Genomic DNA, 70,522 nt, shown 5'->3' with positions numbered 1-70,522 from the left:
GCACCCAGATCTGGAATTTTCAGTTCAAATTTTACTTGGGTTCATAACGTCACTGTAAAGGCCGCGCTAATCCTTTGTTATCACTCGAAACGCCGCGTTTTGATTATCTATTTGTTCACGCGCTCCCTTAAGCGTGTAGTAGACGTTTTGCCCTAATGTACATTCATCAGATCTGTTGATCGAGGCGGTGGATTGTCCCGCCACCCACGGCATACCGACTCTACATACTACTCACGCGCCACCATAGGTGGTGGTTAGGTTGGGTAAAATATGTGATAAATTTACTTAATTAACCCTAGGTCAAAAAAATTTAGAAATGAATCTTACTGAGACAATTTCAATGATTGGGTTAAAAATCAAATTTTTTAGACTGAAAAATTTAACTTTTAGTCCAGAAACAGTTTTTTTGCTCTAACGGTTCTAGTCTAAAATTTTAGTATGAGATTATTAAAGAATAAATTTAGATTTTTTTATTAAATTAAATTAAAAAAATAAATATGTAGATTATCATAAATTAATTTTATTAACATTTTAATCTAAAAAAAATTATGTTTTGATAAATATTGGATGACGTTTATTTCGATTTCTGGGTTAAATTTTGGGGGGAATTTAGCATTTAACATTTAGTTAAAAATTTCTTCTTAAGATGAATTGGGTTTGAAGGAAAATTTTAGAAGGTAATTTAATTTTTAGCTTACCATTAGAGTTAATCTGAGAGATGAGAGATGAAGGAAAGTGTTTAGTGTCATTATGGTAAACACCTGATGGTAGGAAATTATTAATGTGCTAAATTAAAAAAAGACTATTTCTTGGGGTTTGTTGTAATATTTTAATCTGTGGATTTTGGCAATGCAGAGTGGTGCAATGACGATCAGGTCCCTCAAGGTGATGGGATCCATGGCATTGGGATGGGCAGTATTGGCATTATACTAAAAGAAGAAGAGAGGAAGGAGGGACGGTGTTTGTTGTTTTGCAGTCCTTATTATTTTAATCTTTTGTCCTGCGTACTCTTCTGTTGATTATTTATTTACTACAGACCTGGCTGTTGTGCCTGGCTGGCCGGATCGGGTTCCCATTGTATTCTTTTGACACATGATCTGAATTCACTGCTTTTATTCGCCTTTCGATTGCTCTTTACTTTCGCTTGCTTTTGTTTTATATTGTTTTCTTCGCCGTATCAATTATATTCTGCATTCATATAATAATACGTGATGTAGTACCGGTCGGCTATACGAAAAATTTTCTTTGGCATTTGGCACATGTGATAAATGAGCAGGGTATTTTGTGAACAAGAAATGATTTTGGCGCATGTGTTTTTTTTTATTTGCATGCACTCTTCTACGTCTCTTAAGTCTAATTGTTTCAATTCTGTCATGATATTGGATTGATAACTAACGTCACGGAGCAGTGTCACAGTTTTTACTGAAACTTTGGTTTCAAATCTGATTACGTTGTCTTTTGGAATGGTGGTATTTATTTTCACTTAGAAGTGAAGTTTTAGGTTTGAATTTTGTGGATGACGAATTTGATACCAAATTAGGCTGCCTATTATGTGGTTTAGCCGAACTTCCCTTCCTTTTAATGCAAAAAATATGGAGAAGCATTGTTGTTGTTTTAGCAAAAGATGGTAAGACTGTTTTCTACAACAGCAAAAGTTTGTTCCTTCTGGTAGTGACAGCAAATAAAAGAATTTGCAGAGGGAGAAAAAAAAGATGTAAATGCTAACTGAGCTGTAATCAAGTGTGTGTATAAATATGGTTACATCGCATAAAAAATGGGAATGAATCAAAGCTACCTAGTTCTTTTGTACAGGAGGGTCTTTTTTCACGCTAGTTGGAGAAGCTTTTTTTCTTTCAACAATTTGATCAGAACCTGATGAAAATCCTGCACATCTGCTTCAGAGATTTCCTCTGTCTCGCTGTGCCAAACATATTAAAGAGATTGGAAAAATAGATTTAGGTCAGATTGAAAATAATTTGAGATTGAGAAAAAAAAATGCTTTTGTAAAAAGGGCTTTCCTGATTGAATCTCTTTTTCTCTTCTGCAATTCTCCAATTTTTTCAGTCGGTGTAGTGGACGATGAAATTGTCATGGAAGACACTGCAATTTCTTTGCTAATAGACTGTGGTGTTGTTGGTTGGATCATTGTGTCCTTAGAAACATTGTAGATGAGGAAATTATTTGAATTCAACAAATTTTGTTGGCTTCCAAATAGGAGGTGAAAATTTTTCCTTTGGCCTATAAGTCTGAGAAGCTTACTTGGCAATTGCTTTTGATCTATTGATCTTCGATTGAAAACCAAATCTTTGCATGCCATACCAAAGACCTTTTCGCCTGATTTGCCGATAATGAGAGCACTGATTTCATTCGTTTCGTCTTCAAGGACCAAGAACACTTTGTACATTCATTCAGACAAAAAAAAAAACATTAATTACAGAGGATAAATGGTGTAATAAGTCAAAAACTGCATTCTCATAGATTTTTTTATGTTATAACTGAATGTTAATACTAATCATATGAAAAATAAAAGGATGGCTGTGTGCAAAGTTGCATTTCAAATTTTATTAAGTTTTTAAGTTGTAATGTGGTTACATGATCAATGAACTATTAATTGAAAATATGTAATTAAAAACAAAATAAAGGATAAGTTTCAGTTTAAGAATGATATGAGATAATGATCAATTGAGAAAACCGAAATATAGTGTTTAACTCATTACCAAGGAGTCAACATTTGATTTGGATGTTTTTGACACATCAGTTGATCAGTCGTTGGGCCCTTGTACATTTGTTTGGCACATGTAGGGCAAGCAGTATACCACCATTTATATGTTATGTTAAACCGCTTAATTGATGCCTTGCATAAAAATGTATCATCTTGTGAAATATTCAGACAGATGTTTAGATGGTTAATAACATTAAATAGAAAGCTTATGTAAAAGAAGTAAAAAGTGAATAAGATTGTTTTGATTTAATATGATAAAATAAAAGCATTATGTGTACCTTATATAAATCCGGGGTCCAAATAGCCCAACTCTTCAATCATGACCTCAGCCTGGAAAACTTCAGTTTCTCTTGCCTAATTAGAGGGAGGGAGTGTTGTAATAGGGTGAGACAAGCCAAAAAACCTGCAACAATTTTGATCTAACATTAGTGAAATGACCATAAAAAAGAATAACTTTTTTTCTTTTAATAATTCTAGGTGTGTTATGATTTTGATTGTACGATAATGAATGAACTGACACTGATTTATATGAATTTAATTCTGGAATCTCTAGATCAACGAAGAAAAGTATTGTACCAGTATTGTTGAGGATGATGTTGTATGCGCTCAAAAAATGAAAAAAAATAAGAAAAAAGAAAGATAAAAAAGGAAACGAAAATAGAAAGAAGGAAAAAAGATGTATCAGTTGACATTGTAAGCAGTTATGCAAATGACTAACTCAAACCTACACTCATTTTTTAAGAAGAAAATTAAAACAGACGCAACAAAGTATATGTATGAACACTTTGTTGTTCAAACACTACATAACATAACAAATTTTATTTTCACACATGAAAATATTTGTGTTATAGAGGCACAGAACACCCAGACTTATTTTCAAAAATATTTGAAGACTGAATAAAACCATCTAACGCTATCTAGCAAAGAGAGAAAAACAAAATTTCAAAACTAAACTGGCACGTAAAAATCTAAAAAAAAAAAAAAAAGAATAGCAAAAAATTGATTTTTTGATTCAAATATATACCTACAAATAGCTTGACTTTCAAGCTCGTAAAAACTGCAATTCTTGGTTGGAGCAGTGAATCGAACGACAAAAAAGTAAAGTTGTGTGCAACGTCTGACCACGATGTAATCTTAGCTTCTTTTCTGCCAAATAAAATAATTAACAAAAATATTGAAAAAGCGATTAAAATGTGATAGAATTTTTTTAATCCAAAATAGATTAAATTATTTTTAAGAAAAGTATGTGATTGACCTATGTGATAAAAAAGCAAAACAACAATTTTGTATGGATGCAAATTTCTTCCTTCTTATTCTTGGACGAAAATGCACTTGCAAAAACAATTAACACCTTAGGTGGCACACCCTAGACTCGGGGTAGGTGGAAAATTCGATCCCAAGTTCGAAACGTGAGCTAAAAACTAAATAAATAAAATAAAACAGAAACTGGTTGGAAAATAAAATTCTTCGTATTTAAAATAACTCAATAATTCTTTACAAGGCTAAATAAATAAATACAAAATTCTATCCTCACACTTAATCTGATCTCATGACACACCCCGACCGAGATCAGGGCGTGCTAGCCGTCACACGAAGGTGACGTAGCCATGTGCACGTGCGGAAGCTAATAAAGCAGTAATATAAAAGTACGAATAATTAAAAACTAGCATACAAAGTACTAAGACAAGTGCTAGCATAGTGAGATACAAATTCAGAGCAAGACTATAGCAGTCCAAAAGAAAAGCTGCGACATAAGTACACCCGAAGGTGACCATATGTTGGTGAGTATCTGTCAGAAATGCCGGACAAGCCTTCTGGGAAACCACCGAAACTGCTAATCAACTAGAACCTGGAGGGGCGCAAAACAAAAACGTGAGTGGGTAAAAACAAATCTTTCGAAAACCATTTATAGAAATACTTTCTAACCCCTCGCCGTAAAACCTGTATACTTCCCAGAAAATAACCATATATACGTATGTATAGATATGCCCAACATGCTCAAGGGTATGCCAATCATGCTCAATAATATGCCATGTCGGAACCTCATAATGCAATGCAAGTGCTCAGGTATAAACATGTCAATATCATATAATCTGGCAGCCGGAGTCACCTAACGTGACCTGTACGGCTGCATCTAGAGCTCAAATCTCAATCTCAATATCTGAACCTGCCCACGAGTCGGAACCACCTGAAGTGATCTGTACGACAGGCCTGGGTGTAACATATATATACGCTCTAGTGCTACGATCACGTGAAGGCTGTGCGAATAATCGCGGGTCACCTACGAGTCGGAACCACCTAAAGTGGTCTGTACGACAGGACTGTGCACCTAACTTGGATCCAAGCTGAGCGTATGGTGCGGGAGGTGAACATCACGTGAAGGACTGTGCCCTACTCTGGGCGGGAGCACTAACACCGGGGGTGCAGGTTATGAGCTCTCTAAGCATCTCAAACTACTGCTGAATGTAAATATGAATACCACTTACCTGGCACTTACCTGTGCGTCCACAGCACCCAATATGCATATGTATATATATATATGCAACTACTAATATAATCATCAATGCACGAATAATGATGAAGTAATGCATGGCATAAACTAATAAACATTTATTCAATTTCTGGGAAAATATAGTATATAGGTATATACGGAAAACAAAAGCTCACTCACTGGTACGTAGAAGGGTCGTAGCCCCCTGCCTCGAGTGAGCACGCTCGTCCTCGGGGTACGTGTCACCTATATGCGAAACAACTATAAAAACGTCAATCTAAAAGTACAAAACCAACTTCTCGTAATAACTTCTCATACATTGCTCAAAATGGACAAATGAATATACCAACGTGCTCTACACAACCTCAGGATCACAACCATATTTTTAGAAAAATTTTCCTCCGCCGCACGCGCCCCCATGCGCCGGCCAAGGCACGGCCACACGCAGGCATGTGCGGTGCACACGGACGGCGTCAACTGACGCCGTTAGGAATATTCCATCAGTTTTGACAGATTCCGTCAACTGACGCCGTTAGGAATATTCCGTCAGTTCAGACTTGACGGAATATTCCGTCACCTTCTCCGGCGGACCTCCAGCGACTTCGCCGGCGCCGGAAAACTGGAAAAACTTCAAACTTTGTTTTCTCACTCGTTTCTCAACCATTTTTCATGATTCTTGAACCAAAATGAAGCTTAGGACTTGTAGAATCACGATAGACTACTTTTAAAGTCTAAAAATTACGCGATCATACTTGTCCACACAATCCAAAACTGGCCAACTTCGACCACGGTGATCCCGATGTCCAAATTCGTCAAACGAGCTACTCCGAGGCTCCTTGGGACACCACTAAGCCACCTACGAGCTTCAAAAACCCAAAAACGAGCTAGATTAATCTTGCATGAATAGTACCCAAAACGGGTTACCTCGAATCGACGTGAAAACAATGTATTTCTTACCTGAAAATGGTACGATCGTGCTCCTCTCAGCCTCACGAGTTCAATGGTGTAGTTGGTTCCCTCGATCTATGATGGTTTGGGTGAGTTTGGTGTTTGTCCATACGTTTATGGTGATGGGAAGGGAGAGGGAGACACGGGAGAGAAAGACAGGGAAGAGACAGAGGGAAAGGGGAGAGTGACAGTGTGTGTAAGTGTGTGTGTGTGGTCCAACACATGCCACACCATACACAAAACAACCAATAACGTGACAAAAACGAACTAGGGGTAAAGTCGTAATTTCACACGTACGCTAATATGAATTTTGGGACGGGATGTCACAACCTACCCACCTTAATAGAATTTCGTCCTGAAATTCAAAACAACCAAGTAACAACCCCTAGTGGTCAAAGAACAATCGAGGATACAAATCCCTCATCCGATCTTCTGTCTCCCACGTAGCTTCCTCGACTGAATGATTCCTCCACAAAACTTTCACTAAGTTTACCGTTTTATTCCTCAGAACCTTCTCTTTCCAGTCGATGATCGTCACCGGTTCCTCGTCATACGTCAAATCTGGATTAATCTCTAACGGTTGAGGAGGTATCACGTGAGATGGATCAGCAACATAGTGTCGGAGCATAGACACGTGAAAAACGTTATGCACTCGAGCCAACTTCGGAGGCAACTCCAACCTGTAAGCTACCTCACCAACTCGTTCTGTGACCGTGTATGGTCCGATGTACCTGGGGCTCAACTTCCCCTTCTTTCCAAATCGCACGACACCTCTCCACGGTGAAAGCTTCAGAAACACCCAATCTCCGACCTCGTACACTCTGTCCGTAGCATGCCGATCCGCTAAACTCTTCTGCCTGTCCTGGGCTGCTTTCAGGTTAGACTTAATCACCTGAACATTCTGAGTAGTCTCCTCGACAATCTCCGGACCCACTAAAACTCTCTCACCAACCTCTGACCAACATAATGGTGTGCGACAAGCTCTGCCATACAAGGCCTCAAATGGCGCCATGCCAATGCTCAAATGAAAACTGTTGTTGTAAGCAAATTCCATCAAATCTAACCGCTGATGCCAAACATCACCAAACTGCAACACCGAAGCTCGCAGCATATCCTCCAAAGTCTGAATAGTTCTCTCTGATTGTCCGTCTGTCTGTGGATGATACGCCGTACTGTAAAGTAGCCTCGTGCCCAAAGCTTCCTGAAAAGCCACCCAAAACTTCGATGTGAATCGTGGATCACGATCCGAGACAATACTCACTGGGACACCATGATACTTCACAACCTTCGAGATAAACAACTCCGCTAAACGGCTCAAAGAATACTTCTCCCTCACTGGAATAAAATGTGCTGATTTAGTGAGCCGATCAACGATCACCCAAATGCCGTCAAAGCCATTTTGTGTACGCGGCAACTTGTACACAAAATCCATAGTGATATTTTCCCATTTCCACTCTGGAACGGGAAGCGGCTACAACAACCCAAACGGCTTCTTCCTTTCTGCTTTAACCTGCTGACAAACAGCACACCTGCTCACATACTCGACTATCTCCCTCTTCATACCCGGCCAATAATAAAATGGTCGAATGGTATGATACATTTTAGTAGCTCCTGGATGCATAGCGTAAGCCGAGATATGTGCTTCATCAAGAATTTCATTCTTCAACTCCACATTATTAGGCACGAACATTCTATTCTCTAGCATCAACATGCCATCAGAATCACGAACTCTGAGGTCTCGCCTCCTTCCTTGATCTCGAGCTTGGATTAGTTCTTGAGTCTCCTGGTCAGTTACCTGAGCCTCAAGCACCCGATCAACTAGAATTGGTCTAACTTGGAAATTAGCAAGTAGCGCCACTTCTCGATTTTCTGCTTCTAACCTCACTCCCGTAGCACGCAAGTCCACCAAAAGAGGAATATGACTAGCGTACAATGCATTAATACGGCCCTGTGACTTCCTGCTAAGTGCATCAGCCACTACGTTTGCACGACCAGGATGATAATCAATCGTGCAATCGTAATCGCTGAGCAACTCCAACCACCTCCGTTGACGAAGATTAAGTTCCTTCTGAGTAAAGAGATATTGGAGACTCTTGTGATCTGTAAAGATCCTACACTTATCTCCGTAAAGATAGTGTCTCCACAACTTCAACGCAAAGATGATAGCAGCCAACTCCAAATCATGTGTAGGGTAATTCAACTCATGAGGTTTCAACTGCCGCGAAGCATAAGCAATCACCCTACCATGCTGCATCAATACACATCCCAGACCATTCAAGGAAGCATCGCTAAAAACCTCGAAATCACCACTATCGTCCTGGAGTGCCAAAACAGGTGCATGAGTGAGCTTCAACTGCTGGAAACTCTGTTCACACTTATCATCCCACTCAAATTTAACATCCTTCCTCGTTAATCTCGTCAGTGGCAAGGCAATCACCGAAAAATCCTTAACGAATCTCCGATAATACCCCGCCAAACCAAGGAAACTTCTCACCTCGGTGACGGTTCGCGGTTGCTCCCAACTCTCCACCGTTGCAACCTTCTGAGGGTCCACCAAAATACCCTGAGCTGAAATGATGTGCCCCAAGAACGCAACTTGGTCTAACCAGAACTGGCACTTGCTAAACTTAGCATATAATTGGTGTTCCCTCAACCTCTTCAACACCAAAGTAAGATGTCGAACGTGCTCCGTTTTGGACTTAGAATACACCAGAATATCGTCGATGAAGACAATAACAAACCTATCCAAGTAAGGCTGGAACACCCGATTCATCAAATCCATGAAGGCAGCTGGTGCATTCGTCAACCCAAATGGCATAACCAGAAACTCGTAATGACCGTAACGAGTCCTGAACGCCATCTTAGGGACATCATCCCTACTAATCTTCAGCTGATAGTAACCAGACCTCAAGTCTATCTTAGAGAACACACAAGCACCTCTCAGCTGGTCAAACAAATCATCGATACGAGGCAATGGATAACGGTTTTTAATCGTCACCCGATTCAATTTCCTGTAGTCGATACACAGCCTCAAAGTTCCATCTTTCTTCCTCACAAACAAAACTGGAGCGCCCCAAGGCGAAGTACTAGGCTGAATAAATCCCTTATCCACTAACTCCTGCAACTGAACCTTCAATTCCCTTAACTCCGCGGGAGCCATACGATAAGGAGTTAAAGAAATAGGATTAGTACCTGGAAGCAACTCAATAGTGAACTCTATGTCTTGATCTGGGGGTAAACCAGGTAAATCCTCGGGGAAAACATCAGGAAAGTGTCTGACCACTCTCACGTCCTCAACTCTGTTAGGAACAGCCTCATCTAGCACCACATGAGCTAGATACCCCTGACAACCCTTAGACAACAACCTTTTCGCTCGCAGCGCCGAAATAACGCCATGTCTCACCCCACTCTGCTCACCCACGAAAGTAACCACAGGTAGTCCAAGTCGGTGAAACGTAACTACTTTCCCGTAACAGTCAATGTTGGCACGATAGAAATTTAACCAATCCGTGCCCAGAATCACATCAAAATCCACAATATCCAACGAGATAAGATCGGCTGACAAAGCAACACCCTCTACGATCACTGGACATCCTGGGTACACACAATCTACAACACATCTCTCTTCTCTAGGCATAGCGAACTCTAAATCGTACCCTAGAGGTGTGGGGCGAGGTTGCGTCACTTGAGCAAAGGTATAAGATATTACGGAATGTGTAGCTCCACAATCAATTAAGACTCTAGCAAAACAACCAAGAATGTTTAACGTACCCATAATCAAGTCTGGGTTGTTCTGAGCATCCTGCAGAGAAATATTGTGAAGACGTCCCTGGCCCTGCTGACGTCCGCCGCGGCCTCCGCTCGCCCGAACACCGCGTCCCTGAGCACCATGCCCCTGACTGGGCTGACCCGACTGCCTCGAAGACCCTGCACTGCTGGTAGCAATCTCACCCTGCTGATACTGTCCTCCCTGATACCACTGAAAGCCACCTACTGGAGCTGGAGGATACGGCATATAGCCGCCCGAATACTGAGGATAGCCACCCTGGGAATAGGGATCCTGAGGATACTGATACTGCCCCAGAGCATAAGGGACAGCATCACCCTGATAGTGGTAAGCACCACCTCGACCCGTCTGGCCGTAGCTAGTCGGACCCTGGATCTGCTGGAGTGGTGCAGGTGGTGGCATAAAAGTCTGCTGCGGTTTCTGCGGCTGACCCTGGGGACAATTTGCAGCTCTATGTCCCACCTGTCCACACGTGAAGCACCCACTGCTACCACGCCTACACTCGCCGAAATGCCGGTTGTTACACCTGCGGCAAACAGGGGCTCTGCCTCGACCACCATCGCCCTGCCTCTGGCCTCTAGCGCCACGAGAAAATCTACCTCCACGACCCTGTCCAGTGGCACTGAAGCCACCACTAGAAGAACTCGAACTAGCACCACCCCTCTTGAAGTTCTGAGTCTGGCGAGGCCCGAGCGATGCTTGACCTTTTCCTTTGTCATCCCTCTTCTGATTGCTGTCTTTCTCTTCTTCACTGTCGCTCGACATGTTCTCAGAGTCCTCTATCCTCAACAATATCTCGTAAAAATCCTGGTAGGTCTCGCTGTGAACAGTAGTAGTCATCGAACGCCACTTCTTTTTAGTGCCTAGGCGGAAACAACGAAGCATCTCCGCCGGATTACCAGCGACGTCAGGATGGTAACGGGACAAATCAGTAAACTTGCAGTAGAACTCATTGGCCGTCATCTTCCGCTGTCTCAGTTCAGTGAACTCCTGTTTCTTACGGTCAATATACTCAGGGGGCACAAATCTCCTCTTAAAAAACTCCTTAAAAACATCCCAATTAGTCTTCTCGTCTGGAGTCAAACGACGAAGCTCCTGTTCCCACCAGGCTGCAGACTCCGTATCCAGAAACCATGAGGTCGTCTCGACCCACCTTTCCATAGGCAAGTTCCCCTGATTATGCAGCACACGGAAAGTCTTCTCTATGTGTTCCAACCACCGCTCTGCGCCCTCGTGCCCCTCACTACCCTTAAACTTATCCAATTTCAAATTGTACATAGTCTCCAGAGGAGTCCTCTGGGGAGGGCGCAATACTGACTGAAGGGCTATAGCAAAAACTTCCCCCAACTGAGCAACATCGGGGAAGCTAGACTCAGAAGAGCGACGTGGTTCCCGACGAGGCGGCATAATTCTGACAGAAGACACCAAAACCATTAGAATACTCACAAGGACACAGGACTGCCAAACCTAGGCTCTGATACCAAACTGACACACCCCGACCGAGATCAGGGCGTGCTGGCCGTCACACGAAGGTGACGTAGCCATGTGCACGTGCGGAAGCTAATAAAGCAGTAATATAAAAGTACGAATAATTAAAAACTAGCATACAAAGTACTAAGACAAGTGCTAGCATAGTGAGATACAAATTCAGAGCAAGACTATAGCAGTCCAAAAGAAAAGCTGCGACATAAGTACACCCGAAGGTGACCATACGCTGGTGAGTATCTGTCAGAAATGCCGGACAAGCCCTCTGGGAAACCACCGAAACTGCTAATCAACTAGAACCTGGAGGGGCGCAAAACAAAAGCGTGAATGGGCAAAAACAAATCTTTCGAAAACCATTTATAGAAATACTTTCTAACCCCTCGCCGTAAAACCTGTATACTTCCCAGAAAATAACCATATATACGTATGTATAGATATGCCCAACATGCTCAAGGGTATGCCAATCATGCTTAATAATATGCCATGTCGGAACCTCATAATGCAATGTAAGTGCTCAGGTATAAACATGTCAATATCATATAATCTGGCAGCCGGAGTCACCTAACGTGACCTGTACGGCTGCATCTAGAGCTCAAATCTCAATCTCAATATCTGAACCTGCCCACGAGTCGGAACCACCTGAAGTGGTGTGTACGACAGGTCTGGGTGTAACATATATATACGCTCTAGTGCTACGATCACGTGAAGGCTGTGCGAATAATCGCGGGTCACCTACGAGTCGGAACCACCTAAAGTGGTCTGTACGACAGGACTGTGCACCTAACTTGGATCCAAGCTGAGCGTATGGTGCGGGAGGTGAACATCACGTGAAGGACTGTGCCCTACTCTGGGCGGGAGCACTAACACCGGGGGTGCAGGTTATGAGCTCTCTAAGCATCTCAAACTACTGCTGAAGGTAAATATAAATACCACTTACCTGGCACTTACCTGTGCGTCCACAGCACCCACTATGCATATGTATATATATATGCAACTACTAATATAATCATCAATGCACGAATAATGATGAAGTAATGCATGGCATAAATAATAAACATTTATTCAATTTCTGGGAAAATATAGTATATAGGTATATACGGAAAACAAAAGCCCACTCACTGGTACATAAAAGGGTCGTAGCCCCCTGCCTCGAGTGAGCACGCTCGTCCTCGGGGTACGTGTCACCTATATGCGAAACAACTATAAAAACGTCAATCTAAAAGTACAAAACCAACTTCTCGTAATAACTTCTCATACATTGCTCAAAATGGACAAATGAATATACCAACGTGCTCTACACAACCTCAGGATCACAACCATATTTTTAGAAAAAATTTCCTCCGCCGCACGCGCCCCCACGCGCCGGCCATACGCAAGCACGTGCGGTGCACACGGACGGCGTCAACTGACGCCGTTAGAAATATTCCGTCAGTTTTGACAGATTCCGTTAACGGCGTCAGGAATATTCCGTCAAACTTGACGGAATATTCCGTCACCTTCTCCGGCGACGTCGCCGGCGCCGGAAAACTGGAAAAACTTCAAACTTTGTTTTCTCACTCGTTTCTCAACCATTTTTCATGATTCTTGAACCAAAATGAAGCTTAGGACTTGTAGAATCACGATAGACTACTTTTAAAGTCTAAAAATTACGCGATCATACCTGTCCACACAATCCAAAACTGGCCAACTTCGACCACGGTGATCCCGACGTCCAAATTCGTCAAACGAGCTACTCCGAGGCTCCTTGGGACACCACTAAGCCACCTACGAGCTTCAAAAACCCAAAAACGAGCTAGATTAATCTTGCATGAATAGTACCCAAAACGGGTTACCTCGAATCGACGTGAAAACGATGTATTTCTTACCTGAAAATGGTACGATCGTGCTCCTCTCAGCCTCACGAGTTCAATGGTGTAGTTGGTTCCCTCGATCTATGATGGTTTGGGTGAGTTTGGTGTTTGTCCGTACGTTTATGGTGATGGGAAGGGAGAGGGAGACACGGGAGAGAGAGACAGGGAAGAGACAGAGGGAAAGGGGAGAGTGACAGTGTGTGTAAGTGTGTGTGTGTGGTCCAACACATGCCACACCATACACAAAACAACCAATAACGTGACAAAAACGAACTAGGGGCAAAGTCGTAATTTCACACGTACGCTAATATGAATTTTGGGACGGGATGTCACATCTCATCCCGTCTACCTTCTTAAATTGTTTAGTTCGTAAACCTGCATAACAAGAGAGGGGTGAGCTTTAATAACTCAGCAGGGACATAACCTTACCATAGTAAAATTGACAATACTAAATTACGTGTTATAAAATCATGTAATCAAGTAACAAATCATTCTTGATAACAATGCATGAATGCAATGCAATACTCTTCATCTCTGCCCATTAATTCATATAATAAAACATGCAGACCTGCACGTCCCATACCGTGCATTTTACCTCTGCAGTGGTGGTTCGAATGTTTTAATATACAAATTAAACCCCATGTAACTGAATCATCCCAAATTCCCCTTTTGTTAGTCATCTTGCCAAAACCCTTCGACGCCAATCCTGAATTACCCAAAAGAAACTGTGCACGGTGGGCTCGCCTGAGACTTGGTACCTACTAAGAGTTTGGCTCAACTACACAAAAGATCATTTCCAACTACCCTCATTTCCAATTCCTTCTCACCACTGAAACTCCAACCACATGACCAATTATGAATGATTCACAAATACTTTCATTTATCATTCACATATACCATAGTATATTCTCAACCAATAGCATTTCACCAATAATTCCATAACCAATAACAAGTAAACACAGAAGAGCAGTACTTGTCCAATTAGCAACCCAGATCACATTAATCAACCAACAAGATTGATAATAATAATAATATAATGCTTTACGAAATTTAATAAAGCGAATCTCCGTAAAGGTCTACCGTATTTCCCCTACCTAGATTCCAAAGCATTGCTCTGACTCTTTATTACAAGAGTCTACCTTCAGCAACTACTATTCACAAGTGTTGGCAATTACTAAAAAGCATGACATGAACTCTAACCCCAGTCAAATAACTTGGTATTACTAATTGAACACGAACCAATTTAAACGTCATTTTGGTTGATCTAGAATAGCTTGGTCATAACAAACTAAATGTTTGAATAAGTACAACTTTTAGAAAATCATGGAGCATGTGAAATTCAAATATACATATGCATGCTTTTTTCTGGTATATAATTAAGAAAGGTGGCATTTTAAACCATGTATATGCATAATACAATTATTTCCAACTCCAAGATATGTGCTTTACTTCATATATAATTGAAACTATTTATATCATATGTGTCTGTAGCTTGATAACAAGATAACAAGCTTGGATCAAGTTAGTAGATAACAGCTCTTTCCTCTGATATATATATATATATATATATATATATATATATATATATATATATATATAGTTTGATACTAATATGTTGCTCTATATATATAACTCGCTGAGAAATCAATTGACATATATACTTGAAGCGGTATTGCAAAAGATAGTAATATTGTAGGATTGGATTTTGTGAAGCTAATTTCATAAGAGCTATCACAACCAAACAATTCACTATATACTATAATAATACTAATACTTTCTTGTCTAACTCCATTCAATCACAACCCTAATTGAAAGCTCATAAGCTCTACCATTTAGGTCAAAGAATTAGTACTTACCCCTCTGTGTCCGTGTTCCTTTCATACTGGCAGAAGGATATTAGTCCACCGTAATCGACTTTGCTCCTTTATTTGATTCTTTCAAAGCCGACTAACCATCATCAACACAGCAGCTCTATTCTCTTATACCTTAATTTGTTTCCCATTCTATTGCCATCTCCGCAGACATCCAATTCAACCTTCATCTTAATTTCTTTTCTCATCCTCTCTCTCACTCACTCACTTTCTCTGACCCAAAGTACCTTTTCCCTCTTCTCTTTATTCATCTCTCACTAGACTCGTTTCTTACCGGAGTTTGCAGCTCTTGAGGTCCCTATTTATGCTTATACAATCCTTGGTGATTATGCATCAAATAAATGTATATAAAGGAACAGTCGGCAATTGGAGAGGAGGAACTGTCGACTTGATAGAGAAGAACAAATAAGGCAGCTACACCTAGCTAATAGATAAGGCTTGTTTTCATTTTTTTTTTTTTTTATTTTTTTTTATTTTTTATTTTTTTATCATCATGCAAAGCATGAGCTTTAAGTGTTCAATAATCAAAGTGAAGGGGGAGGTGTCACTCAAAAGGAAAGATGAAAACTGGTTTGCCACCTCCAAACTGGAGTGCTCTCCAAGTAGTCCTACTCATTTATCATTTCAAATTACAAGCATGCCAATTCTTTCATTTGGCCAACGCGTGGACACCAACAACTAAATAAATTTGTATATGTAATCAAAATTTATTTAATTACTAAATAATAATATTTAAATATAGGTCTTCACATTAGGTCAAGGCCAAGAGCCTCACGCGGCCATGATGAAAATAGGGCTTAAGTTGAAGAACCTCTGATGCCAAAGTTAGAATTTTGAGGGAAAAGTGTTTGGAGAATTTAGAGAATTTTTGTAAGACAATTCAACTTAGGTTTTTGGAGAAATTGTGGTGGTATTTATAGGGGTGTGGCTGGCCCCTTTGGGAGAGATGGGAATCGGCCACATTTAGTGGTTTTTTGGGTGTAATTTACAATTAATTAGCTAATTAATAAATTAATTGAGTGATAAATTAATTAATTAGCTAATTAATATAATTTAGGAGAAATAATATGGGAGTTACCTAGTGAGGGAGATTTGAATAAATACCTATTTTGATCACTTTTGACCTTGATTGAGCCATGATTATCTGCTGCTTGCGCGTAGAAGCTTTGTTGTGCCTTTAGGGTAATTTTGTCTTTTTTAACCCTACAACAATCACAAGGCCAAAGATCACGTATGCAATGAACATTCTAAGTCAATTTATTCAAAAGCCGAAGCGGCACCATCTTGGTGTAGCTCATTGACTTCTTAATTATCTTAAACATGTTCCTGGTCAATGTTTATTGTCTTCTTTGCAAAGTAAGTTAAACTTGATTGGTTATTGTGATGCGGATTGGGCTCGTTGTCCGATCACACATCGTTCTGTACGAGTTATTGCATTTTCTAGGGAACTCACTTACTTCTTGAAAGAGCAAGAAACAAGTCATAGTAGCATGATCATCTGCCAAAACAAAATATCGTTCCATGGCAGCAACTACTTGTAAACTTACTTTGTTGAGATACTTATTGAAAGGCTTGCAAATAAGTCATCCTAACCTGACAGGACTATTTTGTGACAATCAAGTTGCTTTATATATTGCAGTGAATTATGTGTTCCATGAACATACCAAGCACATTGAGCTAGACTACCACACTGCTTGCGAGAATTCAAAGAGGGAAGATCAAGACAACCTATGTACAAACATGGGAACAAATTGCTAACATGTTACAAAGCCACTAGGGACACTTGTTTTTCCTTCGCATCTTCACAAATTGAGCGTTGTTGATATCCACACTCTAACTTGAGGGGAGTGTTAAAGGAACAATATTTGATTAGAGTGATTATAGGGCTTGAAGATAGTCAACGATTTGGTTAGTGATTACGGGATCTAAAAGTAATTACAAGTAATTAGCAGTCATTTACCTGGAGTAGATTACAGTATTCATGTACAACTGAATATGAATAGTATTAGACCATCTTCACAAGATAAGATATGAAACAAATCCAATACAAAATACAAAATGATTAGGTTAGAAAAAAAAAAAAAAAAAAAAAACGTGAGCTAAGTCAAAGAAGAAAACGCTCGCTCTGGATTAACCAGTCTTCAAATCATATAAGTAAGGGTAAATTACACTTTACCACCTCAAGTTTGAGGTCTATTGCAATCTCATACAACATCTTCAAAACATTTCACTTTTATAGCTCAAGTACTATTTTATTTCAATATAATACATCCGTTACATTTTTCATCCATTGATCCGTTTGGCAAAAATAATAATTTTTTATACATTAAAAATATTATAAGAATTTACCCTATTAAAAAAAATGAAAACCTAGAAACCCATTCCCCCCATCCCCCTCCCTCTCCTCCACTCTCTTCACCTCCCCTCCCATCCAAAAACCCACCCCCACCTCCATCGCAACCCCTTCGCTCATTCATTTCTCCCAACAAACCCATTTCCCAGCCAATTAACTCACCCTTCCACCGCTGGATCGAATGTGCGTTTTCCTTCACCATTGCTAGCAATGGAAGCGGCGACGAGGGTTTGGAGAAGACTCTAGATTACCGAATGCAGGAATTGATCTTGTTGATTAGGGTTCCTCCTTGGGAGTCTTCATTGTCCGATGCAGTGCAGAACACCAATGATTGGCGAACTGATCCGAAAATGTCTTGCATCTCCCTCTCTGTGAGGGAGGTGGTTGCCGCGCGGGAGGGGGAAGGGGAGGGGTGGGGACTGGGTTTCTGGGTTTTCAGTTTTTATTTTATTTTATTTTTAAATAGGGTAAATTCTTATAATATTTTTAATGTATATAAAAAAAAAATTGCCACGTGACACAAATTTGGCAACCATGTGGTGCACAAATATGGTAGCCACGTTAGATCTTAACAGATCAATAGATGAAAAATGTAACAGATGTATTATATTGAAATAAAATAGTACTTGATGTATGATAATGAAATGTTTTGAAAATGTTGCATGAAGTTGCAGTAGATTTCAGATACGGTAAAGTGTAATTTACCTTATAAGTAAGGGTGAAGATTACATTGCCACGGCATGCATACTTTTTAATATTGGACCATCTTGTAATGGACAGATAGGAACTGACGTTAACACTTGTGCTTATCTCGTTTCATTTACGCGACATGTGGTTCTGATTTCTGAAGGGCCAACCTCAATTATTCCGTACACAGTCCCCCTTGGCACATGTTTCACACTTACTCAACCCACCATACTTTTTGTACTTTGGTAGAAGTTTCCCTTTAATTTCTTCATTCGCAGTTCACTTCTCACCATTGCATTTGGCTCAGAAAAACCAGAAGAAGTAGAAGAAGAAGAAAGGAGCCATGGATGTTTCCAGCTTAAAAGCTCGGTATCCCTTCAGCTACTGCTTTTTTGCATTTTTTTATTCTGTTAGCAGTAGGAAAGACCAACTGCATGCTGAGATAAAAACCTTTTTTTTTAATTTACCAACTACTATTGGCAGACCCTCGGATATCTGTGTTTCTGTGTTTACAGAGAGTGATGCTTTTTTGGTTGATACCCAGATGCTTATTTTTACGAATTTAGAACAAAGATTTTCTCTTTTTATTTTTCTGTTGGTATAGCTAGGTTGCATTGCCTTCAACCAAATTGAATCATTCAGTGTTATCTTAATGCAAAAGATATGGAAATACGGTTGTTTTAGGGTTCGTCTGATAAACTGTTTCGTTTTTAGTTTCCAAGTCTTTTATTTTGTCTTGGATAGTGGGGAACCCGGGGAATGAGAAAGGTGGAGGAAGGGTACTGGGGGCCTGGGAGGGAGGAGGGAGGAATGAACAAAATGGTTACCAAACGGGCCCTTAATTGCTTACACGAAACATGGTTTACGTGGAAGCTTTCATTGGTTTAGTGGCTTGATGCATGTTGTTTTTTGTTAGTAATGTATTTATTCAGTACGGATTTTATTTAACTCCCCTTGTTCTATGGTCTCACTAGGTACCAAGACTCTTGCAAAAAACACGAGGTGCAACCCAATTCAGCAATTCTATCATGGTTTTCTCAGGTCGTCTTAAATTTTGAATGTGCTCTCACTTTGACCTGTTATGCTTTTGATCATATGAAATTGAGTGTAAAAACAAATTTCTTTTTCGAGATATTAATATCAATGATTCTTATGATATTTTTCAGGCCAAAATTCAGAGTTCGAACAACGAAAAGTGTAGCATAGCGATTTCCTTAGACCAGCTAAGGGATGCCGATATTTTGCCTCTAACCAACCTACTTATGTCAAGTGACTCTGCTGACATTGATGCCGTTGACATATTTCTGGAATCCAATAGTGACCTGGGCAAAGCAAATGTTAAGGCCTTGATAAATGCAGTCAATCTAAAGCTTCGAGTCGTCGATCTCCAGGATTTGGCATTGGGGAATGATTTTCTGTGGTCTGTAAGCAATTCCAATGCATATTCATGAGAACAATTTATTTTTTGGCTATTTTTCACATTAATTTCTGGTGAAGTATAAAAATGGAAAGTTCACTTATGTTTCCTTTTTTGGTGAATTTTGAAAGCATATCTTGGTTTAGGAAGTAACTTAACTTTTGTAACCAATCGTTGCGTATCTGTGAAATAATTTACGAGTGTGAAAGTTTCTGACTTGTTCCATTGATTTGGATTCTCCCCAGGGATCTCTTACAAGGTTGCTTGGCTTGCCAAGTCTTCAACTTGAGGTCTATTAATATCCAGAAACTCAACATGGTTGGAAGCTTTTTGCGGCTGCATACGCTCAATATGGACTTTTGTACTTCACTTGCTAGTTTGCAGAAGGACTGTTTTTCTGGCATGCCTAATTTGATGCGTCTCTCAATGTGCGAGACAAGAATTGCTAATCTCATGGCAACAACTGGTGCTCTATCAAAACTTCCGTCTTTGGTGGAATTACGGTTCCAAAGTTGTTTGTGCTGCAAGGACACTGGGGCATGTTCTAATTTACAAGGACAACACAACTTACAGAGTGAGGTAAGAACACAGCATGATTACAACTGATGCACTTAATTATTCAAAAGTATGAAATTTCTGTGTTGGTGATGGATTTATTAGTTTATTTTAATAGGTCTTTTGTCGAATTGTAGGTTCAAGAAAAAGACGAGTTCCTTGTAAGTGTGTGTAAGCTAGACCTGAAGAATGCGGCTATCACATTAAAGTATATAACTCATTGTCGCTCGCCCATATGCTTTGAGAAATATTACCGGGAGTACATGATTTCAATGCTCACTGGTTTGGAAGTTTTGGATAATTTTCCTATCAGAAAGACCGAAAGGGAATTGGCCATGACAACTGCAGAAAAATACTTTGAATACTTACCTTACAAGAGACATCACAAAGAAAGTGTTGTTAGCGTTTTGCATAAGCGTGAAATGGGAACAAATGGTATACAATACCAAAGACCATTCAAGCCAAAACAGCTGCATCCTTATCGAAATGGCCAGAATTTTTTCTTGAGGTCCCTTTGCGCTGCCAAAATCGGGTCTTCAATGTGGCCACTCTTACATCCGCTGTCTAAGTTTAGCCACTCATTTAAAGCCGAAAATAAGAAGCTTCGTCCAAGGCAGTTTGAGTATCATCCATCAAACCCCAGTCTTATGGTTTTCGGAAGCCTGGATGGTGAAGTAGTTGTTCTCAACCATGAAAACGAGAAAATAGTTGGTTATATCCCATCCGTAGGAAGAGCAATGAGCAGTGTCTTGGGGCTTTGTTGGCTCAACAAAAATCCATCAAAGGTATATGATCTCTTTAATGGATTAATTTACATACAAATGCACATGTACTAAATGCAAAAGCGGTTCTACTCCCCTAGTCAATGTAGCATTTTCTTACCCTTTTTATCCCTTTTGTGTTGAACAAGTAGCTTGTTGCTGGTTCAGATAACGGTTCCTTGAAGTTGTTTGACATCAATTACATGTCACGAGAAGTTTCAGGCTCCTTCTGCAGCTCCAGTGCTGCAACTTTTGACGATTTCGAGCAGTTGACTTCTCTTCATGTAAATTCAACTGATGACCAGCTTCTTGCTAGTAGTTACTCTAAAGGTCTTGCTCTATATGACCTAGCAAGTGGAAAGCGTTTACAGTTGTTCGCTAATATTCACCAAGAACCAATCAATGTTTCCAAATTTTCCCACCATTCCCCTTATATGTTTGCTACTTCATCATTTGACCATGATGTGAAGATGTGGGATTTGAGACAGAATCCAATGCGGCCTTGCTATACAGCTTCAAGCTCAAGAGGAAACGTGATGGTTTGCTTTTCTCCCGACGACCTTTATTTGCTTGTCTCAGCTGTTGATAATGAGGTATAACTATACCAATAAAATGCACTTCAGTCTGTTTTTGTAGAAAAAAATAGATACAATCCTACTTGATCAAACTTTTACCCCTACAAATTCTGAGGTAGGAAGTCATTTTCTATCCCATGGTTAAAAGTGCAACTCAGGCTTTCCTTTTCCATTTATCCTACTGAATTGTGGTGTTTTTTCGAATTTGAAGTCCAGAGGCTAACTTTTATGGGGTTGTCACTTTCCAGGTTAAGCAACTTTTGGCGGTAGATGGGAGGGTTCACATGAATTTTGAAATAGCTGCCACGGGAAGTTCTCATAATTATACTCGTTCATATTACTTGAATGGAAGGGACTATATTATCAGCGGGAGTTGTGATGAGAATATAGTTCGCATTTGCTGTGCTCAAACTGGAAAGCGACTGAGGGATGTCCATTTGGAGGTAAACTTTTGGATGACATTTGTATTTTCATTTGCAAAGCTTCTACTTATGCTCACCACTGCTCTTTTGCAGGATACAGAGTCAGGAAATTCAATATTTGTGCAGTCCTTACGGGGTGATCCTTTCAGGGTAAGTTGTGCAGCAAATATGATGCATCGTTAGTTCTTTGATAGCGTCATCCTTAGCTGTGCACGATTTTCTTCGTAAGGGTTTAGGATCTTCTCTGTTACTAGAAATCTACTGATGCAAAATTGCTACTTTTTTTTTTTAATTGTGTTCACTTTGGGGAAAATAGCATTTTCACATGAGTATATTAGCAACCTCGACACGTCCAAGCTCTAAGTGGGAGATTATCAAGGTAATGCTAATGTGCCATCATCATTTGTGTTGTTTGAAGGTTTTAAAGGGGATGGCTAAAATTGCGTTGGAATTTACGCAGGTCAATTTACTTAGATCAAGTTGCTACTCAGAAGAGTTTTCCTGTGGCCAATGTTTTAACCCTTCCTGCTGTCTCGGAGGTTGATATATATTTCTGTGGTATGTCATATGGATGGATAGAGTATATACAAGCACAAATATATTTTCTGTGAGCATATCTATAAACGTATCTGTCATCGGATGATTTACACCAAACCAAAATTTGAGTACAAGTTTATTTTGGATGTATACTTCTGCAATTGTTCAGCTGAATTTGTGAGTTATTGAAAAGAAATCTGGCAATGGAAAAGTAAATCCGCTGTAATAGAAACAAATGTGCAATTGAAATTGAAATTACAAAGTTTATAAAAAAGAAATTAAAAAGTACATTCTTATGGTTTAAACTATTAGTATTACATCACTTTTGTTAATTTCTTGTTCTGCAGCTTGACTTCTTCTCCTCGAAATGAAGCGCCATAACTTAAGTCGCTCCAAGACTACTTCAGTGCCTCCCAGAGCAATGATAAGGGCAACGTACGGCGTTTTCCACTCCTTAGGCGGCTCTGAGATGTTGAATCCTTTCATTATGTTGATGACACTCATGATGATTGTGGCGTATCCTACCGCATAGTGAAACAAATCCAGAAGACCCCCTTCTCTTATCTGTCTTCTTCGGCCTCAAAGAAAAAGCTACCGCCAATTGAATACAAGCAAGAACAAACAGTGTTATGCCTATGCATCTATGGCCCTTATATTCAATCCCTAGAGACATGGCACCGAGAAGGATACCAGTTCCCCGCCCGTACCCTGCCAACAAAGCCCAGCATTTGGAATCCTCTGTGAACATTGAACCATGTCGGGTCAGCCCCTTTGATATTTTTGAGATGCCTAGCCACGATAGCCACGATAGCCCCGATAGGCATAAGTATGCCCCAGCTGATGGTTTTGACAATTCCAAGAGCATACTTCATGGTTGTTCTCATATACGACAGATACATCATACAACGGGAGGCTGACATTTCCTTGTTACAACTGAGTCCCGTAGCTGTTGATTCTTGAAGAATATACAGACATAGTTCCATCTGTTCTTTTGAAAGCAATGATGGAATTGTGAACCGACCATGCAACCCATCTCGAGTCACCACAGTTTGTGTAAAGGCAACGCTGTAATTTTACAGAAAATAGTTACTAGACTCACTGCTGTTATTTTTTTCCGTGCATTTTCATGTAAGAAGCTAAGAGACTGAGGAGTAACTTTGCCTGCAAGGAAACCGAAACTTTGGTAAGCCCTATGCTCTTGTGAGTGCAAACAAATGTGTAAAATATTCAGTTTGGAGTGCAGATGACTAAACGAGGATAGAGAAAATCGTTACTGTTACTCGAATATTTAATCCAGCGGAATCATACCTTTTGTATGGCCCTTGGGGTGCCAGATTGGTTGAGTGCCACTAAAGGTGGAAGAGCTCCTTGTCGAAGCAACGTATTGCAATGTCTGTTACTATCTGTGCAGAGTTGTAAAAGAGCCGCAACTGCATTTTCCTTTCCTCTTGCAGAACCCAACTCGAGAACTTCAACCAGACCAGGGATCCCGCCTTCTTGGCTAATCGCAGTACGCCCCTCAGGAATCGTAGAAAGATTAGACAGAATAGCAACTGCCTTGTCAACCATTCCAGCTGCCGGGTTCATCAACTCCACCAGGTACTTTACAGCACCCGCTTCAACAATCCGGGGCTTGTTTTCACGAAAATTCGACAAGCTAAACAAGGTCGAGGCTGCATCGTTCTTCCCTCTAAGAGTCCCATTCCTCAGTAAATCAACTAGAAGCCTAATAGCACCGGACCTTCCAATCCGAACACTGTTGCCCTCCTCGTGCACCGAAAGGCTATAGAGAGTGGCCGCGGAGTTCTCCTTGGCCTCGGCACTGCCTGTCTCGAGGACATGAACCAGATGTTCAATTGCATTGGCAGTATTAGCTATTGCAGTTTTGTTGGCACCATAGATGGACAAGTTAAGAAGTGCTGTGACAGCATTTTCCTGAACCCCGTTGTCTGCAGATTGAAGCAAGTCCACCAAGAAGCCAATGGCTCCACAGTTTGCAATAACAACCCGATTTTCCATGCCATGCCTGGCGAGTAAACGGAGTTGAAACGTTGCAGCTCTTTGAGATTCAACTGAAGAAGTGCCATTCAAGTCATCAACAAGATCACGAACACGGGCTTCAATCAATCCGGAGTTGTCTACTATTGTTTCGCCGGCAGGAGAGGGAACAGGGCTCACGGATGCACGACGCCTCCTCATTCTCGTTGCCTCCGCCAATCTGGTTGGTCTCAGTTTTTATACACCAATGTCGACTTCAAGAAAGAGACAACATTAGACACCAAACGCGTTTAGAAAGTTGAAAGTTTGAACTGTGAAATTGTGATGAACGTAATTACTTGTAGCCGTGTCGTTTGGTTTTCCTAAAGGATTTGAAGACTTTGGACTTGACCTACGTCAACGCTAGTGGGGCGGAGCACTACCCCTAATTCGGGGACCCACGCTACGCGGGCAGGTTGATTAGGGCAAGTTGGATCGGACCTTTCGATTCGTAAGTTGATTGTTCTTGCACGGAGTAGACGTGATTTCCACCGGTCATTGATTTTTGCCCCACTAATGTTTTAATGTACAATACAAGTGGGCTCAATGTTGAAAGATGTCCCAAGTTCTAATTTTCGCACTCCCGTTGATGAAATAAATGAATAAATAAATAATATACTCCGCAAACGCCCACAAACTATCACTAAAACCACGCAAGGTCATATATCAATGTCTATGCTGCCGACAGAGACAAATGGAGGCACATCATCAACAATTTCAAATTACACGTTTGTCATCATCATCTTGCCTAAACAGTCCAACCACCAGACTCACAGGTATGAATGTTTCTTCCAACATTCAGAGTTAGGTATTTTACAAATCAGACTCGTACAAATCTTCGATCAATCGTTTGTTTTTCCGTCTTCTTTACAAATCACATTAAAATCCACACAATGAATCCTTTAACCGCGTTATTTGCACCAACCAATTTACACATCATCTATAGAAGCTGAACCAAAACCTCGGCTGACAGCAAACAACGTCGATTATCCTCTACCAGCATTACCTTGTCTATGGTTTCTGAAGTAGCTAAGGAGCGTCTGCGCCTGCAACAAAATCAGAAACACTATATTCAATACATCATTCGTAAAATTAAATAAACTGGGGGGTGAGAGAAGCAAACATTACAAGAAGCACCGGTACCTTCTCTTTGGCCCTTGGGGTGCCAGATTGTGACAATACTACTAATGGTGGGACAGCTCCTTCTTGGAGCACCTGACTGCAATATCGATTACTGTTTGTGCAGAGCTGTAAAAGAGCAGCAGCTGCATTTTCCTTCCCTCTTGCAGAACCCAATTCAACAACCTCGACAAGAACAGGGATCCCACCCTCCTGACCAATTGCTGTCCTCCCATCAGGAATTGTTGAAAGATTAGCCAAAACAGCAACTGCCTTGTCAACCATTCCAGCCGCTGGGTCCATCAACTCCACTAGGTACTTAACAGCACCAGCTTGAACAATTCGACCCTTATTCTCATGAAAAATTGACAAATTAAACAAAGCTGTGGCTGCATCTTTCCTCCCTCTCGGACTCCCATTCCCCAATAAATCAACCAGAGGCCTGATAGCCCCTGACCTTCCAATGCGAACCTTGTTGTCCTCGATCACCGAAAGGCTGAAGAGAGTGGCAGCTGAGTTCTCCTTGGCCTCTGCACTCCCTGTCTCAAGGACATGAATCAGAGGTTCAATTGCATTGGCAGTAGCAATTGCAGTTTTGTTGTTATCATTGATTGATAAGTTAAGGAGTGCTGTGACAGCATTCTCCTGAACTCTTGTATCTGCAGAGCGGAGCAAATCCACCAACAAGCCAATGGCCCCACAACTTGCAATAACAATCCGATTATCCATATTATGCTTGGCAAGTAACCGGAGTTGAAATGTTGCCTCTCTTTGTGTATCAAGTGAAGTGCTTTTCAAGTCCTCAACCAGGTTACGAACTTGGGCTTCAAGTTCAGAAAGGTCAGGTCTTGTTTCAATAGGTGGAGAAGAAACTATCCTCGGGATTAAGCTAGATGGTCGGCGCCACATTTGGTTTCGAGGTCTTGCCTCTACTATTCTGGTTGGCGACTCAGTTTGTCTCTGTTGGGGGGCCAAGGTAGCAACAGCTTGTGGTTCTGATTTCAACTCCCCAGAAGCGTCACTGCTGTAGCCTGACAGACTGGTCGATACCTGTAAGGCCCCATTGCCATTGACCGGAGTTCCTTGACTACAATTGGCATTGGAAAGTACGCTGGAAGCTGACGCAGTTCTATTATGGCTTTGAGATGACTGCTCAACTTCAATAAAATTAGGAAGTTCATCTCGAGATGGTGACATAGAGTGTTGGCTATCTAGATCTGTACTCCTTTCTTCTAAGTTAGCAGACCTGTCTTCAGAATTTGCTAGTGATATTCTTTCAATATCCAAATCCTGCCTAGTTCCAGCTATACCAGGCAAAGAACCTTCTGATGTAGAACGAGGATGCAATGGAGAACTTCTCTCCTGATACAGAGGACCAGATGAGAACAAGTTCTTCGAGGGTGAACCAGTAGACCGAGTTGATTCAGGTGACATCGATTGACTGACCCTGGAATGAGGAAAAATAGATGAATCCTTTGGTGCACCAGGCTCTGCTTGCCCGAGAAGGTGTGCTGCCTTAGCGGGATCAGGCAGTTTCACATTGTTTGACTCACACCAATTTGCAATTAGTGCCTTCACAGTGTAATTAGGTATCAAATTGGTGTGAGCCAAAGTCTGCCGTGTCTTTGGACAAACAGTGAGGCCAAGACCGATCCAGTTCTTGATGAAAGTCCTCTCGTAGGTTTGACCTGATGCCACGATCACTGGATCCGTCATCAGCTCCAGAGAGAGGGGGCAGCAGAAATCAGCAGGTATTGGAACGGGGCTGCAGCTCTCGGATTGCTTTATCGTAATAAGGCGCTCGTGCATACAGGTAACAAGGGATATCAGATGCTCAATATACTCTGCTTCCTCAATCTTTTCAGATTGTTCAGCATTTTCCTTCAACTTTTCAAGTGCTACAGCCTCAATAAGAATCTCCTTGTTGGACCTCAAGCTAAGGCCCTCTGCAATTTTCACTAGGATCTCTGAGCTTGGTCCAACACCCTCCACTTGATCGTTTATAGCATCTTTAATGACAGTTGACATTTGTTCATATCCCATGTGCTTAAATTTTTGTATGCAGTGCTGCAAAATAAACAAGTTGCGTCTCAGACATCATAAAAGGACTTATCTAAAACTCTTCCCATATCAGAAGTTCACTAAAACGCTAGAAATTGCTTCTTCCACATTCGAAAGATCATTAATAATTTTACCAGCTAAAGGATATCTTCTCATCTAACTAATGCACTTTAATAAGCAATGAATTGAAGAAACTTAGTGTTATGCTCTATCTCAAACAGAATGGAACAGGTAAGAAATAAACACATTTGCTACCTCAAGAGATGCTGAACCCAATTCATCAGGAAGATGCTGCGGGGATGTCTTCAACAGTTGAAAGATATCCAGGCCAGAAGTCCAAATCTTTGATATCAATGACTCAACCTGAAGAACCTACACGTCATAGGATAAGATGTTTAAATAAAACACAATTTTTTTTAAGTCCATGCCATACTTTCAAACTTGATGAAAGCTAAGAGGCGACAGGAAAACAAAAAAAAAAAAAAAAAAAAAAAGCAAAGTAAAATTCATTAAATGACACTAATAAAAAGAATTAGCAATGGAGCTGCATGTAAAAGCCAGGGCTTTACATGCTTCCAATTCTTACATTTCTAAAGCAACCTTAGACTCTCTAAAGAAAGCTAAGAGGCGTCAGCAAAACAAAAAAAGCAATGTAAAATTCATTAAATTACACTAATAAAAAGAATTAGCAATGGCCATTTAAGAATTGGGGCTGCACATGCTTCCAATTCTTACATTTCTAAAGCAACCTTAGACTCTCTAAAGAAAAATTTACATCCTTTCAGAAGAAAAGACTAATCAGCAAACCTGATGACAAGGATTTAAAAATGGGAGGATAAACGAGAAAATGAAGAGACCGCCATTGCTACTGTATATGTCACAATGCAAATTCATCAGCCATTTTCTGTCAACCCATATAGACTAATAATCCTCCCAAAACATGCGGTTTCAAATTCATGTATTGAAAAACATGGAAGAACAGATATGGCAACAAGACAAGAGAATCACCAAATTTGTACCAATCACTTTACCCAAAAAAAAAAGTATTGATGAAACTTATAGTGAAGATTATGAATATGACAGGTCAAATCTACCTTAAATTTTCCTAAGATACATCATTCATCCTAACTACAAAACACAACTGAATAGAAGTAACTTACAAGCTTGACTTTACTAAACAATGGCTGCCAGTCTTCAATTTGCTCCCTCAACTCATCAACATATTGACCCAGTTCTTCAAATGGCTTATTAAGCAGTTCATAAGAAGCTATTTCAGAATCAGCAATGGCATCAAGTACAGTCTTCAACAATTTTAATATCTCTTCAGCTCTTTTGCAGTACTTCAAAACCGGGTCAAAGTTTATGTTGTCATGAGATGATAAATGGAAAAAAGAGGAGATGTTATTAAGAAGTGCTTTGAACAATGATATCTCCATCACACCTGCATCAACAATTTAACATATAATAAGTATAAATAGTCTCTTTGCAGCAGAAAGGAGTAGAAAAAAAGTCTTGAAAAGTAATGGAAAAACAAACTTATTATATATTTCAAAAATAATAGTGACCATATCACAGAGCAATTACATTCAAAAGTGTTCACCTTTTTAAAAATTGGAATCAATTAATTTATCTGAACTCATACAGATTTACAGATAGCAAATTTTTATCAGGTTACCCTGTTTCCACTGTTCTCTTGATCAATGCATTTGTACATCGTTGATGTCAAACATGTGCTTAATCTCAATCATAATTCATCAATGGTTCCTAATAACTTAGGTAACCTAATCAGCTAAAGTGTAAATAATATGAAATTACACAAAGGGTAGAGAAGATGTAGTGAGCTATGATCATCAAGACATATAATGAAGCTGTCTTTCATTATTTAAATACTGAAGAAGATAAAAGATGTATGTATTTTTTTTTACATTTCTGTTCTAAAGGGATAATTGAAGTCAGTTCTCTGCCCCATTGCATTATTGCCAAATTACTAGTTGTAACACACCTGCTCAGAGAGGGAGAGAGCCTCGAACATATTTGAATAGGCAGGTACTATAAATTTTCTAATGCCTTTAGCTCCCATATAATGTTCATGTATGCTTATCAACAATCATTATAATGTGTTTCTTGCAGCATATTTACTTGTTTTAAAAATTTTACACCCCAACAAAATCACTAATCCATCTTGTTTTAAGATTTCTTAGTATAAAACCCACACTTGTATGTTTTTTCTATCGTTCTTGCTGGCATTACATTCAAGACATGTGCCTCCATGAGATTAAACTGATGCATATGATTAGGAAGGAACATTTTGTTAAAGGGATGAAACGGGCAGATTCTTAACAAAATCATCATATTAATGAAGAACATGGTCCTAAGTATAACTTCAATGTACTCCTTCCTACGAACAGATTTCAAATAACAAGGAAAGAATGGATGCACCTTTATTCACCATATATATATAACTTTCACACCGAAGCAATCTTTCTCATTTCAGATCCTTCAAAAACCAAACCAAACCACAAAAATGAAGAAAAGAATTCTCAAAACCCAATCAAAACCTATCAACACTCACTATCAAGTTATAAAACTCAAATCTTAAAAATCAAACCCCAGCTATTGAACCCTGCCAAAAAAAACCCCACACTCCAACTATGAGATCCATAAACTTCCAAGCATGAGATCCATATCTAATATGAAAAAAGGGCAATTAAAAGCTATTATTGAAAATCTTTATTATTAATTGCCTTGGGACATAAACAATAAATAATTTCTCCCCAGAAGTAATATGCTGACAAATTTCCTACTATCCTTTTCATCTGAGCTTTTTTATTGAGCATGAAGGAACATCTCTTTCCGATATGCATAGTCAAAGGAACATCTCTTTCCGATATGCGTTCTCTTCTTTCCTTCTACCTTTCCAGTCGGAACGGTGGATAAGAAATGCCACGTATGGGCCAAAAGTGTCTACTTTGATTTTCCCTCTCCTCCTCATTCCATACCCACAAATGAAACTAGTCTGTCACCAACAGTCCTTTCTCTTATCTCTCTTATTTGTCCTCCACCTTTTTTCCAACCATACAATGCAGAAGTAAAATTTGAAAATGATTAACTGCAGGTTGTTGCGTAATTCCGTGTTCTTATTTGTTGATAAGAGTTTCCTTCTATTTTTACCAAACTATTATGCGGGTGCATTTGGATGAGGGAGTTTAAATTTCAAAATGAAAAAAACTTAAAAAGATGGGATTTCAAATTGTAGAATTTCTCGCTTGGGTAACTTATTAAGCATAATAGGATTTAAAAAAGAAAGCTTAAAGATTATCTTTATGGTACTAGCAATCGACAAAATAGTGGTAGTGATGGTAGCTGTGGTAATGTAGGTGATGGTCAGCGGTGACAACAACGAGATTTATGTTGGTGATAGTCCAAGTAGTAAGGTGGTGGCAAGGTCAGGCTGGGGACAGTGATGCAAGAGGTGGTTTTAATGATGGTGACAATAACAGTAGAGTGGGCGCCGACGACTGTGGAGAAGGGATGGTGGTGACTGAGATTGCAGTGTTGGTGGCAAGTTGGGGATGTCGTGATGGTGGCGGGCTTTTGTCGTAATCCCATATCCGTTTTGGAAATGACACCTATTCGAAATTTATTAGTTCGTTACAGTTCCTGACTACAAATCTAAATCAAGCCTCCCGTTTCCCGCCTCTGATAACGCCTTGCCCAAATTAATAACTATGATCCAAATGCAAAAGACCTCAAAAGTCAAAAATCATAAACCCACCCAATCCAATTCAATTACCCCACTTATCCATCTCAAATACACATTACCAATTCCCATTTCTGTCTTCTCTGTCTCATATATTGATTTTCATCATATCGAAAAACCGCAACCATTCGGCTTATAAAACCAAACCACACATACAATCACTAATTCGAAAATTGGGAAGAAAAAAACATTTCTGATGTTCAAAATTCAAATTTCGCACACAAGCATTAAACCCAGAAAGCGATTTGAGTGCCAGAAACGAAAACACAGTCCAACCAAAGCAGAATGATCAAATTAAAAAAAAAAAAAAAACCTAGCTGGATCAAGCTGAAGAGATGAACAGATAAAATTGTACCTGGATTCGGCCAAAACGCAGAAGCATACAGCCAGGGAAACGTCGTTTTGGGCAATCCTTGTTCCTCCTTTTCCTTTCCAAAACCCCACTCCTGGAGAGAACAGCTACTGGGAGTTTCTCAAGTCTCCTGCTTGGATGATTTTTTTTTTTTTTTTTTTCTGAGAGAGTTTTTGTACCTTTTTAATTAATTTATTTTTTATAGTATATTATTGTTGTATTTGGGAATTGAAGAATATAGTATAATAGTAATAGTACAATTTCTGGGGTTTTTCTAAACTGTTACGTAGGATCTGATGCTCCTAATTTTTATTTATTTTTTTAATTAAACAGATGGGTTGCAGTCACTTAAAACTATGATCCAATAAACATTCTTCTTTATTTTTAATTAAGAAATTTTATGTTCGAGTTTTGCTAAAAATGAATTTGAATAATTATTACTAATCATATTTTAAGGTTAAGCCCACCATATTTCCTCTTAATATAAATATATCGTTTGTTAAAAAAAAAAATTGCACGGGTTGGAAAAAATTTGCACGAGGTAACAAGTTTTTATTGTCCCACTATTCAATTTTTTTTGGCAAAAAATAAAAGAAATAGTTTATTTTCTCTGTCTCTCTCATAAGGTTAAAATATCAAATCAGACCACATCCCCACCCTCCACCTATTCTCTCCGCCCAATCCCACCATCATCTTCCCCCTTGCCTGAATCAAAAACCTCACTCCCTTCCCAGCCCACCACTCATGGATCCGACCGACCCACCACGGCCCTTTTGGCCCAACTACCCCAGAGCAAGTGCAACTCTGAGAATTCCAAGTCTTGGCAGTAGGCGGTGGTGGGCCGTTCGATTGAGGAGCTGCTAGGGTTCGTTTGCATAGTTAGAGACTGGACATTCTCGTCATTACAATATATTCATTATTGTAATTCAACATTGATAGGATACTGCCAAGTGGCTTAATAAGATGATGACTTGTGTACATGGTTGTTAGTAGTTAGAAGATAAATAGCAAGTTGTAGCAATTGGAAATGAGTGAATGAAATTGTATTGTTGTTCTCATGTTCTGTTACCTATCTCTATGTGCAATTTTGGAAGATATAGAGTAGGGTTCTAATAATTGGTATCAGAGCTAGTCGTTCATCCCCTCAATCCTTTCTTTTGTATAACATAGCAAGCATCGCAAAGAACCATGGAGTCAAGGGTTTCAAACCTCGAATCCAAGATCGATGAATTCTAGGATACACAGGAGGAACTCAAGTCAACACAGAATTCGATTCTTCATCAACTTCAAGCATGAGATTTGATCATTCATTAGCTTCAATCCCTTATGGCGCGCTACAATGGTGGTTTGAAATATGGTGGTGAATCTTATGCAGCTACACCAACGCATCAGTCGTTCATGAACATGACATCTCCCATCTCTCTTATGAAATCGAATCAAGTCGTTCTCAAGCTTCAATCTTTCCACGAGGAAAAGATTCAAGCCCGAGAGAAAGTAGATGAATTCTTGTCTTAGTTCCGTCCAATATACAAGCCCAAAAGTCTTTCTTGTTTACGACCAACATTGAAGAAATTCAAGAAGGTTCGCAACAAACATCACAACGACAAGCAACGCGAAGCCTTTGTACCAATTATTGGCTTCCAATCATTGCTACCAACAAGAAGGCTACTTCTTGATTCTACTTGCATTCTGGGTTCTGCATTCTTTGTATCCAATGTGCAAAAGTCGAATTGCACAGGTCATGGATACGAAAGGGTTGGTTCTATCAAAGAAAGATTCAAGCCTCCTGATTTTTCTATGTCTGATGGAATTCTTATAGATTTTTCGATCCGTTTTGATGTGGGTTTCATTCTTGATGCGAAACAAATGTTAATTCCAGCATAAGTAGTAGGTGTTCACTTGGACCACAATGTGTTTGATGAATTACGGCACTCAACACATATTGGTGTTCTTCAATTAGGCTATTTTATGCCGATTTCTGACTCGGAAGGTACACTTATTATTGGGCATTTTACTTCCAAATTTCAGGTCGTAGATGTTTACGATTCTAAATTTATTGTTTGTAATGTTGAATTTTTGCAAATGGTACTACGGATCTTCGGCACGATATTGAATTGGTTGCTTCAAATTTTGGTGATAAGATAAATGATAAATCCAAGATAACGGCAGTGGGTTTATATCAGTTTATGAAAGCGCAGCCATCAATTCTTGAGAATGAATGCCAAAAACAATGGGTTGGAATGTATGCCCACTATGTGTTAGTTGGAATGCAGCAAACAGTCAAAATTGTTTCTTTGAAGCTTGGCTTCCATGAATTCATTTGTGACAAAAGCAGAACAACTATTCCAAGGCTCTTTCATTCAAAATCAGCAATTGTTCTTGAATCTGATTGTAAGAATGGCAAATCCCAAGTTTTTATTTTGGAAATTCATGTTTCCAATGTTGGTTTTAAGAAAATAGAATTGTCTGGGTCTCGTGCACTCTGCCTGTTTGACAAAATGTTGAACTCAGGTTACATTCTTGATATTAAACTTGGCTACCATGCAGGCATTCGTGATAAAGGTGGTACCAAGTTTCTCTCCATTTTTGAGTCAATGGATTTATTGGTAAGCTGTGAGGACTCAGGTTTCTGTGTTGTTATCAATTGTTCCATGAGCTACTATTGCAAGTGAATTTGTGACAAGGGTGGAACAATTAGTCAAAGGCTCATCAACTCGAAGTCCAAGAATAAAGATTGTGTTCTTGGTTTTGATTGTTCCAAGGTGATCAAATGTGAGGTGAGTTTTGATTCTTCCATGATCATTGATGGGGAGGATGTTGGTAATTTGGGATTGCATCATTTAGAAACTTGTATGGACAAGAATAGAAAACATGAAAGAAAGTTCACTCTCTCCAGATTTAGAAATGGTTGATGTGTTGTTCTCGATCGTGACTAGTGCAAGGGCATTTGGGATAAGGGTGGTGGCTCAAAATTCAGGATTCCTACTATTGGAGGAAAATCTCTAGATCTACATCTCCTTTTTTTTGAACTCGCATCTCGTGGTGGGCTTGACAAGGTGATTAAAGATCACAAATGGAAGGAAGTGATTGTGGCCTTCAATATTCCAACAATAATTACCAATGCTTCGTTTGTCTTACGGAAGTACTACTTGTCTTTATTGTATCACTTTGAGCAGGTCTATTATCTCCATGAAGCAGTTTTAACATCTCAATGCTTGAACTTGTAAGCAAGGACCTTTTTAATAGGTCAGCCACCATAGAGGAAAGTACGAGTAGAATCCAGTTTCCAGGTCAGGAAAGTGCAGAGGTGCAGCTTGGCTCTTCAATCATGGGAAACATTGATGGGAAATTTGACAGTGAATATATAGTTACTGTCAACTTGGGTTCTGACGAACTGCAAGGTGTCTTGTATCATGCTCTTACAGCTTCGTATGTTTCTCATATGGTACTAAAAGGTGTCTTGGATCTACGATACAACTTTCATGTCTAGTTTATTAACAGGTGGAAGATTTATGATAATGAGAGATGTTGTTATTCTTTACCATCTTAGTAAAGATGATGCTGAGCAGAGGAAGTTGGATGTAGCTTTCACTGGTGCAAAGTACATGCTAAAGCTAGAAAATGCATGTAGTGTTTCAGTGGCAAATGATTTGGTCAATACCATTGCTCATTTTTTGGGAGGGTGTATTGTGGATGGCAGAACCATTCCAAGGTTGATGCAACCTGGGAACTATATCATGAACTAAAGATGAAGTTTCCTGAGATTGAAAATCTGTGACAGTCTTAGTTCAATTGTAATCTTACTTTGTAAGATTTGTTTTAAAGGGGAGGGGGTATTGATAGGATACTGCCAAATGGCTTAATAAGATGATGACATGTGTAAATGGTTGTTAGTAGTTATAAGATAAATAACAGGTTGTAGCAATTGGAAATGAGTGAATGAAATTGTATTGCTGTTCTCATGTTCTGTTACCTATCTCTCTATGCAATTGTGAAAGATGTAGAGTAAAAATAAATGAAATTTAATTTATGATTATTTTTTTTTTCTATTTGCCAATGACGAATTTTCTTTGACTGAAATTCGATAGCCGCTAGAAGGGTCGATTTTCCTCTAACGCCGGCAGCCGGTACCGTTTACAATTTTTTTTGTTTTGGAAATTGTTTTTAGAAACAAACCATTTTGTCAAATCCAAAAAAGGAAATGGAAAATCGTTTTAAGAAAACTTAAAATTGCAAAACTATCCTTAACTGGTAAGGTTTTTTTTTTTGCCCCTTATTTCTATTTCCTTTAGTTTGGGTGCATTGTTATTGTTCTTCCTAAATTGCAGATTTGTTTAATGTATATAAATGATCAATTTGAACAGAACTCCACATATTCGAACATCAAATTTCACCACAAAGGGGTTTTTTAATCAATTTGAACAAAATCTAGATGAAATTATTGGCAAATTTTCAAAAAGGGAATAGAAGAACCCAAAAACAAAAGTGGCAAGAGAAAAAAGAATTAAGGCATATAAGTCATTTCCTTATAGGAATTATTTTCTAAAGACGATTACACATTATTTACGATCCAGATATTAAACTCAAATTGTGACATCCCACATCGCCCAGGAGAGTGATCCTTAAATGTATAATCTCATCCTTACCTAGCACGAGACCTTTTGGAAGCTCACTAGCTTCGGGTTCCATAGGAACTCCGAAGTTAAGCGAGAAGGGGGCTAGAGCAATCCCATGATGGGTGACCCACTGGGAAGTTGCTCGTGAGTTCCCAAAAACAAAATCGTGAGGGAATGGTAAGCCCAAAGCGGACAATATCGTGCTACGGTGGTGGAGCGAGCCCGGGGAGTAGTCCCTCCCGGGTCGGGATGTGACAAATTGGTATCAGAGCCTAACCCTGGCCGTGGTGTGCCGACGAGGACGTCGGGCCCTTAAGGGGGGTGGATTGTAACATCCCACATCGCCTAGGGGAGTGATCCTTAAATGTATATTCTCATCTCTACCTAGCACGAGGCCTTTTGGGAGCTCACTGGCTTCAGGTTCCGTTGGAACTCCGAAATTAAGCGAGTAGCGTGCAAGAGCACTCCCATGATGGGTGACCTACTGGGAAGTTGCTCATGAGTTCCCAAAAACAAAACCGTGAGGGAATGGTAAGCCCAAAGCGGACAATATCGTGCTACGGTGGTGGAGCGGGCCCGGCAAGTGATCTGCCCTGGACCGGGATGTGAAAATTTGGTATCAGAGCCTAACCATGGTCCCGTGTGTGCCGACGAAGACGTCGGGCCCCTAAGGGGGGTGGATTGTGACATCCCACATCGCCCAGGGGAGTGATTCTTAAATGTATATTCTCATCCTTGCCTAGCACGAGGCCTTTTGGGAGCTCACTGACTTCGGGTTCCGTAGGAACTCCGAAGTTAAGCGAGAAGAGGGCTTGAGCAATCCCATGATGGGTGACCCACTGGGAAGTTGCTCGTGAGTTCCCAAAAACAAAACCGTGAGGGAATGGTAAGCCCAAAGCGGACAATATCGTGCTACGGTGGTGGAGCGGACCCGGGGAGTAATCCCTCCCAGGTCGGGATGTGACACAAATGGTACAACCGTACAACCTATATACTCAAATATAGGAGTGTAATTTTTTGCTAAATTACCATACCAACCGTACCATACCAAAGTTATGCCAAAAAATTTGTATCATTGGTAATAGTACGGTGTTTGTACCGTACCATACATTTTTGGTACGGTAATGGTATTCAAAATAATTACTAACGGTATACCATATTGTACCATACCGTACCCCTACTGTTAATATTATATCATTTATATATAATTAGGTATTATTATCATTATATATGCACTTCATATTTTTTTTCCTCGTCATTTATCCAATCATCTCACCTTCTAACCTCTACTTTCCCAATGAAAAAAACCTAAGCCTTCTTGCGTTGCAACTCTTCATTTTTCACTCATCTAGCCACCGACTTCATCTTTGTTGCTCCAGTTTCGGCAACTCTCTCTCTTCGGAGTCCATCTCATCTTCTCCTTCATCAAATTGGGATGTCTTTCTACCTAGCTTGGTCTGTCAAGTTAATTTTTGTAAAATTTTAACGTAGAGATGGAATTTAGGAATCTCTGTACTATTTTTTTAGGGATATTGGGTTCTTTCAGCAATGCTTCCATTTATTTACTTCTTGTTTCTTAAATGAATCTCTATAAAATTCTCATAATTAAATAAAAAAAGTTTTAAAAACGCAAAGGGAGTGGGCGAAACACATTTGGGCCTTGAATTGGGTTGGGAAAAAAAAATTTGGCCCAAAACAAAATGGTAATTATCATTACCATACCATGCCAACCAAACTATTTGGCATGCCAAAATTCGGTATACCGAAAGTTTAGCACATAAATGGTAATAGATTTTGTCATACCAAAAGTTTGGTATGGTAATTGGTATATGGATTTTGATACGGTAGTCTACCAATACCACCCTAGCTCAAATATCAAATTAAATATATCATGTAAACATAAAAGTTTTAACTAAAAATACAGGATGGGGAACGTTTAAGAGATGATTTAATTTGAATTTCATTTTATGTATTTTTTTTTTTGTTTTGTTAAATTATGATATGAAGTGATCGTAATAATTTGTAACTCAATTAATTAAAAGTAGTTATCCTTATAGAGGACGGACCATGGCCCCTCTCTGATTTTTGTAAACCCTGATAATGTAGATTTAAAATATATATATATATATATATAAATATAATATTGCCTATAGCCTTTAAAATATATGTGTATATTGCCTATAGTCTTCAAGGCTTTTTTGTTTTCCTCTTTCTAACCCTAGTCTATGTACCTGTAATTTTATATTTTTTTTCATTTGCTTTCATTCTAATTTGTAAGCATCTGTAATTTTATATTTATATATTTTTTGTTTGTACTTTAATAATTTTTGACTGTAAATATACCATTTTTGTCATGGTCATATAATCAATCATCAAGTTGTCCAATGGTGAGGGGAATTGGGCGAATCGAATCAATAGGAAAGAGGAGAGACTCAAGGAGATTTATATTCCAAGTCCGAAAGGAATCATCAATCAACTCCTTGACCAATGTTAGATCACAACTTGCTAGCTTTGGAGTGAAGATGTGAAATGATCAAGGCAGAGGAATCCAACGATTCTCCTAAATATTAACCAAATCTCCACGACCGATCTAACCATTTCGATCCTCTAACTAAAATTTCTCTAGCGTCAATAATAGATACTTTTTTAGCAATACGACGCGTTTGGTTTTAAAGGAGCATTCAAAAACGACGACGTTGGAAATGAGAAATTTTTCATTGTGACCGGAACACGAGTAGTGTTAGATCCCACATCGCCCAAGGGAGTGGTCCTTATATGTATATTCTCATCCCTTCCTAGCCCGAGGTCTTTTGGGAGCTTACTGGCTTCGGGTTCCATCGGAACTCCGAAGCTAAGCGAGTAGCACACGAGAGCAATCTCATGATGGGTGACCCACTGGGAAGTTCTCGTCTGAGTTCCTAGAAACAAAAACGTGAGGATGTGGTCGGGATCCAAAGCAAACAATATCGTGCTACGGTGGTGGAGCGGGCCCAGGATGTGACAAGTAGTACACCATGTGTTTTTATATAAGTGATGATAAATTTTATTTTTTAAGTTATTAATTTTTTTAGCATACATATTTCATCATTTGTATAGTAATATATAGTGTACCACTATGTGTTCCGATCATAATGAAAAATTTATGGTTGGAAATTACTTTGTCTTAAGGACAAAAGCTACCAGAGGGTTTGGGTCTCTGAGACCCACACGCATACCATCCATGTCTCTTTCGTTCTCCTCGCATGAGTTTTCGAGACAATATTGTTATACACTTGTGACAAAAAAAAAACACATGGATCATCATCATCTACACCTGTAAAGTGGGATCAAAGGCAACATCTACAAATCAAAGGCTAATCACAGTCACATGTAACGGCATAGCAAAAAGCACAAATGTAGTAGCTGGACGGAAAATGTGATCAGATAATATGGTTAGCAAATATAATCCACTCATTGCTCCTTTGAGTTCTTAACACATTTCATCTAATCAAAAAGGAAAAATTGATATTGATGCCTGATGAATACGATAATACCTACATGTATCACTAGAAGGTAATCGGAAGAAATGAACAGGACAAGAACAATAATTTAAACTGCTCGAAAAAGGACCTTATTCGGGAAACTTTTGATTCACTAGTATTCAATGATGTTTACAGAACCAAAGTGTGAGTAGTTGTTCTACCTATACCTCTCTCTTTACTATCTGGGTTTTATGGGCATTGCAAAGAATGATTCATCACATGGAGCAAGAATCTTGATCAATCCAGTACTTGTGATTCCAGAATTTTGGTTTCGGTTATCATGTGAATCAAAATGCAAATGGCAGACGTGCCATGCCATCAGCCACGAGCAAGGACAGCTCTCGGATTTTCATAGAGGCTGGAGTTCTTGCTCTGGAACGGCAACATTGACAGGCTTGTAGGGATTGGCTGTCCGTTGGCGATGTCTCCATATAAACCAAAATCCAACAGCTGCTAATGCAATAACTAGAATTCCTAAAATTGATAAAACCACCAGATAATTTCGCTGCCACCATGACCTGTTCAATTTCGGGAAGAACAAAATATTACCAAAGAGGCTACTTATTATACCGTGATCTGTATATAGATTGCTAATTCGTTATCTATATGCCAACACTCATTTGAGAGACTCTGTTTTGATTATTGTATAGAAGAGGAAAGAATCAAATAAAGAAATAACGTGATCTCAGATAAAAAGTATCTTAGAAAGTGAAAAATATAACGTACCTTTTGTCCTTAGGCTCAACATGCCATCTGAGCAATTCATAAGTTCCAAACATAACAGGAAACTTCAAACGATGTTCTGAAAGCTTGGAAATTATATCCTGCAGGCAGAACAGATCATCAAGCTTGCAAACAGTTATAAACCTCAGTAGTGGCACAGTCACTAGCTGCAATTCATCAGGGGAAACTTACCAGCCCAGTTGTATTAGAAATACTGTCGGTAGAAGCTGCAGGAAATATGGCCCATTTAACAAGAGAATCATTTCCATTGGTAGTAAACTTCAACAAATGGACCTGAAATCATCAATTCGAAATTGAAAACTTAAGCTATAAAACTTCATTATGAACAGATATATCAGTGCATGGTATTGAATTTGAACTGTTAGTCAAAAAGTATAAAGCAAATATCAATTGAACGTTCGCATATGGTTTTTGCCAGACCTGTGATGTGTTAACTTCTAATTCCTGAGCTATGTATTCAGCTAGTTCTGTAATGTGGGGCTTCAGATCTGAGTAGCTGATGTTCAAGGACATATCAAATGTTATTTTTCCAACTTCCTGTTCACCTGATTCATCAAGGTTAACAGGTATTGTAATTCAATTGTCTTAAAAAATAAAACAAAAAGGGGTTGCAAATAGACGTTGTTTCTTGTCCAAATACCGTGCAGCACAAAATATAATTCGTGTTGATACAAAAATAATTAGAAACAATTGACAGACGGTCCAAATATAAACCTTAAGTAGAGTAGAGTGTCCACAAAAATATAATTTTCACTTCTATCTCGTTTTCCAACGAATGATTTGGGTAACAGGATAAATTCACCTAAATAACTTCTACGATGAGAATGATATAAAGCTAGAGAAATGTAGTATAAAAGCTACTCAAAAGGTTGCAAGTCTAAACTACCTGGAAGTACATAAGGTGGTGCTCCAGTTGGAGCTTCTGTAGTTGAATTCTTTTCATCTGAAGCAGGAGGCATTGGTAGAGGTGAAACAGATTCATTAAGTCTTTCCCACAACTCTGAACAATTGGTTTTCCAGAAACCAATCTTGGAATGCGCACGGTCATACATTACAAGAGTATTCCGGACAACAATTCCTATCAAGAAAATGAGAATTGTATGACAAAATTAATCGAAACTATTGCAAAACCTAAACGATTGATATAACATGAAACAGGGCAATACATGTACACGAACACATATACAAGTGGGACGAAGACTTATGGACCTTTCTAAAGCATATACCTCCTAAAAGAGTAGTTGGATCCTTTCCATTTTGAAAAATCCCCAGGCAATATGCACCACGGACCTTTGAATGCTTCATTAATGATAATGATATAACACAGTAGAAAAACAATTAATTAGTGACATAACCAATAGACAATCACAAAGTTCTATAAAACGTAAAAAGTTACAAATTGTGTTTACATTTGCAAAAACATTATATTCAGAATTCAGAAAGGGGCAGAGCTTTTAAGTTCAATCACTTACCCTGAATAAATAATTTTCAGGAGATAGAGTCAACTTCTCGCCATTGCCAAATATCATGTCAACTTCTGGAAAGGTGTCTGATGGGTGGGAGACATCACTAAATCAACATTGAGAAATCATTAGAAAGAAACTTGAGCATTTATTGGTCGGACATTACTCACGATTTAATTGCAAAAATGTGGATTTTGCAATTGTGGCTTCAATAGGTTTTCTTATAATTTGGTTTCCACTAGAAAAAAAGGCAATTAATTTATCTGAACAACAAATTAAACCTAGTACTGAATACCTTCCAGCAGTGGAAAAGCATATATCATTAAAATTTGGATCAGGGCCAGGGATTTGCTTGAGGGAATTAAGCTCCTTCATGATCTGCACTCAATGAAAGAAGAAATTAAATAATACGATGAAATACAAGATAAGATAACTAAACCTGCAATCAGCCAAAAATAAACACTGAGGGATTTTCTGGGAAACCAAAGTGTTTCAAATGCTAAGATTCATTTCAAATGAAGAAGTGCAAGTATTCCACCCAAACTAAAATTAAAATAGAATGGAGTTTCGAGTTAATCATACATAATAATTATTTCCTTTAACTCAGACAAGATCATCCTCTCTGTCAGTTCTAGTTGACCAAATGTTCATCAACTCAAAGTTTAAAAAGAGGTTTGCAATCATTATCATTTATAAATAATTGCAAGGTATCATGTGAAAGATTGAGGATAAGCAAAAATATTTAATTATATGGTCATGTACGAAAATTAAGTCAAAATGTAATCTGAAGGGTAATTAATAAGGGCAAAAGAGAATCTTACAGCATCCTTAAATGCCAGAAATGCTGCTTCTGGTAGGTATGCATATGTTGTACCACTGTCCAAGACTGTTCCATGTTTTCTGTCAAAGACACTTGGATCCAAAGGCAATTGCTTTCCCGCAACATGCATCTCCTTCAAATCAATATTGTAGTATGGACTGTTGCCATCCCGAAACTAGAGTAAATGTGTGAGATGTATAGATTGTATTTTTTTAGGAAATTGGACATGTTGCAGTCTATGTAAGAGAAATTTTTCTAAACCACACACCTTCGTACTGGGTTTGAACGAGTGAAGACCATGTCTGATGGGGCTGAAAACCCACCAAGAACCATTGCACCTCCACCAATGTCCATTCCACCATAACATAATGAGAAAGAATCACTTATTACGCTTTTATCAACAAGTTGGTCGACCACACTTAGATCACCACGGCCCAATCCCATTATGCCATCAGCAGGCTGGCTGTAAAGATCACCAGTTTCAAAATTTTCGCAACCGAAAACTGCACGTTGAGGTGGTAGTTCACTTTGATTGCCAAAGGATATAAGATCCTCACCAAGCACCCCACTGCTACTACTCATTTCAGCATATTGCCTCTCATAAATACAATTCACCCTCTCATTATCGCAAGTGCAATCTATGTTGCATTTGACAGCTTGGTAAGTGTTTGAGCCTTCTGGATCAAACTTGGGGTCCTGATCGAAAGTTAAAAACACAACATTAATATAGTTACAACCTGAAATCTACCAAGTTTCCTCTGCACACAAAAGTACTTAGTGTTCAGGAAAGTTTTGTGGTAAACAGAAATAACCAACCTAAGGGTTGTTAATCTAACTATTGTTTTCAGTTATAGAGTGAACATGATCGACTGCCTTCATCCAAAATTTCCCAGTGAGTCTTCGTTCTAGTTTTTCCCCGTGATTATAACATCTTGGTATATGTTTCTTATCGTTAACAAGGTGAGCATGATTTACATTAGCCCCATTACTCGGTGTAAAACTAAGGAGATCTGATCCCAGCCTCACAATGTAGCTAGCTGCAACGAGCGATTTTGAAATCAACTCTATCCCAACATGCCGTTTCGAAATCAACTCTATCCCAACATTCCTATTTCGCATCGCTATGTTTACACATTCAGATTCAGTAGTAGATGAAGAATGTGATGCAGCAGAAAATTACCTGGTGTCTGCCACACTGTTCGCAAGAAGAGCAAGGCACATAGGTCACAGTGCTCCCAGTATCCACAATTAGCGCAAACTTCTGCGGTGGCGTTCCGATCCAAAGCCGCGTCGTATAGTACCTGTCTCCGCCGCGGCCACCACCACCACACAAATTTCAATCCCAATCCAAATACTACCAATCACAAACTCAATCCGAAAATTAAAAGGAAAATTTTAGCGTACCCATTGCGGAGGAGATCGTCGTAGAGGCTCATGCGGGCGTTGGGGCGGCTGAGGGACTCCGATCTCCCGAGGAGGCGCCGGGGATTGGACGATGATGAGGTCCGGGACGACGAATTTGGAGTGGAGTGGTAGAGAGGTAAGACCATGGCTGGGAGTGAGTGGAGAATGAGGGCAGGGGTGCTGGGATTGGACGAGACCAGACACAAAAGCTCCATCTCTAAGAAGATCAGGAGGAGGACGGCGGAGATGGAAGCGGAGGTGGTGAAGTGGCGCAGTGTTGCTGCCATTGGTGCAGCTGGAAGATGAGGAGTGGTGGCGGAGATGCCAGATCGGAAATCGAGTGAAATAACGGAGTTTTTTTAAGAAAGGGAGGGAAGTCAGAGTCGTGCACGACCCCAAATTTAGTTATTTCAGTTTCTGACCAAATTACAATTACTTGGAGAGAAACAAGAAAATAATTTTCTTTTCCTTTTTATTTCCTTTTTTGTCAGTTAATTTGGTTTGTATGACGGGTTAGTTACATTAATATTTTCTGAGGTTTATCCAGTTTTCATAAAACTCTCCCACATTTAAGACATTACACTAACACCCCTCACGTTTTAGCTCACTTTCAAATAAGCCCTTCAGTCAAAGTTCTACTAATAAATTGACAACTTTACCCTTATAACTAATTAATTAAATAGAAATATATTTGTAAAAAAACATTGAAAATTTTAATTAAACATTAAAAGAGTAAATTAAAAACTTAAAAATAGAAAAGGAAAAAAAAAAAAAAAAAAAAAAGAGTAAACCTAAACCCCTTCCCCAATTCCACTCCCCACCGTTTTCCTTTCTCGTTGTCCCACCATTGCCACCTTAATCCTTTTCATCTCCCCTGCCCACCCTCACTACTCACCATCCCGTCACTACTTTAACAATTTTGCAGGCCAAAGTCATCCATGGCTTCTTCAATCTTTCTCTCATTCTCTTCCTTTCTCATCCCGCATCTTCTTCCTCTCAACAAAAACTCCACTGGGAGAGAGGTGAGTTCCCGGGCATCTCGGATACATCGACTCAGGTGACTTACAAAAAAAACCTTTGCTCCTTCTGCTTCATCTCCGCTTGTTCCTCTTTGAAAAATGTGAAGAATAAGGTGGATCGGAAGAACAATGCCAAGGCCTAGGTCAACACTGTCACCGAGGCCCTGTCCGACACCATTAAGAAGAAGCAATGTCTTTATGCTCTTGAGGTTTTTGCCCTTCATCTAAAGAAAAATTAAGAAAATTTTCATCCTTGTCTGAACGATCTAACTTATGAGGCATTTTCTATTCTTAACCTTATGAAGACTCTCCCGCAATGCCAGCCTGATGTTTTGACTAACAGTAACTTGATAAAGGTTTGCATTTGATTTATTTGATTTTAAAATTTTAATTTATTTTTTAATGTTTAATTTATTTATTTTTAATATATTTTTTTCTAATATATTTCTTTATTCTTTAATTAATTAGTTACAAGGGTAAAGTTGTCCATTTATTAGCAAAATTTTGACTTAGGGGGTTATATGAAAGTGAATTAAAACGTGAGGGAGGTGTTAGTGTAATGTTTCAAATGTGAGGGGGTATTGTCAAAATTCGATAAACCTCAGAAGGTGTTTGTGTAATTAACCCTTTGTATCACGAGCTGACGATAACACTTCATAATTTCTCGTATTCATTGACTCTTTTTTTTTTTTCTTTTTTTTTTTTTTTTTTAAATAATTCAAACATGAAAGGTTAAATCTTAAACAAAATTATCTTACTTTTTATTCGATTTTTTATTCGAGCGATATTTTAATAAGATTATCAGATTTCAATTGTTGATCTCACCAAACTCAAATATAAACGACGTGGCAATCATTATCATATATTAATTGATCATTTTGGCGCATTTCTCTTCTATAAAAAAGTTTTCTACGCGCGCCAAGCTAATTAACCGTTACGGAGGAAAACACCTTACACGTACATAATCCGTGTTATTGTTGACGATAGGAAAGCGTACAGTTACCCATAACCATTTAGCAAAATTTTCAGTACAATGCTTTTCTGTTATGGAGATCTTCATGGCCTCTTTAACTAGAAAAGTTAACTCCTACAAATTTCTCACCAGCCGGAATCGCAGCCAAAACAAAATATTCTTTCAGATTCCGAGCAGCAAATATATCTGCAAGGCACATCAAAATACAATGCTAGGTGGGAAAAGCAAAATGGTAAACCGATGCGTTTGTCCTGCGTCCTCTGCCCATAGGCCGGCTATTCTACACTACTGGCTACATGTACGGCTGGCGTTGAGACTGCATTCCACTGCCAGCGTAACCGCCATAATTGGATGGAGTAGCATTATAAGGGGCTGGTTTGACTCTGTCGTCCTGGGGATAGTAATATAACCTTTGATCATTAGCTTGTGGAACATAAGCAGGCTGGCTGGGAACTTGGTAATCGTATGTGAGTGGACGCTGGGCATACCTCTCCAATATCCCACCATATCCCGCCCTATCACCAAAAACAGGTTGCCCGTGCCTAGCAGCAGCAGGGGCAGAGGTTGCAGCAACACCTGGCCCACGGTAACCACGCCATCTTCCACTGATTTTTTGCTTCTTTTGCTGTTGACGTTTAGATTCATTACTTCTCTTCTTATCAGCTTTGGATCGCTCTAGTTGATGGACCCTTTTCTGTAGTGGATCAAGAGGGTAGTCAGCCTCAAGCTTGAACTCTTGAACGCACCTTATTACGGCCTTCAGTGCAGCAAGCTCTTTTGCATTAACATCATCCTACATTTTATTGAAACAAAAACAAAACAAAAAATCATCAGAAAAGTTCTTTTTTACTGAAATGGTTCGCATCTGTGGCTGACTAAAATATACCTGTGCACCAGTACCATCTCCTGTGTTGTCCCCTTGTGAATTTCTCCTCAAATCTTTCAAGTACGTCTTTAGAAGTGGCACAAGGGGATAACTTTCAGTAAGCTGGAAGACATGAATAAAACGTACAGCATCAATTTGTTTCCCACTGCTGACCATTGATTCAACAAGACCTGCAAGAAATTATAGCGCTTTAGAATAATCTGCTCCCAAAATCCAAAGGACCCATCTTACCAGAGAAGAATTATCACTACGCAGCAAAATGAATGTTGCATCTATCCCCACTTCTCAACTAACATGATTTACTACCAAGGCCTAAAGGAATATAGTGTAAGGGACATCTTAAACAGAGCTTTAGCCCCCAGAGCGCATCAGGTCAGTTAGTTAAAAGATGACCAACCTGGCATTTTGTGTGTTAAACCAAGAGAGCGGCAGAGCTCAGGTGTCTGCCTGCGGTGAGCAACTGCAAGAACAAACTTGCAGAGTTCGTCTTCATCAAACTCAGAAGCAATCCTAAAAGTAGCGAGGAGCTGCAAGAATGCCTCTGCTTCCAATGAAATTCCATTGGCAGCATCAGTGCCGGCACTAGCCAACTTAGGCTTCCACTCATCAGCAATTGCTTTGGCTTGCTGCTTGGTGTCAGGGTTCAAAAGGTGATCAGCACCTGGGTCAACCTTTGCCAATAAGGCAGTCATGGCTTCCATAAACATTAGACAGGATCTGCGCATGCCCTGAAGGGCAGCATCCTTCTTACCCTCTGGTTGGTTAGTCTCATCCGGAGGGTAAAACCCCTCCAGTGAATCCAGCACCAATCGTGCTGGTTCACCTGCACTTTCTAGTGCAACAGAAAGTTCCTCACGAATAACATTTAGTTTTTTATAATTCTCAGTAGCATAATTCAGAAGCCCTTTTGCATCCATCTGCTCGCAAAATTGCATCAGTGCTGGGCGTGGCTTAACCTCAGAAGCCGTACCCTCAGCATTATCACCTGTTTTATGAGGAAAATCCTCTTCTGATGAATTTGTATCACCAAGAGAGCTGCTTACCTTGCTGTTTTTGTTATCCCCATCATCCACAGGTTTTGAAGTTGATGGCTGGTGAATGACTCGTGCCTCAAAAATAGCAGCAACAGCTGCATCTTTTAGCTCCTGCACTCGATCCAAAAGGTCTTGCTCTTTAGCAATAACAGCTGCCTCTCTCTCCGCAAGTGAAGCACAGGTTTCAGCTTCCTGCTCCGCAAATTTCTTCTCCTTGGCTTCGAGCTCTTCAAAATTCTTCCTCAGTGTTGTCTCAAGGTTGCGGAAATGCTCTTCAATTTCTTCCCACTGAACCCGGTCCTCAGAAGTATCATTGTGTGCATTTAGTTCCAGTAATGCATCACCAAGCTGATCGATTAGAGAGCTTGGTGCATCACTTTCCAGAACTTGTTCCACATCAACCATGGTTAATGCAAATCTACACCTGTTTCAGGAGAGACAATGAAAACAAGAAAACATAAGCAACACTAGAGTGAAAGAGTACTCTTGTCAGGAGAGCATGCAGAAATGCTCTCCTATGGCCCTAACAATAAAAACCAGACAATCCTTATAGTGAAATTAACCCTGCTGGGAGTAATGGAGTATCAATGACTCAAGCAGACATAAAACCCTGTAAAATCTCTGGGTGCATCAGGGTTTCAATTATTAGCAATATTTCTGATATTGAATTGAAAAACCGAATGCACAAATAGCTCAGTGTTTCGCATTCAAATTTCAAGATGCTCTCAGTCAAGGCATAGCAAGAAATATCAACGCTTTGTGTTAAAATTTTCTGATAAGACCAGCCAAACAAATAAAACTTTCATGGTCCAATCATCTCAATATTACCCCCTTATTTCAAATTGATTACAATAAGAACCCTCAATATTACCCCCTTATTTCAAATTGATTACAATAAGAACCCAAAAATAGTGTCCAACTCCAAACCCACAGTAATGTAATTACAAAACCCAGGAATTAAAAATTAAACGAAAAATATATTTTGCATTCAACCGCGCGTACAAATTACAAACTAACATCATAAATTAAATAAACATCACGAGAGAGAGAGAGAGAAGAGAAATGTATACGAACCCTAAAAAATTACACAGTCCCAAGGCGCAGAAGCAGGAAACTGAATTGAAACCCTAATTCGAGTGTTTGAATTGGGGAAATGGGCACTGAGTGAGCTCGCACTTACTTCTAGCAACGGACACAAACGAACCCTAAACAATCTATACAAAATTCTGGTTCAGGGCAGCTGGATGCAAACATCTCACATGATATTTCTCATGGATGTTCACTAGTATCTGATGGAGTTGCACGAGGTGCTTCTAAGGGTACCCCTGAACGGAAAACAACGCAAGCATCTAGCAAGGCAACGGGTAAACAGAGCGCTAAGAAGGGAAGTGTGCAAGCAAGAACTCCTATGAGACAATCAGAGAGGGGACAGATCAAGCAGTGTGTCCCAAACCCAATCTGGAATTTCCCAGATTGTGCAGCCTAGTGAGACAAAGTCCTATGGGCATGTGGATGGTTCTGTAAAACCATGAAAATTTCATACTTGGGACCGAGGCTGACTCTCGTCCCTCGAAATTTCATTGTTCCACTCCCTTCGCACAGGGTACACAACTATCGGAAACAGAACCTATTCCTAATATTTTGTTTGAGTCGAATCAAAGCATGCAAACAAGATACAAATTTTATTCCTAAAAGTTTCGTTTTCTCGAATTTTCTCGGAACAAGCAAGTCGAAAAAGGAAGGAACAGCTAAACCCTACCTGAGAACGATTCATTGCAATAGAATCAGATTATCAAAATCTGCTCAAATTGTATAGAATCAGATGGAATTGCAGAGAACGTGTGGAGAGAAGAGACTCACCTGGAATTGCAGACGGAATTTGATCCCCACGAATCGATGTCGAGCTTTAATCCCCAAGAACCGAGCTTTGAACTGAGAATCGAGCTTTAACTGTCGAGAGAAGACACGGCGAGGTTGACGTCGAGGACTCGAGGGGAAGAGGAAGCCCGCGGGGTTAGGCGAGACGGCGTGGGGTGAGGTGAGCGAGTCAGCACGCAGCGAGGCGAGGGTTAGGGACTAGGGCTAAATGAAATAAAAAACTGCGTCCTCTTACACGATTTCGGTTCGGTCCAGTTCGGTTAGGTTTCTCAACTCTTAAAATGAAAACTAAACTTATCGAAATCGGTTAGGTTCGACTTTTCTAATTCCGTTTGATTTTTTTTCACTGTTGATTTTTCCGCTTTGATTTGGTGTTCGGTTTGAACCCACTCCTACTGGGCCCCGTTTCTTCTCCAAAATATTTGGACTCGGCTTCTTTACCCTTCCACTACTCATACACTCATATCCTCTTCTATTTTGTACGATCACTGTTAAGTCACGTTAATATTTTATATTGATTTTTTTTATAGAGATAATAAGACAAAAAGCAATAGTGATATAAAATGTTGACGTGACTTAACCGTGACCGCACAAATAGGAGGGGATATGAGTGTATGAGAACTGGGAGAGCAGAGAAGCCGAGTCCAAAATATTTAAACCCGCTCTGTACTCGTCCAGACCCTCAAGCTCAAGGGCTGTTTGCCCACCCTAGTTGCAAACTTTTTCTTTATCAAACGATAGATTTATTAGATTAGATGTTAGATTAAGAGTTAACAGAGTTTGAACTCACGCTATGGTGCAAGAGCAACGTTTCTCTCCACCACTATGGTAGAGGACTACTTGCCACCCTAGTAACAAACTTACTTGAGACAAATCTAAAATCATTAATACATTCACTTGTAGTGAAGAAAATAAACAAACACTGTTTTGCAAAGAAACACTAAAATGGCCATCATTTAATTTAACGGTCATATGATTTCCGTTTCAAATTAGGGTGATTTTTGGTAAACAAGATAGTAGAAGAAAGATCGAAAAAATAGACAGTTGAATCGTTAAAACACATTACGAAGTGAAACAGAAATGAAACTTCATACACTTTAAAATCATTAAATAAGACAAAAAGAGAGTTTTTTAAAAGTCCTTGTATTTATTATGTCTGACACTGAATTGAGCACTACAAAATGTGTGCTAAAAAATGCGTGTATGTTTTATTGTTTTGTTTATCATAGAAAGATATTATTGATTTTCTTTTCGTTTTTTTTTTTTTTTTTTTTTTTTTTTGTTAAAAGAAAGATTTGTTAGTTTTGCAAACAATTGGCAGCAGAGAATCCTGTGAGCCAAGTCACTGAAAGGCCCAGGTTACGCCATATTTTAGGGTTTAACGATAGAGAAGGTGTTTCTGTCGTAGGAGAAGAGAACTCGATGGCAATGGCGTCTCTCGTTTCAATGAAACTGTCTTCCTCCTTCAACATGCGACCTCTTTCTCCTTCTCGTTTCCCCTCCTCTATTCACAACAACGGCATACGAACTCTTACCACCTCTGCGGCTCGTCGGGCAACGACGATGGAGCTCAAAAAATCCATCAGTAACCAATCCGACTTCGGACTAAGAATGACGAAGTAGTTGTTTCTCAACCAAGGGGCCAAAGAGAGGAACATGGTGTACTCGCCGCTTTCAATCCACGTCGTGCTGAGTCTGATCGCGGCCGGTACAAAGGATCCCGCCGAGAAAGAGTTGCTCTCTTTCCTCAATGCCTAGTCCACCGCCGACCTCAACTCCCTTGCCTCTGGTATTTGCCGACGGGTCTCCCAGTGGCGGGCCTTTTTTGTCCTTCGCCAATGGCCTCTGGGTTGACAAGTCGCTCCCTCTCAAGTCTTGTTTCAAAGAGGTGATGGACAGTTTTTACAAGGCGGCTTGAAAGGAAGTGGATTTCCAGACCAAGGCTGAAGAAGTGAGAGTTGAATCCGTGGGGGCCCGAAACGAGACTCGAGGCCTGATCAAAGAGGTTCTTTCTCCTGGGTCGGTTAACAGCATAACAAAGGCTCATCAATTTGCGAATGCATGGTACTTTTAATGCATTGAAAACAAGCAAGTGTGCCTTTCACCTCTTCTCAATGACAGATCATCAGTTAAGGCATCCTCCATGACCAGCTACGAGGGCCAATATGTCGAAGCCCTTGACGGCTTCAAGACCTTAAAGCTCCCATACAGAAAAGGAAAAGCTGAGAAAGCTGAGTTTCTCCATGTGCTTGTTTCTTCCGGATGAAAAATGACAGGCTGCCCGCTCTGGTTGATAGGGTTTGTTCCGAGCCCGGCTTCTTGGATCGCCATGTTACAAGCCGGGAAGTTGAAGTGGGCGACTCCAAAATTCCAAAGTTTATGATTCTTTCCAGTTTTGAAGCTTCTGAAATTCTCAAGGAATGATGACTGTTGCTGCCTTTCAATGTTGATCCATACAAGGCAGGTAAATTGACAGAGATGGTGGACTCGCCTCCGGTTGAGGTCCCTTTTGTTTCTAGTATATTTCATCAATCCTTCATCGAAGGTAACAAACAAGGATTGCTTTTATAATTCAAAAGCAATTTTAAATTTCTCCACCAAATGGAGGCGGAAATGCTTTTGATTATCTGAAAACGCTATTACCTTTCCAAATGCAATCTCAAACTCATCATGTCCTTAACTATGGCTTGAAATAAGGAGAAAACCAATGAAGTGCATAGTATTATTACATGGCTAATTCCAATATCGTTCCAAGTTAACTTAATACAACGTTGCAGCCACAGAACTATGCTACTACAAGTATATGCAGTCCGACAACCATTGAGGATGCGGCGATTACAATTACAGCATGATTCTCTTGCAATTTCAGTCAACATTGGTGATTACTTAGCTCACTGTATCATCGATCTCTTTGATCCGCAACAGCTTGAAAAGTTGATCCCCCGCAAAACAAGGTAAACTATAAATGCTACATACCCTGAGGTAAAAGCAGACACTCCGACACTAAACAACCAACCAGTTACTTCAGAGGCGAAGAAGTCGAACAGAAGGTATCCATTGATTACCATCACCAGGGCTGCCACAAGCCATGCAACCATCTTCACAGAAAATAAAAAAAGATATGAGCATTCTAACGCATACACAATATAATAAAGAAAGGCAAAGATAAGGGAAGAACAGCTTGAACACATCGTACGGTGATTAACTTATCAACATTCAATTCATATGGAGACAATGAATTCAATTCATGGAGACAATTTCTTTTCTCAACCCCCTAAGCAAAGGTAAAAAGGATGAAAAGAACAACATTCGACCAGGCATTCGAGAACACTTGATGAAAAGCTCGAATGCTAGCACAACCACTAAATTAGTCCTCTAAAATGCTATTCTATGATCAAATCTGCAGCAAATAGCCAGGAATTATCTTACAATTAGACTACATGGACAGTCACCATATTGTCCTATTCTGTGTACAAGTATATGGCACATCATAGGAGCAGTGAACTCATTATTGCGGTTTACTAGTTCATAAGAGAAACCTAGCTCTAAAACTTGGTCCACCTATAGAGACGTAGCTGTAATCTATGACATGATAATACATAAGTTGTACCAAATCACAAAACAATAATCTCATCAGAAATAAAAGGGAAAAGTAAAAGCAAAATAAAGCAATTGCGACAACACCAACATATGACATGATTAACCCGACTACGTAACTGATGGCATGTGTGCTCTGCTCACACACTTTCTAATTTGATTCATTTGCATCAATACAGAAAGTTGAAATGCAAATGCCATTATTGACCTTATGGCCTTACTGCAGAAGAAATGAAATAACAACATACCTTGAGAACAGTACCAACTTTAAAAGACCCCATGAGTTGCTCGTTTGACACCAAGAAAAGCAGGGGAATAAGTGCAAAAGGGATCTGAATTGACTGTAATACATTAAGCCACTCATTCAGAACATCCAATGTGTCCTCCGAGGTATCAAATACAAGAGCGACTATTATAGTTGGGATAATTGCACAGCTTCGTGTAATCAATGCCCTCATCCATTTTTTCAATCTCAAGTCTAAGAAACCTCCCATTATAAACTGCCCGGCATAGGTACCTGTAATAGTACTACTCTGGCCAGCTGCCAATAACCCGATACCCCAAATGTACAAAATCGGGAACAACCCGCCCCCATACTTTTCTTGGAGATACTGCCCCGCATTTACAAGGCCTATCCTATCTGCTATTTGCGTACCATAAAACCCCTTGGCAAACACGGTGGTAACAAATAGGTTGATGACGAAGGAGATGACAAGAGCGACGGTTGACTCTATGGAGTAGTAATTCAGAGCTTCTTGAACTCGTCCTTTCTTGCTGTGATCAACCTCCCTTGACTGTACTAGAGCTGAGTGCAAAAATACATTGTGAGGCATAATTATGCAACCCACAACTCCAACAGCCTGCTTTATTGTTCGGGAGCTAAGTTTCGGGACAATTATACCTAGAAAGAGGAAAACAAATGACAGTTAATTATACGCAGAGGAACATTGCAGTATGTTTGTTCGAAATTTTGTGGCCTCAAACCACGGAAACTGTTTAAAACGTATAAACTCGGAGTAAGTCGAATACCAATCAGAAGCTCAGTGCCGCTAGGCTTTGCTTCACCGAACATCCACGCAAATGACAGCGCCATTGTTGCAATTAGAACCGCGAAAACTGCTTCCAGCTTCCTCACTCCATAGTTCTCGAGAAACAGGAAGATGAAACTTAACATGGCAACAAAATAAAACAGTTTGAAGTTAACACCTATAATAGCTGCAAGTTAACCTTGAAGTTTCGGTTCAGTTCAAATACAATGTAGGAAAAGCAAGAAACTTCAGGCTCGGATCATCAGAAATTTTAACCTTTTGAACCTCAAAACCAAAAACATTTGTCAGTAACAAATACATAAATTTCCCAGGCAGCCAAAAAGAGTCAACAGACAGACTAAGAACTTCAAAAAATATAGGATAATGCTAGGAAGAACAGATTTTTAAACCAAATTTACAAATTAAATGATATGTCATTAATAGCAAATAAGCACGTAATCAGTTTTTAAATAATAATTTAATCATCCACTATCACGTGATTTGTTTTACAAATTTGGTTTAATAATCCAGCAAAGTCTTTACGAATTTTCTGAAAATTGATAAAAAATCAAACTCAATTTCAAAAACGCAGAAAGATTCAACGAAAACGATCCAAAAACACAAAAAGGGTAAATTCCAAAAGTTTACCAATCCAAAGCTGTTATGACGACTCCAGACCAGAGCGGCAAAGCCCCATTACTCAAAATCTTAATAGCAATCGCACTCCCGATCACCTCCTGTATATCCGCCCCAATCAGCGCCAGCTCCGCCATCACCCACAGCACCATCCTCGCCCACGTCGGGTACTCCTCCCTACACAGCTCCGCCAAGTGTCGCCCAGTCGCCACCCCGAGCCGAGCCGACAGCAGCTGCACCAACAGCCCCATCGCCGTCGCCCACATCAGCAGCCACAGTAGCGAGTTCCCAGCTATCGCCCCCGCCTGAAGATCACCCTCCAAATTTCCCGGGTCCAGAAACGCAATACTCATCAGGAACCCGGGTCCGGTAAACAGCCACAGCTTCTTCCATGAAAACGGCGGCGTTTGGCAGTCGTCGTCTCCGGCCTCGTTGATCCCCACCACGTGGACCTTATCAGCCTCGTCGTAGGCCGCCTCAGTAAGGTCTCGGTCCGAGTCGAGTAAGAGTGGCTTCGAGTGGTCGTGAGTCGAAACCATCGCGCCGTTTGGTGTATGACTTCCCTGCGGGCGGTTGTACGAGTGTCTCGGTGCGCTCGCGGGAAGGTCGCTTGCCTGTTTGTTGGCTGCTGCTCTGCTTATCCCTTCAACTCAGAAATGAAGCTCTCTGAAAAGTGCCAGTCCCTCTCCTTCCTTTCCTCCTCCTTTTTATTTCTTTTGCTTTTCACTTTTGTTGTAATTTTTTTATGAGACTTTTAATTTATAAATGTTTTGTCCAATTTCTCGGTGGGTTTTGTATTTCCAAAAATAGTTTTTTATTTACCAACAGTAATGTGCCACGTGGATTTGGAGATGATCTGCAGACACTGTGACGGCACACGTCGTGATGCTTTCATATGCTACTAGGATTAATTTTGCTTACCCTCGCTTAATTAATTATCAACATAATGTCGACATTTCTTTTGAGTAAGAATAGATCATCTTCAATAAAAATGTCAAATTATAATTAATGATTGATGTGGTAATTTGAAACCTTATCAATTTTTATTCCTAATCACAAAGACTTCAAATTCAGTTAGTAAATGACATTTTGGTTGAAACGATTTTTTATGTTAAACTTGCACAATGAAATCTTCACTTAGGTTTTGACATCTTCTTTGGAGATGTTCTAATATTTCATTAAAAAAACTCTCTCCCCTCTCTCTTTCCTCCTCCCAAACCCTAAATCTACAACTTCTAGGCCACCGGCCCCTTGCTTTGGCTTGGAATCGGTGGCAACCTCTCTCTCCATTTTTTCTAGCCTTCCTCCTTTATCTTCTCATATATGGTTGCTTTTTATTTTCCGTCTTAATATTTTCGTCAATAAGTGCCTCATTGGTGAGATTATATGTGAGTATTTTAATTTTGTGTTAGTGTGTTATTGGCTCATATGGGTCTACTTTGTTGGAATCAGTATTTTTGTTCATGGTGTTGCACATAAAATTCATTATGGTATGGACACTAGTTAGTTCGTTGTTAGTTCCTCTTTAGAGTTAGTGCTACTCGTTGTCAAAGGGTGTCTTCATGTTCATTATATTCAAGGCTTTGTACGTAGAAGTTTTCCTCAAGAATGGAGTTTTCATAGGGTCATCTCAGTCCTCTGAATTTGCGTTTGGATGATTTTAAGATTTGGATGCCTTCCTTTATTTATTTTCAAGCATGTCTCGCCCTCAAATCCACTGATACGGTGGCAATTAATTTGATCAAGTAGACCTTTTATTTTATGTTAAAGTTTTTTTTTAGGTTGAATCTTCTCTTTAATATTGTATCAATTCTTAATTTTATAATAAAACACATATCGTTTTGTTTAAAAAAAAAAAATTGTAAGTTCTAATCAATTTATGTCGTTCCATCAAGAGAAACTTATGTACACATATTTTGGTAAGAATGTCTAAAGTTTGGATTATATTATGAAACACGTGACAGTGATTTGAAACACTATAAGTATTTTTAAATAGATTACATATCATAGTAAGAACCAATAGTAACGTTAAATTACAGAGTAACAAGTCACATTGACGATATATAATAATTACAGAATATTTAGAAACTTCAAAATGTGGCCGTTATCTCCACGTGTCGACAAAATGGCAACTGCCATAACACCAAGAGAATTATCTTTATATTCCACGAAGCATCCACTTCAATACACCTCGCTCACACTCACAGCTGCGTGACTCTACAAATTCTTCGGTGGGACCCCACAAGATAGTGACATGGCCACTCTTATCTGGAAATTTATCCGTATAAAAGGATAATGATGAGCGCGTAAAATTTTTAACAAAATTAAACTAAATAACATGATTGTTAATAATCGAATTGTTATTTAAATGTTAATTAATGTATTTTTTTTATTTTTTTATTTATGACACGTTATTTGATTTGTAAATTTAATTTAAAATCTTGATCTTTCTAATATTATCGATAATAAAAGTAAACGCCACGTGTGATCAGTAATGACAAGGACGGCTGTTAAGGTCCATTGGGAGTGCTGGAAGCGTGTGGTGTAACGTTTTTGAACGAGGATAGGCTTGTGTATGCACGGGTTTGTGTGCAGCTTCCTGTGACCGCTTTACGACAAAACCAAACCCCGCCAACTTTGAAATTATCCCGGCTGTTATGTTTTTAACTAATTTCCCGTACATTAAATATGTGGTTGCCAAATATTTGATGCACGCAGCACGTGGATGGAATTAGCTTGCAATGCAACTTACATGTTAGGAATTTAGAAATAAATGATGACTTACTATATTAACATTTTATAAATTGTTAAATAAACCTTACATACTTAATGCATTTTACATTTGCTTTTTTAATGAAAAATTATCTTAATACACTTCACGTACTTTCTCATAATATCCTTACACCTCACATTCTCAATACATCTTATATTTTCTACATGCATCCATATTTTCTATACACCCCACATTTCTCAAATCTTATTAAGCTTTTAATTTAGACAAAAAATGCCGACTGTAATTTTGACTAAAGATGTCGCCTAGGATTTAAATCATATGTGGGTTGTTTTCAATTTCACCATTAAAACTTATGTCGTCTGTTTTTAATATTTGATGGTAATTTTAGGTGTCTAATTCTTCATGTAATCCATGTAATCCCTAAAAGATAAATACGAATATAGAAGCTTGAACAGCACAGCAAAAGCAAGATTAAATAATTATTGATGTCATCAAAATCACTAAAACAATAAAAAAAAATATGAAGTCTTATCTCATGTGAAGCTTCCGAAACATCGATTTTGTGTTTCATTCATCAAAAATAAATTTTCTCAATCAACATGTTTGTAGTTTCATTAGTTAGGGTTTTGTTCAACAATAAAAGGTCGGAGGGATTTTGATAGTTGAAGAAGATAAATAATACGTTAAAAGTGATTTGAGGTGTATTTAGATATTTTTTTTTAAATTTTAAAAAACCTAAGGTCAAAATTGGCATTGCATAGTTGGATAAATAAATCATTTAATATTAAATTTTAATGTGGGTGCATTCAACATTTTGTGAGGTACTAATATAAAAAGCCTAAATAATTATGGGTAAACCTTCAATTCAGTTCTTAAATTATTTTTGAACAAATTAGTTTCAAAAATTAATATAATTTTTTTAACTATATCCATAATATTAGATTCGGAGCTATTTCATTCAAATTTTTTGTCAATTTAACTCACGTAACTTATATGTGATGCACTTTGAAGGGTAGATTAATCGTTTTTCATAGTTTAAGGGGTTTTTTTTTTTCAAAGAAATAATGTATAGAGTTAATTTTAGAGGGTGAATTAGACGTTAGATTCACAGAACATGCAATGTTAAAGGCTTCTAGGCAAGAAAGTGATGGTATTACCCTTTAAAATGTGTCATTTGACTTTAAGTTGATGAAAAATTGGATAAAATAGCTTTAGATATCATATCAGGGATGAAATAGGTAGTTTTTCTTAATTTAGGGACTTATATTACTGAAAAATAATTTATGGACCTAATTTTCACTGAGGTGATAATTTAACGACTAAAATCAGCAAAAATTATACACGTCACTACATTATTGGCATAAAACAACGTGTGGGTGCCAGGGCCGACACATGCCCAATGCTAGCAGGGCAACCCTCTAGGGCCCAAAATAATTGGGGGCACCAAAATTATTAGGGTAGTATATTTATATATATTTTCATAAGAGTATAAATATATATAATTTGGTTCAATGATAAAAAAATTTAACTAGAACTGGTGGTTTTGTTGTTTAAAATTAATGAGGAGGTTTTGGGTTCAAAACACCATGTGTGCTTATTTACTTTTCAATTTTTACAAATTTCTTATCATAAGAGTATAAATATATAAAATTTGGCTAAATGATCAAGAAGTTTAATAAGAATCAATGGTGTTTTTGTTGTTTAAAACTAACGAGAGATCCTAAGTTCGAAATGCTAAGTGCATGTTTATTCTTTAAAAATTTTACGAATTTTTGTTTGGTTGTTAATTTTTTTTTTAATTAGTAGCTAATAGCTATGTGGGTTGTTATTTTTAAACATTTGTTTCAATTCGAGTCTAATTTTCAACAAAGAGTAACGCGTTGACCAAATTTTTAGATAAAATTTGCAAATCATATGACAGGTCATCAAAAAGTTTAATTTAGTATCCATTCATTACTTATACATATTAATTAAAGACTCAAAAACATCATTGTTTTTTTAGTCCCATATTGACAAGGTTAGTAAATAAGAAAAAAAACACCTCACGATTTATACAAAAACACTTCAAAAGTTCATATGGAAAACAAAACTCATATGTATCTACTTGTAAACATGGAGTTTTGTTGTTTCCTTCTCACGACACAAAATAAATTAATTTTTTAGTGTTTCTAAATTATTAAGTTTGAAATGTTTTTCTAAGTATAATTTTATCAATGTCTTACGTGTGAAAATAAATAATTTTCTTATATAAAGTGAGGGCACATTTTTTGGCGTCACTCCAGCCCTCAAAAATCTCTAGACCGGCCCTGGTGGGCGCTATAAAACTTACAGGCCTTTTAACAGAAATGAACTCCATTTTGTTCAGAAAATGAGGATTAGTTGTAGGACCCACTCTATATTGAACTTTAACGATCTGAACCGTTTATTTTGTAAGTCTCGATTCATAGATCATGTTTACAAAAATTCAATTCAATTCAAAACTATTTGCCTATTTAATTTTCGTAATAAAATTTCATTGTTTCTTATAGAAGAAAGTGTTCATCAATTTCTTTGAACTCAATTAGATATCTCAAATATTTCCAATATGGCTAATATTTTGTAAAGATGATTTAAGAAGTCCAACTTTAAAAATAGACCGTTTGAATCACTAAAGTTTGATGTGGTATAAGTCCCACAACTAATTTCCATTTAAGAAAAAAAATTGAGGATCCATTCCGACCTCCCATCAAGTTATATACATCATATTTGGCTTGATGGCACAAAACAAGAATATGAGACAAGTTTTGGAGCAGCATCTGTGAGGGTATGAGGGCAATGTCGTCGAAACTTCCTATATCCATTCCCTTCGTGCCAAAATTATGATGAGATGCATTTGAACATTTGTATGTGATGTTACACTCTCATTTATCAAACCAATTTGGAGGACCAATTAATTGAGAAACAAGTAGGTGCCAAAAACGTAGATGTGTTCCTCAACGGACAAGGATTGTTTGCCCTCCCGTGCCCTCCTGTTTGTGCGGTCATGGTTAAGCCATATCAACATTTTATATTACTATTCATTTTTGTCTTATTATCTCTATAAAATAATATAAAATGTTGATGTGGCTTAACCGTAATCACACAAAACAGGAGGGCACCGGAAGTGGGAGGGCTGACAATCCTTGTCCTTCCTCAACATTCCGCCTTGCATATAATTATTGATTTGTAATTTTTTTTTCTTCTTTTTCTTCTTATGGACAATCTAATATATAAAATAAGTTACATTTAAGTGAGAGGTTTTAGGTTTAGTTAGCGCCAAATGTGAATACAAATCAAATTATTATGACTAATCAATTGTGAGGTATTGCCCACTCCCACACCCCTTAGATTGTATTTAGTATGTGAGAAATGAGGATTGAGAATGAAAAATGAGTCTCAAGTATGGTTTCCAAAATTTGGTAAATCCGGACTTAAGAAATGCTAAGGATACTTTCTTAGAATGATATTCTCTATGGAATCTCTGCCATCTCATAGTTATCGTCAACTCACGTGGCAACATTATAAAATATTGTCCCAAAAACATAAGGTGGCAGAGAGTCTATAGAGAGTCCATAGAGAGTCCAACTTTTAAGAGTCCCCTTCATTTCTCTCCAAACTTTGAGTTTGTGGAAAATAATGACGTGTTTACTAAAGGGGAATGAAATGGTGGGAAACGGAAATGCACATTTTCCTAGTCATTCAAGTGTTTACCAAAACATCAAGAATAAAAAAACAGGTGGGACCTGCATGAAATCAGGAACTCAATTCCTGAAATGGCCGTAGTCGAATTCTTGGTTGAGAGGAGGTAATTGAATTCCTGGAAATGGTGTCCATTAGGAATCCAAGTTTTGTACCAATAATACCCTTATGCCACAAAGATAGATGGGAAAAGAGTCGGGAACGAATCCAAAAAATGGTGGTGTTTGCAGCCGTAGATCCAAATTTTGATGTTTTTCAATTGAATTTCTGATTCATCGTAGTCTACTATTGACCACCCACGTCAACTTATGTATGTGGCAGCTGCTGAGAGATACAAGATTTGGCTAAAAAACGATGTCGCTGCAACTCTCGTTCCCCAAAGGTAGTCAGTAGAGGAAGATGGGTAATTTTAGAAAGAGATGGGTCGACAACAGAGAAAGTTGGGGGAAAGAGGGATAGAGAGTGAGAGAGTGAGTGAGACTCTTTATGGACTCTCTGTTACCTCATAGTTTATCTTCAACTCACGTGGCAACATTATAAAATATTGTGTCAAAAACGTGAGATGACAAAGAGTCTATAGAGAGTCCAACTTTTGAGAGTCCCCTTCATTTCTATTCAAACTTTGAGTTTGTGGAAAATAATTACGTGTTTACTAAAGGGGAATGAAATGGTGGAAAACGGAAATGCACATTTTCCTCGTCATTCAAGTGTTGCCAAAACATCAAGAATAAAAAGAACAGGTGGGACCTGCATGAAATCAGGAACTCAATTCCTGAAATGGTCGGAGTCAGATTCTTGGTTGAGATGAGGTAATTGAATTCCTGGAAATGGTGTTCATCCAAGTTTTGTACCAATAATACCCTTATGCCACAAAGATAGATGAGAAAAGAGTCGGGAACGAATCCAAAAAATGGTGGTGTTTAGCCGTAGATCCAAATTTTGATGTTTTTCAATCGAATTTCTAATTCATCGTAGTCTATTGACCACCCACGTCAACTTTTGTCTGTGGCGGCTACTAAGAGCTACGAGATTTGGCTGAAAAACAATGTCGCTACAACTCTCGTTCCCCAAAGGTGGTCAGCAAAGGAAAATGGGGAATTTTAGAAAAAGGTGGGTTGGTAGCAGAGAAAGTTGGGGGAGAGAAGGAGAGAGAGAGTCATAACAAAAAAAAATATGAAAGAATAAAAGTTTCATTTTAAAAAATGCTTTCTATCTAAAATGGTCACTGAGATTTGCATAACTCCTCATTTTGATCCCTGAGATTTGAAATCAATAGAATTGGTCCCTGAGTTTGTCTATTATCAATCATTTTGGTCATTTCGTGAAAAATCTCCATTACATAAGGATAAAACGACAAAAGTACCCTCAATTTTTGTCAAATCATTTTGATGTATTGTTTATTAAATTGAGGGTAGTTTTGTCATTTTAATCTTTATTTAACATAACTATTCACATAAAGACCAAAATGTTTGATGGTAGACAATCTCAGGGACCACTTGGATTTCAAATCTCAAGGACCAAAGTGAGAAGTTATGCAAATCTCAAAAACCATTTTGGCTGAAAAAACCTTTTAAATAAAATTGTTCTCTTTAGTAAAAAGTTAAAAAAAAAAAAAAAGAAAAAAAAAGAAAGAATAAAAGTTTTATTCCCTGAAATTCGAAATTCGTTCTACCTTGACTTGTGACTCTCTCTTTTCTCTGAAACTCATAGGTTGCCTCTTGAAACATATGTGGGGCTTAACACCCAATAAGACTTATGCAATAAATTTGATTATAAATATTTATTATGTGTTAACATTCAAAATTAGAAAATATTAAGTTTAAAACAAATTAAAGAGATGAAAAAAAATAAAAAATAAAATAATTAGTCTAGTACACCCAAATCACATCCACATAAGAAATTAACAATTTAAGGCAATGTGGAGAAGAAATGTATACATTCAAAATAGATACCAGAAGAGGTTAGTCGTAAATGAGAATATTGATTATGAAACAAAAGTAAAATGATTTGTATTCACATACATAAAAATTATATAGGAGCAAGAATAATCATGAATTATTTTTTGAAAAAAAAAATCACTTTTTTGGGTAATAGAACTATTCCAATTATAATAATCTTACTTATTATATGACCAAACTTATGGTCGTACCTTAACTTACCCATAACATAGTACTACTGAATTAAATTGGCTCAATATGATATGACACGTTTTGATGAGCTAAGTTAACTCCACACAATTTATTAATGAAGAAATTATAAAGCATCCTATATGATCGCAACACACTGACAAACAGTTGAGATCTCCCTGCATATAGGTCTCAGCCGTACCAAGATTGTCTGCCCTCCCATTTTCCATCTCCTTCCATCCCCTCCTATTTTTCTAGCCATTGATTTCATGTTGAGTTAATTTAATGCTCCAAATTTTGCCACCTCACACATTTTTCACTCTCATTTCTTCCTCTTCACTTTTGCTGTTGCATTCACAGACCAAGAAACATTTTCAATTGCACAACAACAACATCCTCCACGAAGAATGTCATTGAATTACAATTGAGGGCTTATCTTCGTTCTATTCATGAATGCACCATACACATCCATAACATAATAGAGCATTCCCAGATTCACAGTCACAATTTTTCAAAGAAACCTAGAAATTCAACCACCAAATTTTTACAAAAGATGGTTTTTATTTTATTTTATTTTTTATCAATTAAAAAAAAAAACCATATGAGATTATATGCAAATTTTCAGAAACAGAGAAGAACCCAGAATCCAGAGTGTTGAAAAAAAAAAAGAATTTATGAATTTAATCATCTGAAAGTCACGATTTGGGGATGAACAGATTAGAGAGAACTAAAATTTTTTGAAATAAACACTCGAGAACTGTGGCGATTGTGAATCGAGAGGCGTAACGAAGAAATCAATGGGAGACTGAGAAGAAGAAATCCATGAGACAGAAGGAGATGAGAGGAGAAGGGGTGGTGAGAGAGCCGAGGAGATCCATAATGGGAAGGCGAAAGGGGAGAGGGGGAAGAGAGAGAGAGAGAGAACAAATCAAACCAAAACAAAACAAAAACTGTGGGCTGAGAGTAAGAATGTTTCTTGGTCTGTGAATGCAGCTGTAGAAGTTAAGAGGAAGAAATGAGAGTGAAAATGTGCGAGGTGGCAAAATCTGGAGCATTAAATTAACTCAACATGAAATCAATGGCTAGAAAAATAGGAGGGGATGGAATATGGGAGGGCAAACAATCTTGGTCCGTCTCATCCGAGCCGATTTCACTCCTTGGTGCATGTGATGATCATATGACGGCAGTAACAAAGTTAGAATTTTTAAATAATATGATCATAGTATCAACTAAAAAAATCTTTATTAAGTTATTTCGTCGAGCACCTAATAGACATATGCTAATTCTTGCCAACATATGCCAAAAGTTTATACCAACATATGTTGACAACTAATACTATTATTTGTGGAGGCTTGTCGAGGTTGGACGCATGATACTGTGGAGTAATGTTGAAGACTGCCAATGTTTGTCAACTAATGTATTCCATCGAGCACATGATGAGTACAATAGAGTCGCACACAAGAAGAGAGAAAATAATAGACAACTATGATAGAAGAAAATAGAAAAAATAGGAAGTAGAGGTTGTAATTTAATTTACTTTTAACTGTTTATAGAGATCAAATACAATATACAAATACTTATACATTGAGTTTTTAAAGTTGCTGAAATCAAGACAACCAATACTCTACCCACACCTAATACTCTACCCACACACGTAAAAAGAAAATCATTTAGCAAATGATTTATTAATCCCCATCCCTAATTGCTAAACTTTTTAACAAAAAAAAAAGTGAGATATACTGTTGGGGCATCTGTCAACCATTTATACTTGGTGGACAGTGCTGCCGAAGGTGGAGATTGTGTGAAGACAAGAGGCTGCAACTTCCTTACGCATTTGTCGTACTATGATTCTCCCTCTTCAGACATCGCCTTCTTTAGAAGTTCCTTGTCATTTTTCATTTTCGTTTATTATTTTGGTTTTTATTCATCATTGCTTTGTGTTTGTGGTCCCTTTTTATCTTGTCATTGTAAAAAGGACGAGGACTTAATTTTCTTATGAGTGGTTTATATATCATCATTTGCTTTATCATCTCACAAAACCATTTTCTCTGAACACTTGATTTACTTTCACACATTTCTTTGCAAATCTTATTAAACTTTCAAGAATACCATTATTATACTTTATGAATTTATTTTCTTGTGGAGACCCATTTCATTTTTTGGACACCCATTTACCTTGTGTTAGTCATGAAGAATTTCTTTGTAATTTGGCAATTTCCGCTGATGGCATACTTCTTTGTTGTACATTTGACTACATGGTTTTTTGTTATTTCATGAAGCAAAATTTGCACTATAACTAACGCAATACGAGGAACAATTGCAAAGTTTAGATTGGTATGGTAAAATGATTAACAATCGTGAAGTCCATCAGTTGCTTGGTTACCATGTTGTTTTTTTTTTTTTTTCTTTTCAAAACCCTATGGGTGTAAAAAAATAATTGTTTACCTTAAGAAATCATCAAGTCCTTTGTTGTGGTTTTATATATGGGTGTATGAGTCTTTATTTTAAATAAAATTAATGGGTGTCCAAAACAAAACTTGTGTGTACAAAACAACCACTTTTTTCTTATTTATAGGCTTTCAAATTAAGCAAAGGCTAAAGGCACTTTAGCTTGGTCCATACAGACTCACCATCCTCCTCGTGGAGCGGAGCCATCTGTCAAATAATCAATAATCTTAAATTGGGCCTAATTTATCATGGGACATGCTTAAGGGACCAAAAATTGTTGGAGCCCATGTGCACGTTGCACTTACTTTGTACAAAACACCAAGTCCAATACAAGAGTTGTACTACTATATTCTACTTTAAGAGGAGAAAAGAGAATCTATTCTAGGAAGAGAAGAAATTGGACCAGGCCATAAAATGAGTAATCCATTAATTATGTATCAAACTCAACACAAATATAATATATCATCACTATTTATATAATATATCATATTACTTGCTGGTATCAATACCATAAGAAGAGAGTTATCACTCAGTATACCTTTTAAGGCGTGTTTGAAGCAATGATCCTTAGTACTACCTCCGTTGAATTTTCTATTTGAGTATCTATGGGATTGACAACTGTGTAATTGCATATTAAATGGATTAAATTTGAAATAAATTTTCTAGAAAAGATAAATTAAAAATAAAATTATGCAGGTTGCCTTTCTCATTGTCATTTGCTCCTTGCAGCACCTCCTCCTCCAAATCAACCTGCAGCCTACTTCTCGTTGCAACGACTCACGTAACACCACCGTTGTCATAGAGCTCCGCAACACTACCGTAAATCCAAAGACTTAATGTAAAACAGACGTTGTCGAGAGTATTATACGCCGCCTGACTTTATGTAAACTTTTCTTCTCAATTTTAATGACGATCTTATAACACACCCAATGCACTCTTCCACTTTATTCATCTAGCTTGTATTACACGGTTGAGATCTTCATCTAATTCTCTGTTATTTTACAAGATAGATCCAAGATAATGAAAACGTTCACTCTTTGGTACTTCTAGATCTCCAATCCTCACTCTTATCTTGTTTGGGCCCCTATTTCACCGAACCTAAATTCTATACACTTTGTCTTTGACCTACTTAGGCAAAGACCTTTTACTTCAAACACTTCCCGCCAAAGATTAAGTTTCGCATTTACTCATTCTTGTGTCTTATCTATCAACACTATATTATCCACAAAGAGCATACATTAAAGGATATCATTCTGAATAAGTTCATAAGATAAACAAGAGAGAGAGAGAGAGAGAGAGAAAAGTGATCGGAAGAGAGGCGAGAAAAAGGAGAGAGGGAGGACAGGGAGAGAAAGTGAGGATGGAGAAAAGAAAATCTAAAGAGGGAGGGAATAAGAGTGGACTTTTAATTTTAAAAATTCAAAAAGTGGACTTATTATGTTTTCAAGAAGTAAGTTATATTTTTAATTTGATTTTGAATTCAGTTTTTTTAAGTTGTCCTACTAAATAAGAATTTAGGTTTAAGATTCAAAAATAATTTTTGAGTTGAAAAAATGGGATTCAAATTGAATACCAAATAAGCCTTAAATTTTGTGGGTTTATTTATTTATTAGTATTATTATTATTATCGTGACCAATGCATATTTTGCATATTTGTGGATTTTTTTTTCCTTTTTTTACATAAATTTGTAGATTAATTTTCCTTTCCACTTAATCTGTAGATTACTTTCCTTCTGTTTTTTTGTAATTTTTTTTTAAATTTTGTTATTATGCTTTCCATCCATGACAAATGTTATTAATTTTCCATGTACTCCAAAAACCAAACAAGGGGAGCTGATTTTTGTGTCGTGGTCAATGCATATTTTGCATATCCGTTGATTTTTTTTTCCTTTTTCACGTAAATTCGTGAATTGTTTTTTCATTTTTACTTAAATTCTTAGATTACTTTAATCTTCTTTCTTTATTTTGGTAGGCTTTGTTTCCATACTGTTTTTCATTTTGTGTTTTTTTGTGAACATACTGTTTTTCATGCTGTCTCCCAGCCAGCTCTGTTGTCACCAATTCATATAGCATGTCCCTGAATTTCTTTTTTTTCCTTTTTCACATAAATTCATAGATTATTTTCCTCCCTTTGTATGTACAACTCATATATGTTAGTGTTTTCATAATGTGAACATATATTGCATCAACATCTAATACTAGTGGTTACAACAGATATCCGATTTTCAAATGTTACGAATGATATGGTTGTCAAGGTTAATAAACAAGCATTTCTCATTATTTGGGATAATGGAAACTCGGCAAGTTCGTAATACATTGTTTTTAATAACTTGCGAATATATTAACTATTAATGTGGAATTACACATAAAACAAAATTAGTCATTACGTCACAATTAACTGCTCACGTGTGCCTAAGCTTACCTTTCCTATTTTACTTTTAAAGAAATGAGTCAGCGAGTAGTTCGATCGTTAAAACAGGTAAACAACAATCAAGATGTTTTTTTTTCTAAAATGAGCCGACGGCGCCTTATAGTGCTAAAGTATGAACCACTATTTTTTTGTAAGTGCCACTTCCACCTATAGGGTCAACTAAGCGGTTTATTAACATGAATTTCTTTCTCACCCGGTTTAGGTGCAAAATTGTCATTACGATTTATTTAAGAAGAACCACCATCATCATATATTAAGACAATTGTGCAATTTACCTATCTGCATCTCTACTCACCAAGTTCAAGCACATAAACTTATTCAGATAGGTATCGATTATCCTACATATGTTTTAATTCGTAAAAGATATATCAAAATTATAAAAACAAAATAGTTAATCTTATAAAAAAATATATCGAAGCTTCAAAACTAGGGGTTCCTTCTACAGTTCTACAACCCTTGTACCCAAACAAACCAAAAGGAAAAACACTTGTAAATATCACAATCGTCCTTATCTCTACATTTCTGGTTGGTGAAATAAAGTTTGAAGCGTGGAATGTCCATATAAACATGAAAAGTTTCCATTTACCGAGAACAAAATGAAAATGTGGTAAAATTCGAAGAATTCAAAAAAATATACCAAATACATGACCTATCAATGCCCTCGCCAGCCTATAAAAACACACAGTCACTCTCACATTTCCCACACTATTCACAAATTTTACTGTTAGATATAACCTCGATGTTTTTCTAGCCCTTTTTCCCTAGTCAAAACAGTCTTCTATCCTTCTCTTCCACCTCAACTGTCTGATATTGTTTTTAGCGTGCTCTCCTGCGACAGCAATGGCTACGAAACCAAGATGTTTGTAGAGGAGACGCTCACCTCTATTTGGTTCGGTTTTTAAAAATTGCGCGTCAGGCAATAGAAAGCTAGAATTATCTTTCGCTTCATTTCGGCTTTCAAAGGCCTCGAAAATTAGCATATTTTTCTTAACGAAAACCAAAACCCAAGGCAAAGCAGATCAAGATCTGACTTGTTTGTAATTGTACACAAACAATCTTAGTATTAGGGTCTTTTTTATACATGAAGTGGAAGACTCTAGAAATGGTGGTTTTGAAAATAATTGTTGATCTAAAGCTATGTGCCGGATTCAGTTTCCACTTGAATGAACTTGAAATGATTGTTGTAAACCAAATCTCACATACAGATTTGGTTCGACTATTTATTTTCAAAACCACTGTTCTGGAGATTTTCACTTCATGAATTAAAAGGAAACTAAGACTGAGTTTGTTTGTGCACAATTACAAGCAAGTCAGATCTTTCTCTGTTTGGACTTCGATTTTGGATTTCGTTGAGAAAAAAAATGCTCGTTTTAACGTCCTTTGAAGTCCAAGATGAAGCGGTTGGCATGTTTCTAGCATTGCATTGCCTGAAATGCAATTTTCAAACATCAAATCAATGATTTACCAAGTTCCTTATATTAAATGAAGACAATGATATTGTCACTCTTTTATGTTATTTTTAAATTTTAAGGAATAATATTTTAATAGCATGCTTGTAATGATTTGTATTTTATTTCGTAGAATTGTTTTCAACAATTTTTTTTTCCTATTGTACGCGTTTAAAATATTGTTCATGATGGAGAAATGAAAGAAAATG

At 38.3% G+C, this 70,522-nt stretch overlaps 7 protein-coding genes and 1 pseudogene across 8 annotated transcripts in view; 3 read left to right on the top strand and 5 right to left on the bottom strand.

Moving 5' to 3' along the window:
* The window catches only part of LOC137748339 (lysine-rich arabinogalactan protein 18-like), a 1,777-nt gene extending 656 nt beyond the window's left edge, over positions 1 to 1,121 (top strand). The window contains exon 2 of the mRNA XM_068488481.1: positions 856 to 1,121. Coding sequence (XP_068344582.1) covers positions 856 to 933 — 78 coding nt within the window. The 3' untranslated portion in view covers positions 934 to 1,121. The remainder of the gene's footprint in view (positions 1 to 855) is intronic.
* Positions 1,122 to 18,442: 17,321 nt separating this feature from the next.
* On the top strand, positions 18,443 to 22,947 carry LOC137746723 (protein DWD HYPERSENSITIVE TO UV-B 1-like). The gene is made up of 11 exons (XM_068486724.1): positions 18,443 to 18,563; positions 19,169 to 19,235; positions 19,361 to 19,614; positions 19,857 to 20,190; positions 20,304 to 20,951; positions 21,080 to 21,520; positions 21,751 to 21,945; positions 22,018 to 22,074; positions 22,241 to 22,303; positions 22,385 to 22,482; positions 22,809 to 22,947. Exons 1-10 carry the CDS (start codon positions 18,538 to 18,540, stop codon positions 22,466 to 22,468), a joined length of 2,169 nt encoding a protein of 722 aa, XP_068342825.1. The 5' UTR covers positions 18,443 to 18,537; the 3' UTR covers positions 22,469 to 22,482; positions 22,809 to 22,947.
* Positions 22,526 to 25,072, bottom strand: LOC137746724 (U-box domain-containing protein 4-like). Its single transcript, XM_068486725.1, has 2 exons — positions 23,770 to 25,072; positions 22,526 to 23,622 (listed from the first exon to the last, which is right to left on the bottom strand). The coding sequence occupies exons 1-2, from the start codon at positions 24,658 to 24,660 to the stop codon at positions 23,566 to 23,568; spliced, it is 948 nt and encodes a 315-aa protein (XP_068342826.1). The 5' UTR covers positions 24,661 to 25,072; the 3' UTR covers positions 22,526 to 23,565.
* A 66-nt stretch (positions 25,073 to 25,138) lies between these two features.
* Positions 25,139 to 31,980, bottom strand: LOC137746721 (U-box domain-containing protein 4-like). Of its 2 annotated transcripts, XM_068486722.1 has the most exons (6): positions 31,794 to 31,980; positions 30,118 to 30,175; positions 28,839 to 29,119; positions 27,934 to 28,050; positions 25,642 to 27,684; positions 25,139 to 25,544 (listed from the first exon to the last, which is right to left on the bottom strand). In XM_068486722.1, the coding sequence occupies exons 2-6, from the start codon at positions 30,128 to 30,130 to the stop codon at positions 25,485 to 25,487; spliced, it is 2,514 nt and encodes an 837-aa protein (XP_068342823.1). In that variant the 5' UTR covers positions 30,131 to 30,175; positions 31,794 to 31,980; the 3' UTR covers positions 25,139 to 25,484. The 2 variants fall into 2 exon arrangements, with proteins under 2 accessions (XP_068342823.1, XP_068342824.1); XM_068486723.1 differs by lacking the exon at positions 30,118 to 30,175 and having other exon boundaries at positions 31,794 to 31,979.
* Positions 31,981 to 39,835: 7,855 nt separating this feature from the next.
* LOC137748400 (aspartic proteinase nepenthesin-1-like) lies at positions 39,836 to 44,754 on the bottom strand. The gene is made up of 12 exons (XM_068488547.1): positions 44,359 to 44,754; positions 44,135 to 44,255; positions 43,223 to 43,650; positions 42,956 to 43,112; positions 42,430 to 42,512; positions 42,144 to 42,240; positions 41,898 to 41,970; positions 41,558 to 41,749; positions 41,092 to 41,216; positions 40,843 to 40,944; positions 40,654 to 40,751; positions 39,836 to 40,445 (listed from the first exon to the last, which is right to left on the bottom strand). Exons 1-12 carry the CDS (start codon positions 44,643 to 44,645, stop codon positions 40,277 to 40,279), a joined length of 1,932 nt encoding a protein of 643 aa, XP_068344648.1. The 5' UTR covers positions 44,646 to 44,754; the 3' UTR covers positions 39,836 to 40,276.
* Positions 44,755 to 46,346: 1,592 nt separating this feature from the next.
* LOC137747287 (FRIGIDA-like protein 3) lies at positions 46,347 to 50,412 on the bottom strand. Its single transcript, XM_068487373.1, has 4 exons — positions 50,131 to 50,412; positions 47,634 to 48,694; positions 47,237 to 47,406; positions 46,347 to 47,143 (listed from the first exon to the last, which is right to left on the bottom strand). Exons 2-4 carry the CDS (start codon positions 48,673 to 48,675, stop codon positions 46,643 to 46,645), a joined length of 1,713 nt encoding a protein of 570 aa, XP_068343474.1. The 5' UTR covers positions 48,676 to 48,694; positions 50,131 to 50,412; the 3' UTR covers positions 46,347 to 46,642.
* Positions 50,413 to 51,711: 1,299 nt separating this feature from the next.
* Positions 51,712 to 52,831, top strand: LOC137747290 (serpin-ZX-like; annotated as a pseudogene).
* A 17-nt stretch (positions 52,832 to 52,848) lies between these two features.
* On the bottom strand, positions 52,849 to 56,083 carry LOC137747289 (metal transporter Nramp3.2-like). Its single transcript, XM_068487374.1, has 4 exons — positions 55,422 to 56,083; positions 54,775 to 54,911; positions 53,994 to 54,646; positions 52,849 to 53,246 (listed from the first exon to the last, which is right to left on the bottom strand). Exons 1-4 carry the CDS (start codon positions 55,946 to 55,948, stop codon positions 53,040 to 53,042), a joined length of 1,524 nt encoding a protein of 507 aa, XP_068343475.1. The 5' UTR covers positions 55,949 to 56,083; the 3' UTR covers positions 52,849 to 53,039.
* Positions 56,084 to 70,522: the final 14,439 nt, after the last annotated feature.

Source organism: Pyrus communis, chromosome 10, assembly GCF_963583255.1.
Source record: "Pyrus communis chromosome 10, drPyrComm1.1, whole genome shotgun sequence".
Classification (NCBI taxonomy): Eukaryota; Viridiplantae; Streptophyta; class Magnoliopsida; order Rosales; family Rosaceae; genus Pyrus; species Pyrus communis.
The sequence above is the reverse complement of the archived record's forward strand: the minus strand, read 5'-3'. Positions and strand labels throughout refer to the sequence as shown.

Excerpts from the sequence above, each read along its gene's own strand:
- LOC137747287 (XM_068487373.1), bottom strand. The coding sequence starts at position 48,675 with ATGGTTGATGTGGAACAAGTTCTGGAAAGTGATGCACCAAGCTCTCTA. Across the intron at positions 47,407-47,633 it reads TTTAACACACAAAATGCCAG|GTCTTGTTGAATCAATGGTC; the intron begins GTTGGTCATCTT and ends AATTTCTTGCAG. Across the intron at positions 47,144-47,236 it reads GAGATGGTACTGGTGCACAG|GATGATGTTAATGCAAAAGA; the intron begins GTATATTTTAGT and ends AATAAAATGTAG.
- LOC137748400 (XM_068488547.1), bottom strand. The coding sequence starts at position 44,645 with ATGGCAGCAACACTGCGCCACTTCACCACCTCCGCTTCCATCTCCGCC. Across the intron at positions 42,513-42,955 it reads TTCTGGCATTTAAGGATGCT|ATCATGAAGGAGCTTAATTC; the intron begins GTAAGATTCTCT and ends CATTGAGTGCAG. Across the intron at positions 41,971-42,143 it reads CTGAAAATTATTTATTCAGG|CATTCAAAGGTCCGTGGTGC; the intron begins GTAAGTGATTGA and ends TCATTAATGAAG.
- LOC137746723 (XM_068486724.1), top strand. The coding sequence starts at position 18,538 with ATGGATGTTTCCAGCTTAAAAGCTCG. Across the intron at positions 21,521-21,750 it reads TCTCAGCTGTTGATAATGAG|GTTAAGCAACTTTTGGCGGT; the intron begins GTATAACTATAC and ends GTCACTTTCCAG. Across the intron at positions 22,304-22,384 it reads CTAAGTGGGAGATTATCAAG|GTCAATTTACTTAGATCAAG; the intron begins GTAATGCTAATG and ends GAATTTACGCAG.
- LOC137746724 (XM_068486725.1), bottom strand. The coding sequence starts at position 24,660 with ATGAGGAGGCGTCGTGCATCCGTGAGCCCTGTTCCCTCTCCTGCCGGC. Across the intron at positions 23,623-23,769 it reads CCCCAAGGGCCATACAAAAG|GCAAAGTTACTCCTCAGTCT; the intron begins GTATGATTCCGC and ends GTTTCCTTGCAG.
- LOC137746721 (XM_068486722.1), bottom strand. Across the intron at positions 28,051-28,838 it reads TGTTTAGTAAAGTCAAGCTT|GTTCTTCAGGTTGAGTCATT; the intron begins GTAAGTTACTTC and ends TATGACGTGTAG. Across the intron at positions 27,685-27,933 it reads TGGGTTCAGCATCTCTTGAG|CACTGCATACAAAAATTTAA; the intron begins GTAGCAAATGTG and ends TTTATTTTGCAG.
- LOC137747289 (XM_068487374.1), bottom strand. The coding sequence starts at position 55,948 with ATGGTTTCGACTCACGACCACTCGAAGCCACTCTTACTCGACTCGGAC. Across the intron at positions 54,912-55,421 it reads GTCATAACAGCTTTGGATTG|TTTCATCTTCCTGTTTCTCG; the intron begins GTAAACTTTTGG and ends TGCCATGTTAAG. Across the intron at positions 54,647-54,774 it reads CGGCACTGAGCTTCTGATTG|GTATAATTGTCCCGAAACTT; the intron begins GTATTCGACTTA and ends TCCTCTTTCTAG.